At 48.4% G+C, this 71,122-nt stretch overlaps 3 protein-coding genes across 4 annotated transcripts; all 3 read left to right on the forward strand.

The window, feature by feature from the left end:
• Window positions 1–33,466: 33,466 nt before the first annotated feature.
• LOC101772874 (glucan endo-1,3-beta-glucosidase 5) lies at window positions 33,467–38,192 on the forward strand. Its single transcript, XM_004973156.3, has 2 exons — window positions 33,467–34,011; window positions 36,824–38,192. Exons 1-2 carry the CDS (start codon window positions 33,668–33,670, stop codon window positions 37,953–37,955), a joined length of 1,476 nt encoding a protein of 491 aa, XP_004973213.1. The 5' UTR covers window positions 33,467–33,667; the 3' UTR covers window positions 37,956–38,192.
• A 5,680-nt stretch (window positions 38,193–43,872) lies between these two features.
• Window positions 43,873–47,443, forward strand: LOC101773563 (GMP synthase [glutamine-hydrolyzing]). 2 transcript variants are annotated; one of them, XM_022827666.1, is made up of 7 exons: window positions 43,873–44,531; window positions 44,991–45,241; window positions 45,344–45,719; window positions 45,842–45,973; window positions 46,062–46,237; window positions 46,574–46,627; window positions 47,062–47,198. In XM_022827666.1, exons 1-6 carry the CDS (start codon window positions 43,953–43,955, stop codon window positions 46,581–46,583), a joined length of 1,524 nt encoding a protein of 507 aa, XP_022683401.1. In that variant the 5' UTR covers window positions 43,873–43,952; the 3' UTR covers window positions 46,584–46,627; window positions 47,062–47,198. The 2 variants fall into 2 exon arrangements, with proteins under 2 accessions (XP_022683401.1, XP_004973215.1); XM_004973158.4 differs by lacking the exon at window positions 46,574–46,627 and having other exon boundaries at window positions 47,062–47,443.
• A 2,530-nt stretch (window positions 47,444–49,973) lies between these two features.
• Window positions 49,974–52,911, forward strand: LOC101779402 (subtilisin-like protease SBT5.3). The gene is made up of 6 exons (XM_022827871.1): window positions 49,974–50,060; window positions 50,167–50,276; window positions 50,387–50,484; window positions 50,630–50,794; window positions 50,909–51,029; window positions 51,345–52,911. The coding sequence occupies exons 1-6, from the start codon at window positions 49,974–49,976 to the stop codon at window positions 52,768–52,770; spliced, it is 2,007 nt and encodes a 668-aa protein (XP_022683606.1). The 3' UTR covers window positions 52,771–52,911.
• The last annotated feature ends 18,211 nt before the right edge of the window (window positions 52,912–71,122 follow it).

The following is a 71,122-nucleotide window of genomic DNA, read 5'->3' on the forward strand; positions in this document are numbered from 1 at the left end:
CAACACTAGGAGAAGTGGTTCACAGGGTTATTCTATGGCGCAAACGCTACATGATCATCCCCGGCGTGGACGCACCTCCTCAGAGCTCAAGACCACTCTACGCAAATCCACAGCAGCGACCATCTCCTCAAACATCCAGACCATCATCTCCACCACAACCTGCTCCACGATTGGCATCACCACTGGGACCGTCGCTTCGATCAAGGTCTCCATCTCCACCACGTCCTGGTGGTTGGAGCGACGATGACGACAACAACACCCCTCCTCAATCACCTTCGTTGGGACTAAGAGCACCATTTAAGAAGTCACGACTACCGCCTCCCAAGCCAAGATAGCGTAAGAAGAAAACAAAGGAGCCTGAGGTGACTCCTGAGGAACGCTGGAAGGCAATGACTCATGAGGAACGTTAGATCGAAACCCAAGTGCAAGCTAGTGAGTGGTTGAGGAAACAGAGGGAATTAAGAAAAGCAAGGGAGATGGAGCCACCGCTAGTAGATCGAAGAGAATTACATAAATTCATCAAGGCGCAAGAACAAGCAAGAAGAGTCAACCACTACTATCAAACTATGAACAGGCGTTAGTCAAGGTTGATGAGACAAAAAAAAAGGAAAAAAGTCGAGCTGCCAGCTACACTGCTAAGTGAACCGAAATGGACCTTTGAGCTAGGCAAGCCTATGGTTAGCCCTGATTCGCTAAAGAAGCTATCAACAAAGATGTACGAATTCCATCAATGGTACATGAAGTTGTCTGCCAACGAGAGGGAGATGTTGGGCCTTAAGATAAAACCGATAGATTTTCACGGCGAAGACGAGGCAGTCCTGTGGCTACGATTCAAGGATATATATGAAGTTTACCATCATGGTGCTCTAGATATCTCTCTGATGAGCGCTTGGACTTTGTAAGTGTCCGTTTATATCTGTCATTGTCAAGATTGGCGGATCAAGACTTAGACTAGTAAATTTCTTTTATGCGCGTAAAGCCTCAGGTGGTGGCGTGGGAGACACGGGTTTAGACTGGTTCGGGCAAGGGAAGTCCTATGTCCAGTATCGAGGATATTCGTGTTGCCCACGCGGGGTTCTGTAGTAGGGGGTTACAGATCGACGAGAGAGGGACTGGTCCCAAGTCTCTTCCGTGCTTGTGCTCTTAGGGAGAGTAGTGGTGTGCTGTGGCTTGCGGGGGAGAAGAAGCCGATCCCTCCTCCGGCCCTGGGTTCCTCCTTTTATATTGCAAGGGGGTGGCCGGAGTTACAGCTGGGATCGGGTGAAGAGGACTGTAAAGTGTAAATCATAGAATGGTAAAGAATACGGCAGGAAGGAGGAGCAAGTTCCTAGACGCCCGACGCCTCCGCCGGCCCCTGGCGAACGCCGGCGTGCATGCCGGAGGGGGAGGCGGCCGTGTGCCAACTATCGTTGCTTCCTACAGATAGCTCTTTCGGTACTCGTAGGCATCGGGTCATAATGAAGGCGTTTCGTCGTTATCCTGGTGTCTGTTGGGGAGGACGGTGGCTGCTACCGTTCAGACGATGGCTCCTGGAGAGAGGGCGTCACATCCTTGCTGCTGGGCATGCGGGACCCGAGGGCGCGCGGGGCCCGAGGATAGGCCGGTCTCTCCTCCGCTCCGGCCGGCGCAGGCCATGAGTACCCTGCGGCGAATGGGAGCGAGCCGCCAGCACTGTAGCTTGTACAGTGCGGTCGTGCACGAGTACTTGCGACGGGTTGCGTGAGGGGCGCGGTCATTCCTTCCCTCTGCCAGGCCTGCGGCGCATTTATGGCGAAGCCGACGGGGGGACCCACAGGATTTTGTCTGTCTTGCCTACCTGGACCGCATCCGAGGGGGATGCCTGCCCCGGGGGCCCCAGCGCGCCCTGTTGGAGGTATGCCCTAGAGGCAATCATAGAGATGATGATATTCCATTTGTATCCATGATTTGTATGTTGTGTTCATTGAATATCCATTGAAGGCTACTTGAATTGATTTGCAATTATGTGAATTGTATGTGAAACTCTTTACTTGTATGGTTATTCTAAAGTTGTCCCTAGTCGGAGTTCATGTGAGGACACACATGAATATTAGACTAGCACATGTATTAGTTGATGACTATGTTTCACAAGTCATGGACATGGAGATGTTGAACTAATAATGTGGACACATGTGGAGACATGTGCTAGGACTGACCCAACACGAGAAGTAGTTCTCTCTTTAAACAACATGTATGCTTTGTCCTTAGACCTGAGATTGTCGCATGTATTCTAGATGTGGATCGACCTACTTAGGGGCTATCAAACGCTACGCCGTAACAGGGTAGTTATAAAGGTAGTTTTCGGGTTTGTCAAGAAGCATGCTATGAGACATGGTCAATCAAGATGGGATTTGCCCCTCTCTGATTGAGAGTGATATCTCTGGGCCCCTCGAGTGATCGGATCCGAAAATGCATGGCCATGCTACGTACGGTTAAGAGTTAACCTACAAAGGGATTCCGAATCACAGGATCGAGAAAGAGCGGTCGGCTTGAAGCTAGACCAAATATCGTGAGGCAAAGGGAATAGCATGTATATTATGTTGTGATGGTTTGTCTGATATGATCTTCGTGTGTGTATAGGAGTTGGCACGTCTTGCTAGAGGCCGCTACCTACTATTGGGCCGAGTAGGAGTACTCGGGCCATGTCTATACGTATCCGAACCCATAGGGTCACACACTTAACGGGCTGGAAGCCCAATTCGGATCTGATCCGAGTTGGATTAGGTTTAGAAGTACTAATGGGCCTCGGATCCAGAGGCTCGTCAGAAACCTCTATAAATAGAGGGGTGGGGGCACCCTAGGGTTTACACCTTTTGGCGAAACACACCTGTCGCGCCTCCCACGCCCTCGCCTGTTGCAACTCATGGATCTAGTAGTCCGGCTTGCGACGCTTCCTCCCTGCACGTGTGGATACCTTGGAGGTGTTGCGCATGCAGCACTTGGACGAGCCGCCGATGAGCCACCGAAGAGCCAACGACGAGCCACGGTACCGGAGGTGATCTTGCTGCACGTGGACGAGTTGCTAAGGAGCTGCTGGACGTGATCGACTACGTACGACTACGTTGATCGACTACGTACGACTACGTGATCGTCTTCACTGCATCGACGCATATCTACATCTTCCGCACCAGTAGTGCGTCGAGTGGTAATCCCGTGATCCTTATACGGCAGTTCTTCCTGGTTATACGCGGTAGAATTTTTGAATTGCGCTAGTGTAGCCTACCTCGTATCCCAACAGTGGTATCAAGAGCCGTAGCTGCTTAGTTTTGGATTTGGGATGTGTGCATATAGAGATATGCGAGTTTTCCGTTTGATCTATGTCCTGGTTTCGTGCCCTTGCTGCAATGGTAGTGTAACGACATACTCCTACCGGTCGGTTTCCGCCATCGGAGTTAAGTGATACACGTAAATCCAGTTGCAGTGAGCGAAGATCAATATGATTGGTCGAATCGAGATCCAGGGTCATACGCCAGGCGCATTAGATGTGCAACAGTAGATGAGATCTACTGCCGGGGTCGGGATTTTTGCCGTTTGCGTATGCTTCGGTAAATCAGCCGTAACTTTTCGGTACGATCTCGGATTGGGGCGAATTTTATATGAAAATTGATCTACAGAAAAAGTTACACATGAAATTCAACGGTTTTTCCGTTTTCGGCGAAATTATATTTCCCAAATTCGGCTTGGAAGATGGAGTTTCGGGCATCCAAAGTTTGGAACGTTAGGACGCCTAACTCTGTTTTGCAGGATGTATGTTTGTATCTTGTGATCAGTATGGCCCCCTTGTGTATGTGATGCATGTGTGTAACTCATTCGTGACCTGCGTGTCGCGCGTACAGCAACACGGCAGGAGCCATATGTGTTGTCACTTTATTGTATTTAATGGTCTGCGTACCAATCTGTGATGACCCAAGCAACTATGTAATCTTCACTACTAGATTCTTTACTAGCTATTAGGCGTAATAGCATGCTCTAGTTCTTGGAGGACTCATCACCAGGAGGATGGCGCACATGGAACATGGAGATCGAGATCACCATGGTGAACAGGTTCTATGGAGATGGAGATCACCATATGAAAACGGGCCATACTGTGTCACAACTGTGTGAATGCTATTCTGTTTATGTTTTACTTTCTGCATGCTGTGATGTTAGAAGTAGAACGATCCCTCACAAAGTTTAAGTTAGTATGCCCTCCCAACTAAAACTTGCACCGTCCCATGTCTTGTACAATTAGTGGTGGGTCTATGAAATTAGGGTGCCACTAGTTTTCCTTGACTAGACGGGTTTGTGTCGGACACTTACACGCATACGGGTTGGTTTGCTTAACGAGGTTATCTTAACGGTTAAGGACCTTGGGGCATAAAGGTTGAGCGTCGAGACATGGAGATGTCACCCAACAACAGGAGTCATATGTGATATGATTAGCAAAAGTTGCTTACCGATCTACCTCGTTTGCTAGCGGTGATGCTAAAGCTCACTAGTGGACTTGTTAGTTGTGGATCCTGAATCACTAAGTTTCAATAGAGGGATATTGATTTTAGTGGGAGTAGATTCTGTTAAAATAGTTTAACGTAATTTGCTCTATCATGGATACGTTTGTCTTAGTGTATTTTGCATTACTTTTGTTGTAGATTAAATAGCACCTAGCAACACCACCACATCGTTTGCTTTGCGTTCGGTCCTTGAGAAGGACAAGTTGAATGGAACAAACTACTCGGATTGGATCCGTAACCTGAGAATTGTTCTTAGGGCCGATAAAAAGGAAGATGTTCTAGACACCCCACTACCACCAGTACCTGCTGATGATGCATCTGCTGCCGTTAAGGCTGCTTACAAGAAGGCATTTCATGCTAATCTTGAGGTAAGCTGCCTTATGCTTGCTTGCATGGAACCCGAGCTACAGATGCAGTTCGAAACAAATCATGAGGCACACGATATGATCGTGGCGCTCAAGGACATGTTCCAGACACAGGCTAGGACCGAAAGGTTCAACGTGTCCAAAGCCTTTCTGGAGTGCAAGTTAGCAGAAGGCGCAGCAGTAGGACCACATGTAATCAAGATGGTTGGTTACACTCAGCGATTGGAGAAGCTGGGCTTCCCAATGGGCAAAGAGTTGGCCACTGACTTCATTCTTTCATCTCTTCCGCCTAGCTATGGGAACTTCATCTCGAACTACCATATGCATGGGACGGAGAAGGGTTTGAATGAACTGTGTGGTATGCTCAAGACAGCAGAGGTAGACATCAAGAAAAGCGCTAGTACCAGCCATGTGATGGCTATACAGAATAAGCCTAGCTTTAAGAAGAAGGGCAATTCTTGGAAGAAGAAGGGCAAGGCTGGAACGTCCAAGCCAAACCCAGCGCCCAAGGTTAAAGCTGGACCTGGACCTGCTCCAGACAAAGAGTGCTTTTACTGTCATGAACTTGGTCACTGGAAGAGAAACTGCAAGCAGTACCTAGCTTCGTTGAAGAATGGCGGAAGTAAGAGTACTTCTACCTCAGGTACGCTTGTTGTTAATGTTATAGACAACATATTTCTCGCTGATACAATTATTAATTCTTGGGTATTTGATACGGATCGGTTGCTCATATTTGCAATTCGATGCAGGGAATGATAAGAAGTAGAAGCGTGGAAAGAGGAGAAGTTGATTTCCGCGTGGGCAATAATGCAAGAGTTGCTGCCCATTGTGAATGGATTATTTGTTTTAAATCTTGATGGTTCACCTGTCTGTAATGTAAGTGCTAAAAGGCCTCGGCCTAATGATTTGAGTCCTACCTACTTGTGGCATTGTCGTTTGGGTCATATAAGTGAAAAGCGCATGAAGAAGCTCCATTCTGATGGACTTCTAACTTCGTTTGATTTTTTGAATCATACGAGACATGCGAGGCTTGCTTGCTAGGCAAGATGACCAAGACGCCTTTCACAGGATTTCCTGAGAGAGCAGTAGACTTGTTGAAACTCGTACATAGTGATGTATGCGGACCAATGAGCACGACGGCTAGAGGAGGATTCCAATACTTCATAACTTTCACTGATGATTTTAGTAGATATGGTTATGTCTACTTGATGAGGCACAAGTCTGAAACCTTTGAAAAGTTTAAGGAATTTCAGAATGAAGTTGAAAATCAGCGTGGCAAGAAAATTAAGGCCTTACGATCTGATCGTGGAGGCGAGTATTTGAGCCACGAGTTTAGCAATCATCTAAAGAGTTGCGGAATTGTTCCACAACTTACGCCGCCTGGAACACCTCAGAGAAACGGTGTGTCCGAGCGACGTAATCGAACTTTGTTAGACATGGTTCGATCAATGATGAGCCAGTCGGACCTACTGTTGTCATTTTGGGGATACGCTCTAGAAACAGCAGCTTTCACACTTAATAGGGTACCATCTAAATCCGTAGTTAAGACACCATATGAGATATGGACTGGAAAGGTTCCTAGTTTGTCTTTTCTAAAGATTTGGGGATGTGAAGTGTTTGTCAAGCGACTTCAGTCGGACAAGATCACACCCAAGTCGGATAAGTGCATTTTCGTGGGATATCCAAAGGAAACTTTGGGATATTATTTCTACAACCGATCAGAAGGCAAAGTGTTTGTCGCTCGGAACGGGGTTTTCCTAGAGAAAGAGTTTCTCAAAGGAGAAAAGAGTGGAAAGACAGTGCATCTTGAAGAAGTTCAAGATGAGCCGATCGGGCAAGAATCAATGAGTGATGCTAACGTAGCAGAACAAGTTGAGATACCCATGGCAAGAGAAGCACCGCCACAACCACGAAGGTCGGCAAGGCTCCGCGAAATGCGGGAAATATTATTGTTGGACAATGATGAGCCTGCGACATATGCAGAAGCAATGATGGACCCAGACTCCGAAAAATGGCAGAGTGCCATGCAACACGAAATAGAGTCCATGGGAGACAATCAAGTTTGGAACTTGGTTGACCCGCCTGATGGTGTTAAAGCCATAGAGTGCAAGTGGATCTATAAGAAGAAAAAGGACATGGATGGAAATGTTTACATCTATAAAGCACGACTTGTGTTCACGCTAAATGGTGGTGCTGTTAGTTGGAAGAGTTCCAAGCAGGAGACGGTGGCCGATTCTATGACAGAAGCCGAGTACATCGCGGCTTCGGAAGCCGCGAAGGAAGGTGTTTGGATAAGGAATTTCCTCATTGAGCTTGGTGTGTTCCCGAATGCGTCCAGCCCATTGAATCTCTACTGTGATAACAATGGGGCAATTGCGCAAGCAAAGGAGCCAAGCTAGAAGAACAAACACGTAATGCGGCGATTTCATCTCATTCGAGACTTCGTTAACCGGGGTGAGATCAAGATATGCAAAATACACACGGATCTGAACATTTCTGATCCGTTGACAAAACCACTCCCGCAGGCTAAGCATGATGCGCATGTAAGAGCTATGGGTATTAGGTACCTTCTAGATTGACTCTAGTGCAAGTGGGAGACTGTTGGAGGTATGCCCTAGAGGCAATCATAGAGATGATGATATTCCATTTGTATCCATGATTTGTATGTTGTGTTCATTGAATATCCATTGAAGGCTACTTGAATTGATTTGCAATTATGTGAATTGTATGTGAAACTCTTTACTTGTATGGTTATTCTAAAGTTGTCCCTAGTCGGAGTTCATGTGAGGACACACATGAATATTAGACTAGCACATGTATTAGTTGATGACTATGTTTCACAAGTCATGGACATGGAGATGTTGAACTAATAATGTGGACACATGTGGAGACATGTGCTAGGACTGACCCAACACGAGAAGTAGTTCTCTCTTTAAACAACATGTATGCTTTGTCCTTAGACCTGAGATTGTCGCATGTATTCTAGATGTGGATCAACCTACTTAGGGGCTATCAAACGCTACGCCGGAACAGGGTAGTTATAAAGGTAGTTTTCAGGTTTGTCAAGAAGCATGCTATGAGACATGGTCAATCAAGATGGGATTTGCCCCTCTCTGATTGAGAGTGATATCTCTGGGCCCCTCGAGTGATCGGATCCGAAAATGCATGGCCATGCTACGTACGGTTAAGAGTTAACCTACAAAGGGATTCCGAATCACAGGATCGAGAAAGAGCGGTCGGCTTGAAGCTAGACCAAATATCGTGAGGCAAAGGGAATAGCATGTATATTATGTTGTGATGGTTTGTCTGATATGATTTTCGTGTGCGTATAGGAGTTGGCACGTCTTGCTAGAGGCCGCTACCCACTATTGGGCCGAGTAGGAGTACTCGGGCCATGTCTATACGTATCCGAACCCATAGGGTCACACACTTAAGGGGTTGAAGCCCAATTCGGATCTGATCCAAGTTGGATTAGGTTTAGAAGTACTAATGGGCCTCGGATCCAGAGGCCCGTCAGGAACCTCTATAAATAGAGCGGTGGGGGCACCCTAGGGTTTACACCTTTTGGCGAAACACACCTGTCGCGCCTCCCACGCCCTCGCCTGTTGCAACTCACGGATCTAGCAGTCCGGCTTGCGACGCTTCCTCCCTGCACGTGTGGATACCTTGGAGGTGTTGCGCATGCAGCACTTGGACGAGCCGCCGACGAGCCAACGACGAGCCACGGTACCGGAGGCGATCTTGCTACACGTGGACGAGCTGCTGAGGAGCTGCTGGACGTGATCGACTACGTACGACTACGTGATCGTCTTCACTGCATCGACGCATATCTACATCTTCCGCACCAGTAGTGCGTCGAGTGGTAATCCCGTGATCCTTATACGGCAGTTCTTCCTGGTTATACGCGGTAGAATTTTTGAATTGCGCTAGTGTAGCCTACCTCGTATCCCAACACGCCCGACCCCTCCGCTTGGGGTCGAACGAGGCGGAACTTCGTGGCGAGGGGTCGGGCGCCTCCGACCCCGGGGCCGCAGTCGGACGAGACGGAAGCCTCGTGGAGGGAGGCCGGGCGTTCCCGACCCTAAGGCCGCGGTCGGGCGAGACGGAGTTTCGATTTTGCTTAGGTGGGCCCAGGCCTTCGCGTTTGCTCCTTTAAGCGGTATGTTAGGGGATCGTTAATATTTCCCCCCAACAGTAGCCCCCGAGCCTGTGGTGGAGCAGAAGTGCTCCTCCGGAGGCTTCTTTCGCTGTTTCGCCACGGGCTTTGTTTTATGGTGCACTTGTTTTATCCCAGCTTGGCCGGGGAACCTGCAAGTTGTGACTACACGCGTGGCCGTTGGTTGCGATGCTGGCCCCCGAGCCCCCGCGCGTTGCAGGAAACCGGTCAGGAGGCTAGGTCGACTTTTGATAGTTGTCCCTCAAGCGTCCGTTCGCTAGGACGGAGGGGTTGAGCCGAGCCACGTTATCCTCGTTGGACGAACCGTGGTGCTCGTTTGAGCTGCAAACGGGTAGGTTTGAGTGGAGTCCCGGTCCCCGTTCGGGGGGGTCCGGCTCGGGCCAAGCTGGTGGCGCACTCCAATTTCCCGCCGGCCAGTTCATATAGTTCCCGGATTCGTTCGATCGGATCTGGGGGCCCGTTGCCTTTCCCTGTGGAAAAACCATGAACTTTATACCGGACGGGACTCGAACGTGAGGTCGGGACGCCCTTGGCTTTCGCTTTGCCTGGGTGTTGGCCGCTAGCGGACCCGTCCCTTCTCACACCTTGCTCGGGGGATGTACTGAGGCAGCTGTCGAACCCGTGTTGGGCTAGCTTTCGAACCTCTGGACCGTAATGGGCCGTAGGGGCGTTTTCAGCCCCGTATCCCTTTCTTACCTCCCTGTGGGCCGTGGGCCGGAACGAAGCGGTCGTTGCGTCCGGGCCGAACGTGGGGGCGTTGTGGGCGCGTCATCCGGGAAGTGGAGTTATGGGGAGCGCCGTCCCGCGAATCGAGGAGGATAGGATGTTTTCGCGGCCGATCGTGCGCGCGGTTTTCGAAAAGGAAACGGGCGTGGCAGGGGCGTACCTGGCGCTGCATTTATGACGGCCGGGGCGTCGATTTGGCTTCTCCGATACCTTTCCTATAAAAACGGGAGCCCGCCGCGCCGGTTCTGCCTCCCTTCTGCATTCGAGCCTTCTCGCCTCCCAGCCTCACGCTCAGTTCATCTGCGCCTTGCTTCGTTTCCTTCGCTCCAAGCCGCGCCCTTTCTTCCCGTCTCCGTCGATCTCCTCCTTCCTCCGGCGATGGGTTTCTGGGGGGTCTCCCATTTCACCTCCTCGCGCGCCGAGGGCCTGCTGCGGAAGGGCCTCCTCTGCGAGAGGACGGCGGCGGGCAAGTGGGAACTGCCGGGGCTGGAGCAAGTTCCGATGCCTCCCTCCGGTTATGTCATCTCCTTCGCTCACTTCCATGAGCGGGGGTTTGCCTCTCCCCCGAGTCGCTTCTTCCGCGAGCTCCTCCACTACTATGGTCTCGAGCTCCAGCACCTCAACCCCAACGGGATCCAGCACATTGCGGCATTCGTTGCACTGTGCGAGGGATTCCCTGGCATCGAGCCCCACTTCTCACTGTGGAAATACTTTTTCACAGTGAGTTTGTACCAGAAGTCGGGGAAAGCTGGGAGTCAGCAGCGGTCGCCTCCGGTGCCCATCGGGTGCGCCGGGATCCACCTTCGTCATACTCGCTCCAAGGAGTATATGATGATGAAGACCTCGGCGTCCCACAAGGGGTGGCACAACCAGTGGTTCTACGTGAAGAACTACCCGGACTCCCCCCTGCCGGCTTTCACCGGCCGTACCATCAATGCAGCGCCGGATGTGTGGGCGTACGGGCGGTGGAGAAGAAGAAGAAGCGGTTCTCCGACCTGCTGCAGGCCATCGAGCGGCTGAAGAGGAGCGAGCTCAACGGCGCCGGGGTCATTGGAGCGTACCATGCCCGACGGGTGGCACCGCTGATGCTCCGGATCTGGCCGCTTGCCGCTATGACCCCCGACGCGCCGACCGAGGGCACCGCCTTGGCGACGGGCGCGCTTGCCGCCTCCGAGATTCGGCAACGGATTCGGGAGGCGCTGGAGGACAACGACGTCGAGTACCCGATTCCCGGGCACCCGCCGATGCGCCCGGAGGCGGGCTTCATAGACCTGGTAAGGAGTTGAGGCGTCGTCCTCCTTTCTTTGTATCCTGCGATTATCGCTCTAACGCGGAGCTGTTTTGCGTTTGCAGGGCCCACTAACCCGGGTCGCGGACTCGCTTCCGCCGGTGCCGGAAGATGCTGAACGGCGAACTCGCAATCGTCTCCTTGCCGAGGCGCAGAAGCGCCGAAAGGACAAGGAGACGGCGAAGAAGCGGAAGAAGGCTGCCAATGAGTTCCAGCGGCGGCGGAGGGGGTCGGTCGTGTCCGACGACGATGACGACGACGACGACGATGATGAAGAGGATGAAGATGAGGAAGATGATGAAGAGGAGGAGCTGATTTCCCCCTGATCGGGCGCCTTGTCATTCGGGAGGCACCCCTGCGGACGGCTGCGGGAGGTGAAGCGAGGGAGGCGTCCACCCAGGCTTCGGCTCCACCAGGCCCTGGGGCTGTGCCTCAGGGGCCAGCACAGCGCGTGCCCCAGGAGTTGGCGCGGGACGCCCCCCAGGGGTCGGCGCAGGGCGTCTCCCAGGAGCGGCCGCGGGACGCTCCCCAGGGGTCGGCAAGGGGTGCCCCCCTGGGGTCGACACGCAACGCCCCTCGGGGGTCTTCGGAGCTTGCCCCCACCGCAGCTTCGGATCTGGCGCGAGGCGCTCCCCAGGAGTCCGCTCAGGGCGCTCCTCGGAGGTCCGTGGAGCCTGCCTCCACCGCCGCGCCCGCTGCCGGAGAGCAGCGAAGCGGCGACAAGCGGCCGCTGCCGGATGCCCCGGGGTCGGCGTCGGGCTCCAAGTCGAAGCACGCGCGCCGCCCTTGTGCTTCGGGGACGTAAGTTGCCCTTCTTTGCGCCTTGTTCCTCTCCTCTTCTTTTGTTCGTTTCTGCTGACGTCTGTTTATTGGTGTGCAGCGCTGCTCCCCGTGGCCTTACCCTGCAGTTGGTGCCTAAGAAGGTGCTGTGGTTGTTGACCTCCTCTGGGGGCCGGACCGCGATCCCGCCCGCGGCGAGCGGCGGGGACCCTGGTGAGGCCGCGGACCCCTCCGCGGGGGTGGCCCCTGTGGTGGCGGCTGGCGGAGCAAAGGCGGCGTCAGCCGCGGGAGAGGGAGCGGACCCCACTCCGCCTTCGGTCCCCCCGGTCGCCCCTACAGTGCAAAGCACGATCCTCCCGGGTTCTCAGGCCGGGGAGGTGATCGACCTCGACGCCGACGAGGCAGAGGGACGGCGGCGACGGGAGGTAGGGCGGATGCCCCCGCAGCCGTGGCGGGACCAGAGGCGGAGGGAACGCCTGCTCTTGAAAGCACGGCGATGGCGGAGGCAGTGGTGACGGAGGCAGGGACCTTCGCCCCAATCACCCCCGTGGGAATGGCTCCGGCAGCGGAGGCAGAGGGGCCCACTGGGATACCGCTGGCGGCCTCGGCGGCGACGAGCGTGCAGGTGCCTGGGCCGTCGGTAGACCCGGCGGCTCTTAGTGCAATGGTGCCGACCTTGCTGGCAGCGTCTGGGTCGGCCCCTACCTCGAGGCTCCCTCCGTTCCCAGGGCGTGGAGGGGGTCCGTCCTTCGCTGGTCATCCCGCGATGACCCGTCGAGGCATCTTTTCGCGCTGGACGATGCCGCTGAGTGGCACATGTGGCAGGCGGTGCAGGGTGGCCTTGCCCACATCCAGTCGGCTCTGTCTTCGGCGTTAGGGGTTCTGGGTAACACCGTCCTCCCTGGCAGCCAGGTATGTTGCTCCTACTGTTGATGATCAGCACCTCCCTTTCGCTTTTTTCCTTAACGGCACGTTGCTTTGCAGGCTCTCCAAGAGGGCAGTCGGGGGAAATCTGATTTCCTCCGGCGACAGCAGGGTCTCTGGGAGTGCTTCAACGCCGAGAGGGAGCGTACCAGGGACCTGTCCCTGCAAATCAACGCCGCCCAGGGGGTCATTCGTGACCTGCAAAGGCGCGAGAGGGCGGCGTTGGAGGAGGCGCGGCGAGCGGAGGCCAAGCTCCAAGCCGTCACTCAGAAAGCCCGCCTCGACCTCGAGGAGTTCTAGGCTGTCGCTGAGAGGGCCCACCGTGACGCCGAGGAGCTTCAAGCTGCTGTTGAGAGGGCCCGCCGTGACGCCGGGGAGCTTGCGCAGCTGAGGGGGGAGCGTGAAGCCCTTAGCGCGGAGACTGGTCACCTTCGCTCACAGGTGCAGGGACTTCAGTCTGCCGTGTCCCGAGGGGCCGACCGGGAGCGCGAGTTGAAGGCCCGGGCCGACGGTGAGGTTTTTTCTGTTCCCGCGTTACCGTGTTGTTTGTGTTCTGCTCTTTGACTTGGTGGGCTTTTCTGGATGGTTTCTGTAGGCGAAATCGCCAAGCTGCAGGGTTTGCTCGACACGGAGCGCAGCGAGCATGGCGCCCTACGAGATGCGGTCCGCGTCGTCTGCGACGACTTTGGCGTAGTTCCGGAGGAGGGGTCGAGCTCTCTGCCAGCTCGTGTCCTCGGGGTACGTCATCGGCGCCGCGAGATCGCCGTGGACGCGCTTCACATCGGCGTGCGGCGAGCCTTCGGGGTCTTCGGCTCCCATTATTCTGGCATCAACTTTGCCGGGATGAGTGAAGGGTACGCCGCCGGCTACACCGAAGCTGAGCTGGACGGGATCGATGCAGCGGTGTCCGCGTCGGCGGAGGCCCTCGCGAAGCTCTTGGAGGATGAGGCCGCCCCTCCTGCCGACCCCTCGTCAAGTTAACTGTATCGGGCTGGTGCCCAAAAGGTGTAATTATGTCAGTTTTTGAACTTGTTTTGCTTTGGCCATATGGGCCTGTTCTATGACTTTGTTGTGCGAAATATCCCGATCCCCTTTGCTGTTTCCTTTGGGCTCGAAAGCTTAGAATGCGTTGTTGGGTGTGTCAGTAAACTTTGATGAGCGAAGGTGCCGTAGCCGCTAGGGCGTAGGTTTTCTCGCAGTCCGATCAAACTTGCCTGAGCACCGTTCACGCATACTTCTCTTTTTGGCGCCCAAAATTCTAGAAAGGGAGTGTTCGGCTTGAAAAAGAAAAAACGTTTCTTTTAGATGGTGCCAAGCGGCTGGGGTCGGAACCCCTGATAGCCCCCGAGGGGTATGCGATCCTGGAGCAAGGCCGGGGTCGGATACCCCTGAGCTTTAAAGGAAAAGGCCTGAACCGAGGCGGCTCGGGATTTCTTTTTTCGCAAAAGAACCAAACTGGTAGCCCCTGAGGGGTATGCAGCCCTGGAACGAGGCCAGGGTCGGATGCCCCTGAGCTTAAAGGAAAAAACGGAATTGAAGGCAAGCTTATGCAGAACTTGGAAATAAGAGCTATGGGTAAAAGCGCCTTAGCTGTTCTATGTTCCAGGCGTTGCTGAAGACCTGCCCGTCGGGAGTTGCCAGCTTGTAGGTGCCTGGTCATAGCACTTGCACGACGATGAACGGGCCTTCCCATGGGGGAGTCAACTTGTGCCGACCCCTGTTGTCCTGGACGAGGCGGAGTACTAAATCACCGACGTTGAAGGCTCGGCCTTGTACCTTGCGGCTGTGGTAACGCCGTAGGGCCTGCTGGTATTTAGCCGAGTGAAGTAGGGCTACGTCTCGCGCCTCATCGAGTTGATCTTGTGCGTCCTCGAGTAACGCCTGGTTCCCTTGTTCGTCGTATGCCTTGACCCTCGGCGACCCGTACTCCAGATCGGTGGGCAAGATGGCCTCTGACCCGTAGATCATGAAGAATGGGGTGAACCCCGTCACCCGGCTGGGGGTTGTCCTCAAGCTCCAAAGGACTGCGGGAAGCTCCGCAACCCATCGTCCGCCGAACCTTTTAAGGCGGTCGAAGATCCGTGGCTTGAGACCCTGGAGTATCATGCCATTGGCTCGCTAGACTTGCCCATTCGTGCGGGGGTGCGCCACGGCCGCCCAATCCACTCGGATGTGGTGGTCGTCGTAGAACTGGAGGAATCTCTTCCCGGTGAATTGCGTGTCATTGTCGGTGATGATGGAATTTGGGATCCCGAAGCGGTGGATGATGTCGGTGAAGAACTGCACCGCCTGCTCGGACCTGATTTGCGCTACTGGTCTTGCTTCGATCCATTTGGAGAACTTGTCGACAGCGACGAGCAAATGGGTGAAGCCCCCGGGTGCCTTTTTTAAGGGTCCGACGAGATCCAGCCCCCAGACCGCAAACGGCCACGTGATGGGGATGGTTTGCAACGCCTGCGCGGGCAGGTGAGTTTGGCGGGCAAAGAACTGGCATCCTTCACAGGTGCGGACTACCTGGGTAGCATCCGCGACCGCGGTTGGCCAGTAAAAACCTTGTCGGAAGGCGTTGCCAACGAGGGTCCTTGGCGCGGCGTGGTGACCACAAGCTCTGACGTGGATATCCTGGATCAGCGCCTTTCCCTGCTCGATCGGGATGCAGCGCTGGAGGATCCCAGTGTGACTTTTCTTATAGAGCTCCTGGTCGATGATGGTGAAGGATTTGGCACGGCGCGCGATCCTGCGGGCCTCTGTTCTGTCTGCCGGGAGCGTGTCGCGGACGAGGTAGTTGAGGTATGGGGCTCTCCAGTCGATCGGGGGGTCGGCCCCCGCCGCGGGGTCTGCCGTGATTTCCATGACCACGGGGTCGGACGGATCGGCTTCCAGGGCTGAGTCGGGCAAAGCAGCATTGATTCCCTTGGGACTGGTGCTCGGGTCCGGGACAGGTGGCGCGTTGCCAACCTCCCCTGGCTCGGGTCCCGATCCCAGGGCTGGGAGTGCTTCGCCGACCCCTGCTGGCTCTGGATAGCGGATTGAAGGCTTCAACTGGTCGCTAACGAAAACGCCGTCGGGGACAGGCATTCGGCCGGATGCCGCCTTCGCCAGCTCGTCGGCAGCTTCGTTGAAGCGCCTTGCGACGTGGTTGAGCTCTAACCCGTCGAACTTATCTTCGAGCTTACGGACTTCGTCGTAGTAGGCTGCCATTTTGGGGTCGTGGCAGCTCCACTCCTTCATGACTTGTTCGACGACCAACTGGGAATCGCCCCGGACGTCCAGCCGACGGATACCCAGCTCGATGGCGATGCGGAGTCCGTTGAGGAGGGCTTCGTACTCGGCGACATTATGGGATGCAGGAAAATGGAGGCAGATCATGTACCTGATGCGCACGCCCAATGGAGAGACGAAGACGAGACCCGCTCCGGCGCGGGCTCTCATCAGTGACCCGTCGAAGTACATTGTCCAATACTCCTGCTTCTCTAGCGCCGATGAGGTTTGAACCTCCGTCCACTCTGCCACGAAGTCGACAAGTGCCTGGGACTTGATGGCGGTGTGGGGGACGTAGGTGATACCTTGGTCCATGAGCTCGAGCGCCCACTTCGCGATTCTCCCCATAGCATTTGGGTTACGGATTACTTCACCTAACGGGAATGATGAAACGACCGTTACCGGGTGGGAGGTGAAGTAGTGACGCAGCTTCCTCTTCGTGATAAGGATGGCGTAGACGAGCTTCTGGATCTGTGGATAACGTGTCTTGGATTCGGACAAGACTTCGCTGATGAAGTACACCGGGCGTTGCACCTTGAGAGCGTGTCCCTCCTCTTCCCGTTCCACCACTAGGGCCGCGCTAACCACCTGGGTGGTCGCCGCGATGTAGAGCAGGAGGGACTCGCTGTCGGTGGGCGGGACTAGGATCGGGGCCTTCGTCAGGAGGTCCTTGAGTCGGTCAAGTGCCTCTTGGGCCTCGCTGGTCCATTCGAAGCGGTCAGACTTCTTCAGGAGCCGATAGAGAGGAAGACCTCGCTCGCCGAGGTGCGAGATGAAGCGGCTTAGAGCTGCTAGGCATCCCATGACGCGCTGCACCCCCTTCACGTTCCGGATTGGCCCTATGTCGCCGATGGCTGCTATCTTCTCCGGATTTGCTTCGATGCCGCGCACGGAGATGATGAAGCCTAATAGCATGCCCCTTGGGACCCCGAACACACATTTCTCGGGATTGAGCTTAATACGCTTATCCCTCAGCCTTTCGAAGGCTAGCTCTAGGTCGGGAACAAGCTGGTCACCCCTCTTGGATTTAACCATAATGTCATCAACGTAGGCCTCAACAGTCCGCCCAATGAGGTCTCCGAAGCACTTCAGCATGCATCGCTGGAAGGTAGCCCCCGCATTTTTGAGGCCGAACGGCATCTTAACGTAGCAGTAGGGACCAAAAGGGGTGATGAAGGAGGTAGCGAGTTGGTCGGCCTCTTTCATCGCGATCTGATGGTAACCGGAATATGCGTCGAGGAAGCTGAGGGTCTCGCACCCGGCGGTTGAGTCGACTATTTGATCTATGCGTGGCAAAGGAAACGGGTCCTTTGGACACGCTTTGTTGAGACCGGTATAATCGACACACATCCTCCATTTCCCGTTCTTTTTTGGTACAAGGACAGGATTAGCCAGCCACTCGGGGTGGCGCACTTCCTTGATGAACCCGGCCGTCAGAAGCTTCTGGAGCTCTTCGCCAATGGCCTTGCGCCTTTCCTCGTCGAAACGGCGCAAGCCTTGCTTCACTGGTTTGGAGCCGGCCTTGATGTTCAAGGAATGCTCGACGACTTCTCTCGGGATGCCAGGCATGTCCGAGGGCTTCCACGCGAAGACGTCGCTGTTCACGCGGAGGAAGTCGACGAGCGCGCTTTCCTATTTGGGGGATAGGGCCGCGCTGATCCGCACAACCCCTCCGTTGGAACAGCCGGGATCGAGAGGGACTTCCTTGATACCTTCAGTGGGCTCAAAGGAGATGTTCGGCTACTTGGAGTCGGGCTGATCCTCGATGACCTCCGCAAGCTGGACCGCCAAGCCGCTCGTGATGGTGATGGCCGCGGCGTACTCGCAGCACTCTACATCGCACTCGTATGCCTTCTGAAAGGTCGTGCCGACGGTGATGACCCCGTTGGGCCCCGGCATCTTGAGCTTGAGGTAGGTGTAGTTGGGGATTGCCATGAACTTTGCGTAGCACGGCCGTCCCAAGATGGCATTGTTGGAGGTATGCCCTAGAGGCAATCATAGAGATGATGATATTCCATTTGTATCCATGATTTGTATATTGTGTTCATTGAATATCCATTAAAGGCTACTTGAATCGATTTGCAATTATGTGAATTGTATGTGAAACTCTTTACTTGTATGGTTATTCTAAAGTTGTCCCTAGTCGGAGTTCATGTGAGGACACACATGAATATTAGACTAGCACATGTATTAGTTGATGACTATGTTCACAAGTCTAGACATGGAGATGTTGAACTAATAATGTGGACACATGTGGAGACATGTGTTAGGACTGACCCAACACGAGAAGTAGTTCTCTCTTTAAAACAACATATACGCTTTGTCCTTAGACCTGAGATTGTCGCATGTATTCTAGATGTGGATCGACCTACTTAGGGGCTATCAAACGCTACGCCGTAACAGGGTAGTTATAAAGGTAGTTTTCGGGTTTGTCAAGAAGCATGCTATGAGACATGGTCAATCAAGATGGGATTTGCCCCTCTCTGATTGAGAGTGATATCTCTGGGCCCCTCGAGTGATCGGATCCGAAAATGCATGGCCATGCTACGTACGGTTAAGAGTTAACCTACAAAGGGATTCCGAATCACAGGATCGAGAAAGAGCGGTCGGCTTGAAGCTAGACCAAATATCGTGAGGCAAAGGGAATAGCATGTATATTATGTTGTGATGGTTCGTCTGATATGATCTTCGTGTGCGTATAGGAGTTGGCACGTCTTGCTAGAGGCCGCTACCGACTATTGGGCCGAGCAGGAGTACTCGGGCCATGTCTATACGTATCCGAACCCATAGGGTCACACACTTAAGGGGCTGGAAGCCCAATTCGGATCTGATCCGAGTTGGATTAGGTTTAGAAGTACTAATGGGCCTCGGATCCAGAGGCCCATCAGGAACCTCTATAAATAGAGGGGTGGGGGCGCCCTAGGGTTTACACCTTTTGGCGAAACACACCTGCCGCGCCTCCCACGCCCTCGCCTGTTGCAACTCGTGGATCTAGCAGTCCGGCTTGCGACGCTTCCTTCCTGCACGTGTGGATACCTTGGAGGTGTTGCGCCTGCAGCACTTGGACGAGCCACCGACGAGCCGCCGACGAGCCACGACGAGCCGACGACGAGCCGCGGCACCGGAGGCGATCTTGCTGCACGTGGACGAGCTGCTGAGGAGCTGTTGGACGTGATCGACTACGTACGACTACGTGATCGTCTTCACTGCATCGACGCATATCTACATCTTCCGCAGCAGTAGTGCGTCGAGTGGTAATCCTGTGATCCTTATACGGCAGTCATTCCTGGTTTTACGCGGTAGAAATTTTGATTTGCGCTAGCGTAGCCTACCTCGGCGAAATTAGATTTCCCAAATTCGGCTTGGAAGATGGAGTTTCGGGCCTCCGAAGTTTGGAACGTTAGGACGCCTAACTCTATTTTGCAGGATGTATGTATGTATCTTGTGATCAGTATGGCCCCCTTGTGTATGTGATGCATGTGTGTAACTCATTCGTGACCTGCGTGTTGCGCGTACGACAACACGGTAGGAGCCATATGTGTTGTCACTTTACTGTATTTAATGGTTTGCGTACCAATCTGTGATGATCCAAGCAACTATGTAATCTTCACTACTAGATTCTTTACTAGCTATTAGGCGTAATAGCATGCTCTAGTTCTTGGAGGACTCATCACCAGGAGGATGGCGCACATGGAACATGGAGATGGAGATCACCATGGTGAACAGGTTCTATGGAGATGGAGATCACCATATGAAAATGGGTCATACTGTGTCACAACTGTGTGAATGCTATTCTGCTTATGTTTTACTTTCTGCATGCTGTGATGTTAGAAGTAGAACGATCCCTCACAAAGTTTAAGTTAGTATGCCCTCCCAACTAAAACTTGCACCATCCCATGTCTTGTACAATTAGTGGTGGGTCTATGATATTAGGGTGCCACTAGTTTTCCTTGACTAGACGGGTTTGTGTCGGACACTTACACGCATAAGGGTTGGTTTGCTTAACGAGGTTATCTTAACGGTTAAGGACCTTGGGGCATAAAGGTTGGGCACCGAGACATAGAGATGTCACCCAACAACAGGAGTCATATGTGATATGATTAGCAAAAGTTGCTTACCGATCTACCTTGTTTGCTAGCGGTGATGCTAAAGCTCACTAGTAGACTTGTTAGTTGTGGATCCTGAATCACTAAGTTTCAATAGAGGGATATTGTTTTTAGTGGGAGTAGATTCTGTTAAAATAGTTTAATGTAATTTGCTCTATCATGGATACGTTTGTCTTAGTGTATTTTGCATTACTTTTGTTGTAGATTAAATGGCACCTAGCAACACCACCGCATCGTTTGCTTTGCGTTCGGTCCTTGAGAAGGACAAGTTGAATGGAACAAACTACTCGGATTGGATCCGTAACCTGAAAATTGTTCTCAGGGCTAAGAAAAAGGAAGATGTTCTAGACACCCCACTACCACCAGTACCTGCTGATGATGCATCTGCTGCCGTTAAGGCTGCTTACAAGAAGGCATTTGATGCTAATCTTGAGGTAAGCTGCCTTATGCTTGCTTGCATGGAACCCGAGCTGCAGATGCAGTTCGAAACAAATCATGAGGCTCACGATATGATCGTGGCGCTCAAGGACATGTTCCAGACACAGGCTAGGACCGAAAGGTTCAATGTGTCCAAAGCCTTTCTGGAGTGCAAGTTAGCAGAAGGCGCAGCAGTAGGACCACATGTAATCAAGATGGTTGGTTACACTCAGCGATTGGAGAAGCTGGGCTTCCCAATGGGCAAAGAGTTGGCCACTGACTTCATTCTTTCATCTCTTCCGCCTAGCTATGGGAACTTCATCTCGAACTACCATATGCATGGGACGGAGAAGGGTTTGAATGAACTGTGTGGTATGCTCAAGACAGCAGAGGTAGACATGAAGAAAAGCGCTAGTACTAGCCATGTGATGGCTATACAGAACAAGCCCAGCTTTAAGAAGAAGGGCAATTCTCGGAAGAAGAAGGGCAAGGCTGGAACGTCCAAGCCAAACCCACCGCCCAAGGTTAAAGCTGGACCTGGACCTGCTCCAGACAAAGAGTGCTTTTACTGTCATGAACTTGGTCACTGGAAGAGAAACTGCAAGCAGTACCTAGCTTCGTTGAAGAATGGCGGAAGTAAGAGTACTTCTACCTCAGGTACGCTTGTTGTTAATGTTATAGACAACATATTTCTTGCTGATACAATTATTAATTCTTGGGTATTTGATACCGGATCGGTTGCTCATATTTACAATTCGATGCCGGGAATGATAAGAAGTAGAAGCGTGGAAAGAGGAGAAGTTGATTTCCGCGTGGGCAATAATGCAAGAGTTGCTGCGTTGACCGTCGGGACGATGCAACTCCACCTCCCGTCAGGATTTATTATGGAGTTGAATAATTGTTATTTTGTTCCTAGTTTAAGTCGAAACATTTTGTCTCCTTCATGTTTGATGAAGGATGGTTATTCATTTGCGAGTGAAAACAATGGTTGTGTGATCTGTAAGAATAATATGTTTATAGCTTTTGCACCCATTGTGAATGGATTATTTGTTTTAAATCTTGATGGTTCACTTGTCTGTAATGTAAGTGCTAAAAGGTCTCGGCCTAATGATTTGAGTCCTACCTACTTGTGGCATTGTCATTTGGGTCATATAAGTGAAAAGCGCATGAAGAAGCTCCATTCTGATGGACTTCTAACTTCATTTGATTTTGAATCATACGAGACATGCGAGGCTTGCTTGCTAGGCAAGATGACCAAGACGCCTTTCACAGGATTTCCTGAGAGAGCAGTAGACTTGTTGAAACTCGTACATAGTGATGTATGCGGACCAATGAGCACGACGGCTAGAGGAGGATTCCAATACTTCATAACTTTCACTGATGATTTTAGTAGATATGGTTATGTCTACTTGATGAGGCACAAGTCTGAAACCTTTGAAAAGTTTAAGGAATTTCAGAATGAAGTTGAAAATCAGCGTGGCAAGAAAATTAAGGCCTTACGATCTGATCGTGGAGGCGAGTATTTGAGCCACGAGTTTAGCAATCATCTAAAGAGTTGCGGAATTGTTCCACAACTTACGCCGCCTGGAACACCTCAGAGAAACGGTGTGTCCGAGCGACGTAATCGAACTTTGTTAGACATGGTTCGATCAATGATGAGCCAGTCGGACCTACTGTTGTCATTTTGGGGATACGCTCTAGAAACAGCAGCTTTCACACTTAATAGGGTACCATCTAAATCCGTAGTTAAGACACCATATGAGATATGGACTGGAAAGGTTCCTAGTTTGTCTTTTCTAAAGATTTGGGGATGTGAAGTGTTTGTCAAGCGACTTCAGTTGGACAAGATCACACCCAAGTTGGATAAGTGCATTTTCGTGGGATATCCAAAGGAAACTTTGGGATATTATTTCTACAACCGATCAGAAGGCAAAGTGTTTGTCGCTCGGAATGGGGTTTTCCTAGAGAAAGAGTTTCTCAAAGGAGAAAAGAGTGGAAAGACAGTGCATCTTGAAGAAGTTCAAGATGAGCCGATCGGGCAAGAATCAATGAGTGATGCTAACGTAGCAGAACAAGTTGAGATACCCATGGCAAGAGAAGCACCGCCACAACCACGAAGGTCGGCAAGGCTCCGCGAAATGCGGGAAATATTATTGTTGGACAATGATGAGCCTGCGACATATGCAGAAGCAATGATGGACCCAGACTCCGAAAAATGGCAGAGTGCCATGCAACACGAAATAGAGTCCATGGGAGACAATCAAGTTTGGAACTTGGTTGACCCGCCTGATGGTGTTAAAGCCATAGAGTGCAAGTGGATCTATAAGAAGAAAAAGGACATGGATGGAAATGTTTACATCTATAAAGCACGACTTGTCGCAAAAGGTTTTCGACAAGTTCAAGGAGTTGACTACGACGAGACCTTCTCGCCCGTAGCGATGCTTAAGTCCATTCGGATTATTCTAGCTATAGCTGCATATTTCGATTATGAGATATGGCAGATGGATGTCAAGACAGCTTTCCTGAATGGAAACCTAGCTGAGGACGTGTATATGATACAGCCCGAGGGTTTTGTCGATCCAAAAAATGCTGGAAAGGTATGCAAGCTTCAGAGATCCATTTATGGATTGAAGCAAGCATCTAGGAGTTGGAACATTCGTTTTGATGAAGTGGTCAAAGGGTTTGACTTCACCAAGAACGAAGAAGAGTCTTGTGTTTACAAGAAGGTTAGTGGGAGCTCTGTAGTATTTCTAATCTTATATGTGGATGACATATTACTGATTGGAAATAACATTCCTATGCTTGAGTCCGTAAAGACTTCACTGAAAAATAGTTTTTCGATGAAGAACTTAGGGGAAGCGGCATATATTCTGGGCATTAAGATCTATAGAGATAGATCGAGAAGGCTTATAGGTTTAAGCCAAGATACTTACATTGACAAAGTGTTGAAGCGGTTCAGCATGGAAGAGGCAAAGAAAGGGTTCTTGCCTATGTTACATGGCATACATCTCAGCAAGACTCAGTGTCCTTCGACTGCTGATGAGCGGGATCGCATGAGTAGAGTGTCATATGCCTCGGCTATTGGATCTATCATGTATGCAATGATAAGTACTCGCCCAGATGTTTCATATGCGCTAAGTATGACAAGCAGACACCAATCTGATCCAGGTGAGAGTCACTGGACAGCGGTGAAAAACTTTTTAAGTACTTGAGAAGGACTAAAGATATGTTCCTCGTCTATGGAGGTGAGGAGGAGCTCGTTGTAACAGGTTACACCGATGCTAGTTTCCAAACCGACAGAGATGATTCAAAGTCACAATCAGGATTTGTGTTCACGCTAAATGGTGGTGCTGTTAGTTGGAAGAGTTCCAAGCAGGAGACGGTGGCCGATTCTATGACAGAAGCCGAGTACATCGCGACTTCGGAAGCCGCGAAGGAAGGTGTTTGGATAAGGAATTTCCTCATTGAGCTTGGTGTGTTCCCGAATGCGTCCAGCCCATTGAATCTCTACTGTGATAACAATGGGGCAATTGCGCAAGCAAAGGAGCCAAGCTAGAAGAACAAACACGTAATGCGGCGATTTCATCTCATTCGAGACTTCGTTAACCGGGGTGAGATCAAGATATGCAAAATACACACGGATCCGAACATTTCTGATCCGTTGACAAAACCACTCCCGCAGGCTAAGCATGATGCGCATGTAAGAGCTATGGGTATTAGGTACCTTCTAGATTGACTCTAGTGCAAGTGGGAGACTGTTGGAGGTATGCCCTAGAGGCAATCATAAAGATGATGATATTCCATTTGTATCCATGATTTGTATGTTGTGTTCATTGAATATCCATTGAAGGCTACTTGAATTGATTTGCAATTATGTGAATTGTATGTGAAACTCTTTACTTGTATGGTTATTCTAAAGTTGTCCCTAGTCGGAGTTCATGTGAGGACACACATGAATATTAGACTAGCACATGTAGTAGTTGATGACTATGTTTCACAAGTCATGGACATGGAGATGTTGAACTAATAATGTGGACACATGTGGAGACATGTGTTAGGACTGACCCAACACGAGAAGTAGTTCTCTCTTTAAAACAACATATACGCTTTGTCCTTAGACCTGAGATTGTCGCATGTATTCTAGATGTGGATCGACCTACTTAGGGGCTATCAAACGCTACGCCGTAACAGGGTAGTTATAAAGGTAGTTTTCGGGTTTGTCAAGAAGCATGCTATGAGACATGGTCAATCAAGATGGGATTTGCCCTTCTCTGATTGAGAGTGATATCTCTGGGCCCCTCGAGTGATCGGATCCGAAAATGCATGGCCATGCTACGTACGGTTAAGAGTTAACCTACAAAGGGATTCCGAATCACAGGATCGAGAAAGAGCGGTCGACTTAAAGCTAGACCAAATATCGTGAGGCAAAGGGAATAGCATGTATATTATGTTGTGATGGTTCGTCTGATATGATCTTCGTGTGCGTATAGGAGTTGGCACGTCTTGCTAGAGGCCGCTACCGACTATTGGGCCGAGCAGGAGTACTCGGGCCATGTTTATACGTATCCGAACCCATAGGGTCACACACTTAAGGGGCTGGAAGCCCAATTCGGATCTGATCCGAGTTGGATTAGGTTTAGAAGTACTAATGGGCCTCGGATCCAGAGGCCCATCAGGAACCTCTATAAATAGAGGGGTGGGGGCGCCCTAGGGTTTACACCTTTTGGCGAAACACACCTGCCGCGCCTCCCACGCCCTCGCCTGTTGCAACTCGTGGATCTAGCAGTCCGGCTTGCGACGCTTCCTTCCTGCACGTGTGGATACCTTGGGAGGTGTTGCGCCTGCAGCACTTGGACGAGCCGCCGACGAGCCACGACGAGCCGACGACGAGCCACGGCACCGGAGGCGATCTTGCTGCACGTGGACGAGCTGCTGAGGAGCTGTTGGACGTGATCGACTACGTACGACTACGTGATCGTCTTCACTGCATCGACGCATATCTACATCTTCCGCACCAGTAGTGCGTCGAGTGGTAATCCCGTGATCCTTATACGGCAGTCATTCCTGGTTTTACGCAGTAGAAATTTTGATTTGCGCTAGCGTAGCCTACCTCGTATCCCATCAGGCATGGTAGGTTCTGCGGAATCCCACCACCTCGAAGGTAAGGACCTCCTTATGGTAGTTGGATGGGGTCCTGAACGTAACGGGCAAGTCGATTTGCCCGAGAGGCGTCGCCTGCTTCCCTGGCACGACGCCATGGAAAGGTGCCTTGCTGGGACGGAGGCGGGAAAGGTCGATCCCCATGGCGTCGAGAGTCTCGGCGTAGAGGAGGATGAGGCCGCTACCCCCATCCACGAGTACCTTGGTGAGGCGCGTCGTGCCGACGATGGGGTCGACGACGAGAGGGTAACGCCCCGGATGCCGGACGCGTCCAGGGTGGTCGGACCTATCGAAGGTGATGGCCAGCCCCGACGAGTCAAGGAAGGCCGAAGTCGCAGGCTCGGCCGCGTAGACCTCCCGGCGCTCCAGCTTTTGCTGGCGCTTGGTGTCGTACACCGCGGAGCCGCCGAAGATCATGAAGCAGCCGTCAACCTTGGGGAAGCCGTCTTCCTTCTCTTCGTCGCCCTTCTTTTCCTCATCGGGCTTCTGCTTCGGATCGCCTTTCACTGGATTGCCCACGAAGTATCTCTTCATGAGGTTGCAGTCTTTGTAGGCGTGCTTTACGGGGAACTCGTGGTTCGGGCACGGTCCCTCCAGCAACTTGTCGAAGAAGCTGGGAGTGCCCTCGGGGGGCGGCTGCCCCCGCTTGCGCTCGACCGCGGCCACGAGGGGGGCTTCGCGCCGTTGTTTGCCCTTCTTCTTCTGCTGGCGGTTGGAGGTACCTTCGTCGGCGTCCTCCTCCCGTTTCGCCTTGCCTTAGGAACGGTCGAAGATCGCTCCGACGGCCTCTTCGCCCGAGGCATAGCTAGTGGCGATATTGAGGAGCTCTTCAGTGGTTCACGGGCCTCGGCGCCCCAGCTCATGGACGAGGGGCCGGCAGGAGGTTCCTGCTAGGAAGGCTCCTATGACTTTGGCGTCCGCGACGTTGGAGAGCTCGGTGCGCTTTCTGGAGAAGCGCCGGATGTAATCCCGGAGGGATTCGTCCGCCCCCTGGCGACAGCTCCGGAGATCCCAGGAGTTGCCGGGGCGCGTGTACGTGCCCTGGAAGTTTCCTATGAAAACCTACTTCAGGTCGTTCCAGCTGCGAACGCGTCCCGAAGGGATATGTTCTAGCCAAGCTCGCATGGAGTCGGCCAGGAAAAGGGGTAGGTTACGGATGATAAACAGGTCATCATCCGCCCCGCCAGCTTGACATGCAAGCCAGTAATCGCTGAGCCACACTCCAGGATTCGTCTCCCCTGAGTATTTGGCTATACTCGTGGGTTGCCTGAAGCGCGGCGGAAAAGGCGCGTTCAGGATGCGCGTAGAGAAGGCCCGGGGCCCAGCCGGACCAGGGATCGGGCTGCGGTCTTCCCCGCTGTCGTAGCGCCCGCCACGGTGGACGTGGTTGTTGGGATACGAGGTAGGCTACACTAGCGCAAATCAAAATTTCTACCGCGTAAAACCAGGAAGAACTGCCGTATAAGGATCACGGGATTACCACTCGACGCACTACTGGTGCGGAAGATGTAGATATGCGTCGATGCAGTGAAGACAATCACGTAGTCGTACGTAGTCGATCAACGTAGTTGTACGTAGTCGATCAACGTAGTCGTACGTAGTCGATCACGTCAACGTCCAGCAGCTCGTTCACGTGCAGCAAGATCGCCTCCCGTGCCGCGGCTCGTCGTCGGCTCGTCGTGGCTCGTCGGCGGCTCGTCCAAGTGCTGCAGGCGCAACACCTCCAAGGTATCCACACGTGCAGGGAGGAAGCGTCGCAAGCCGGACTGCTAGATCCGCAAGTTGCAACAGGCGAGGGCATGGGAGGCGTGGCAAGTGTGTTTCGCCAAAAAGGTGTAAACCCTAAGGCGCCCCCACCCCTCTATCTATAGAGGTTCCTGACGGGCCTCTGGGTCTGAGGCCCATTAGTACTTCTAAACCTAATCCAACTCGGATCAGATCCGAATTGGGCTTTCAGCCCCTTAAGTGTGTGACCCTATGGGTTCGGATACGTATAGACATGGCCCGAGTACTCCTACTCAGCCCAATAGTCGGTAGCGGCCTCTAGCAAGACGTGCCAACTCCTATACGCACACGAAGATCATATCAGACGAACCATCACAACATAATATACATGCTATTCCCTTTGCCTCACGATATTTGGTCTAGCTTTAAGCCGACCGCTCTTTCTCGATCCTGTGATTCGGAATCCCTTTATAGGTTAACTCTTAACCGTACGTAGCATGGCCATGCATTTTCGGATCCGATCACTCGAGGGGCCCAGAGATATCACTCTCAATCAGAGAGGGGCAAATCCCATCTTGATTGACCATGTCTCATAGCATGCTTCTTGACAAACCCGAAAACTACCTTTATAACTACCCTGTTACGGCGTAGCGTTTGATAGCCCCTAAGTAGGTCGATCCACATCTAGAATACATGCGACAATCTCAGGTCTAAGGACAAAGCATACATGTTGTTTAAAGAGAGAACTACTTCTCGTGTTGGGTCAGTCCTAGCACATGTCTCCACATGTGTCCACATTATTAGTTCAACATCTCCATGTCCATGACTTGTGAAACATAGTCATCAACTAATACATGTGCTAGTCTAATATTCATGTGTGTCCTCACATGAACTCCGACTAGGGACAACTTTAGAATAACCATACAAGTAAAGAGTTTCACATACAATTCACATAATTGCAAATCAATTCAAGTAGCCTTCAATGGATATTCAATGAACACAACATACAAATCATGGATACAAATGGAATATCATCATCTCTATGATTGCCTCTAGGGCATACCTCCAACACGTGGTAGCCTCGATCTACCCCGTCCTCCCTGTCCGCGCGGGAGCGTCTCCGCGCGTTCAGGGTGTCGCGGGCATTGCGGACGAGGCCGACGCGCTGGTGGACGGATCGAGCCTCGCCTCCCGCGGGTGGCGGAGTCCGTCGGCCGGACGCGGCCTGATTCGCCCCCGGAGGGGGTTGATGGACAGATTCCCCCCGCCTTTCTGGGGGCGCGTCGGGCGTCGCCCGGCTGGCGTTCTGCCCGCGTCACCGGGACGCCGAACTTTCCGCCTGCTGGACGGCAGCGCATTCGAGCAGGTTGCGCATCTCTTGGCACGCCCGTCGCTCCTCGGGCGTCGCTGGTTCGGCGAGCTGTCGGAGCAACACCGTCGCGGCTGCGACGTTTTGGCTAGCGCGGGCGAAGAGCTGCGGACGCTCCTCGTCTGCGCAGATGTGTTGCTGGACGTCGCGCGCCCGTTGTCGCGCTCCCCCCTCGTGGTGGGGGTGCTCAACTTCTTGGCGGGCGCCCGCGCACGCCTCTGGTTGCCGAGAGCTCTCCGGGGCCCTTGGCGAGGCTCCGGTTGTAGCTGCGGCGCGCGAGGGGGGAGCCCTTTGTCTCCCCTCGGCATCGTTGCCGTTGGATCATTCGGAGTGCGCGTCGGCCATGAGGCACTCGCACGAGGGGTGTGGACTCCCGCTACTGGAGCCAGCGTTAGAGATCGCCCTCGTTGCGCCAACGAGCTCGTTGCTCGCGGGCGACGCGGTCATGGACCGCGCTAGGAGGAGTCTGTAAGCCCCCGTGGCGTTGCGTAGCCCGAAGGGCTGTCCCCCTCGTGAGGTCCTTCCAGTGGGCGAGCGGCCGTTCGCCGCCGTCCCGTCAGCGAGGCCGGGGGCAGCTGAGCGAGCGGGTAGGACGAGGATAGGGATCAGCTTGATCCCTTCCCCAGTGGCAAGGAAGTCCAGGCTCCCGAATCGGATCAGGGAGCCCGGAGCAAAGCTACCATCGCAATTGGCCATCTGAGGCTGGGAATGTACGCGCAAAGGTCCCCTACCTGGCGCGCCAACTGTCGTTGTCAAGATTGGCGGATCAAGACTTAGACTAGTAAATTTCTTTTATGCGCGTAAAGCCTCAGGTGGTGGCGTGGGAGACACGGGTTTAGACTGGTTCGGGCAAGGGAAGCCCTACGTCCAGTATCGAGGATATTCGTGTTGCCCACGCGGGGTTCTGTAGTAGGGGGTTACAGATCGACGAGAGAGGGACTGGTCCCAAGTCTCTTCCGTGCTTGTGCTCTTAGGGAGAGTAGTGGTGTGCTGTGGCTTGCGGGGGAGAAGAAGCCGATCCCTCCTCCGGCCCTGGGTTCCTCCTTTTATATCGCAAGGGGGGTGGCCGGAGTTACAGCTGGGATCGGGTGAAGAGGACCGTAAAGTGTAAAGCGTAGAATGGTAAAGAATACGGCAGGAAGGAGGAGCAAGTTCCTAGACGCCCGACGCCTCCGCCGGCCCCTGGCGAACGCCGGCGTGCATGCCAGAGGGGGAGGCGGTCGTGTGCCAACTGTCGTTGCTTCCTACAAATAGCTCTTTCGGTACTCGTAGGCGTCGGGTCATGATGAAGGCGTTTCGTTGTTATCCTGGTGTCTGTTGGGGAGGACGGTGGATGCTACCGTTCAGACGACGGCTCCTGGAGAGAGGGCGTCACATCCTTGCTGCTGGGCGCGCGGGACCCGAGGGCGCGCGGGGCCCGAGGACAGGCCGGTCTCTCCTCCGCTCCGGTCGGCGCAGGCCATGAGTACCCTGCGGCGAATGGGAGCGAGCCGCCAGCACTGTAGCTTGTACAGTGCGGTCGTGCACGGGTACTTGCGACGGGTTGCGTGAGGGGCGCGGTCATTCCTTCCCTCTGCCAGGCTTGCGGCGCATTTATGGCGAAGCCGACGGGGGGACCCACAGGATTTTGTCTGTCTTGCCCACCTGGACCGCATCCGAGGGGGATGCCTGCCCCGGGGGCCCCAGCGCGCCCGACCCCTCCGCTTGGGGTCGGACGAGGCGGAACTTCATGGCAAGGGGTCGGGCGCCTCCGACCCCGAGGCCGCAGTCGGACGAGGCGGAAGCCTCGTGGAGGGAGGCCGGGCGTTCCCGACCCTGAGGCCGCGGTCGGGCGAGGCGGAGTTTCGATTATGCTTAGGTGGGCCCGGGCCTTCGCGTTTGCTCCTTTAAGCGGTATGTTAGGGTATCGTTAATATTTCCCCCAACAATATCTACATGTAAATTTTGGCTCATATCATTTTTTTGTGTTTGCGTCGCCGTACTAATTAACTTTGTCTTCCATTTTATGTAGGATGCTAATTCGGACGTGCCGACATGAAGCGTACCTCCATGTTGGCTTCATGGATCCATCCGTAGTGAACCAAGCCCAGATACGAGATTTTCCAGACAAAACGTTGTTGGCAGTATACAATTCCCTAGACAGACAAAAATTAAAGGATCACATACTACTTCCATACAACTTCAAGTAAGTGTGTGTATACCGTCTATTTTCATTTTCTTTTTCCTTACCTGATTAATGTTAGTTACCTCTAATGTATATGAACCTCTAATATATATGAACATTTACGTACGCAGCTCCCACTGGATCCTCATTATTATTGACATTGATCGAAGTCACGTCACTGTCTTCGATTTGTAGGAGAGATCCGAAAGAGTACCAAGACGTGCAAGACATGCTAGACACGTAATAATTCTGGACCTCTATCTCTATACAAAATTTTGTTTCCTAAATTTTCATCTAACACTATATCATTCATTATTGTAATCCGCAGAGCATAGAGAGAATTCATCAGGGCAGACAGATCAGGTCAATTCAAAGAAAAACTTACATGGAGAATGGACTTCCCTGTACATATGAAGTCTGCACATTTTGTACATTCTATAGCGCGAATATTTAATAACTTAATTAGTTTTTCCCACTAAAGTGCTTAAGACAGGAACCTAGGAATGATAATCTATGTGGCTACTATGTCTGTAAGCACATGCACAATTTATTGGGACCCAAGATCATCAAGGCCACGGAGCACGAATTTAAAGTATGTAAAATAAAACTATTAATAGTTATTTATTTTCTACAATTGTTCGTGTAAAATTCATATATATGTATCCAAATTACAGATGTGGAATATTCAATGGGGACTCTTGAAGAAGGAAAGAGTCGCGGCAATATGTGTAGGTCTCATTGGATTTCTGGTGGATGAAGTGGTAAATCCATAAGGAGACTTTCATTACGATGGACGAAAATTAGACGCTCCCAGCACCTCGACGGGAAGATCATCGTAGATAAATATATAGTTTGAGTACACTAATTAGATTTGTATATATATAGTATGCTAAGAATTGTATAGTATTTGTATAAATACTTGATTTATTTAAATACTAGTTTAATTTGATTGATAATTTCATTATAAAAAAAATTCTCAACTACTAAAGGTTAACTAAAGAGTACGTGATGCATGAAATAATAAGTGCCATGCACCAGTTTGATTCGTTTAAATACTAGTTTGATTGATTTCATTATAAAAAAAACTTCTCAACTACTAAAAAGTTAACTAAAGGGGTACGTGATATGCACGAAATTATAGGTACCATGCAGGAGCCTGCATGGCGCTATATGCATGCACTTTAGTCCCGGTTTGTAAAACAAATCGTGACTAAAGAGGTAACCTTTAGTCCTGGTTTGTAACACCAACCGGGACTAAAGGAGTCTATGCAGCGCCTGACGTGGCAGCCCCGTTAGTTCTGGTTGGTTTTACAAATCGGGAATAAAAGGGGGTCTTATATCCCGGTTGAGGGACCCGTGATAAAAGACCCCCCTTTATCTCGACGGATTAATCCCGGATGCATTTTCGGGAGATATGCACCCTACGAACCGGTACTAATAATACCGAGTTCGACGGATTAATCTCGGATGCATTTTTTGGAGATATGCACCTTATGAACCGATACTAATAATACATGATGCCATTGTTTTTATATTGACACTAAAAAAGAGGGCATGTCTCTTGTGTCTCGCAAAATTGCACCTTTCTATCTCATTACTTCTAATATTTCTTTTATGGATAGTGATTTGCCTATAAAAACTTTATCAATCTTTATAACATCTGCAAAGTCGTAACGAGCATCTAATAATTACAATATATTTCGCGTTAGAAATTAACTTATCTTACTTTTCCCTCGCCATCCCGTCTCGGTCATGTGCGGAAAATACACCGTCCAATACCTCATCTATCTCTAGTAGTCTTTCAATAAATATTATCTCAAATTACTTTCAGCGTTATTGGGAGAGTTGATTTTCAGTCTTCCAATAGTCTCATTCTAATTCAGAAGAATCACAACTTCTCCATTATTTAAAAAGAGTTGGAGCGAATTATTAGGTTGTTCTAAGTTAAAGGGAAGACTGAACTCTGACGGGGAAAGGGAGTGGAGATGCTCTAAGGGGGTGTTTGGATCTCTAGGACCTCCTAAAATTTATATCACATCGAATATTCGAGGCTAATTAGAAGGACTAAATATTAGCTAATTATAAAACTAATTACACATATGGAGGTTAATTCATGAGACGAATCTATTAAGCCTAATTAATCCATCATTAGCACATGTTACTGTAGCATCACATTGTCAAATCATGAACTAGGCTTAATAGATTCGTCTCGCAAATTACTGCAATTGATTTTATAATTAATCTATATTTAATATTTCTAATTAGTATCTAAATTAACAGAAATTTTAGGAGGTAAACAAACACCCCGACCCGCGCAAATGTCGCGCCGAAACCGAGCCACCAACAGCATCGGTCAATCGCATCCCTGCTCTGCGCAAACTGCGAGCAGGGCTGAGCATAGCAGAGCCGGACGGGGAAACCCGGCTACCTTTTTGACTCCACAGTGGCGCCTCGGCATGTGTCCCACCAACCATCACGCCGCAACTCCATGCCGCTTTCCCTCCTCCACCTCCTTTACCCGGTTCACTCCCAGTCCAGCACCACCCGCAGCATCGCTAGTCGGCAGTCGGCTAGTGCTCCTCCCACCCGCTGCCTAAAGATCCCACGCCGGCCACCGCCTTTCTATCCCTTCCTCCATGGAGTCCCACAACGCCGCCGCCGCCGCCTAAAGCTCCCTCCTTTCTTCACCGTCAGCCAATGGCCGCCGCCGTCACGATGCTCGTCGCGGCGGCGCTCTTGCTGGCCCTGCTGCCGCGGGCGGCGGACGCGGCGGTGGGGGTGAACTGGGGCACCGTGTCGGCGCACCGCATGCCGCCGCCCGTCGTCGTGGACCTCCTGCGCGCCAACGGGATCGCCAAGGTCAAGCTCTTCGACGCCGACCCGGCCGTCCTGCGCGCGCTCGCCGGCAGCGGGGTGCAGGTCATGGTGGGCATCCGGAACGAGGCGCTCGCGGGGATCGCGGCCTCTCCCGCCGCCGCCGACGCCTGGGTCGCGCAGAACGTCTCTCGCTACGTCGCCGCCAGGGGCGGCGTCGACATACGGTGAGTACAGCGCTGCCTGCCGCTTTTCTTAGTACGCGTTCCTTGTCTTCCGCTCGGCTGCTGCAAAACAGCTGTGGGTGCTTGCTTAGTACTACCTGTTTCTTGCTTGGTCTTTTGATTTCTTGAATGGAATGAAAGCTGTTCATATGATCCTTTCCGCTTGGCATGTCGGCATGTTTGCACATTTTTTTTCTTTTGAAATAGCGCATGTTTGCACGTTAGCTGCTTGAGTTTATGTCTGTGCGACTGGCAAACGATCAGTCCCTGTTGGCTGTTGCCCTTTGACAAACGATCAGTCCCTGTTGAATGACAGCTGTTTATGTCATGATGGACTTGGACCACATAATCTGTGTTGTTCTTTTTTCAGTGCTGTTGATCGAGTGGTCCTTCTGATTGCGTTGTAGTATTGTACTTCTCTGCTGTGTCACTCTGTCAGTGTTTTTCAGTTCACTGATTGACCAGCGGTTGAGAATTCGAATTGTGTAATAGGTAAGGTAATCATATTTATCTCATTATTTGTAAATTCTGGAAATGACCATTTTTTTCGTCTATGAACTGTTGCTCAGCAATTCTTTCAGTCAAGCTTTTTAGCAACATAAAAGGACCAAATTAGAGCTGAAACGATACTTGACTCTACGCCACTAGACAGCTTGGGGTGTTTTTTCTTTCTTTTCTTTGTCTTTTACCACCAATGATGCTTTGCACCAAGTATGCACTGTTCATCTGTCTGAAACTTCTACCAGGGTATTTGTCCAGAATATGAGGAATGTAGGTATTTTTCTTTTTGAAGGGATTTTCAGGAATCGTTGTAATTGTATAGTGTATGTATCACACGATGGACCTGTTTTCTGACGGTTATTGTACATGCAAAGCTTGGTTCGAATGGCCTCTAGAGTTTGTGTACTTTTTTGTATAATCACCAGATGACCAGAATGCTTTTTTCCGAGGCACTAACGATACATCTTTTGTGAAACATATCATGATTCAAGATTCATCTAAACTGTAAACTATGATGGTTGTTCTTTGCAATTCATGGTGAACTGTTCTTCCAGAATGCATCAGCCTCTGTTCTTCTTCATCTTTTCCTTTACAGATGCAACATGTTAGATATCAGAATCTGTGAATTCCAAATTTATTTAGATTCATTAACTCTTTGAGATGTCCACTTTGACTCTGTTTATGTGCTTCAAATCTGCATATTATATTAGGCAAATTGGCCATTTTTATGTAGATGCATATTTCTAATCCTCTGCCTGGTACATTTCTGGTGCATAGCTCATTATGGTGCTTAGTGCTGACTTTTCCGTTTTAGTTCATCTCCTAGGATACAGCACTGGCACGTAACTGGATTTTGAGTCCAACAGTTGTGCATGAACCTGCTACCCACACAAAAAGGTATAGGCAGTCAAAAGGGAAAACGGATAAGCATATATTATGGACACAGTAGCAGACATTCTTTCCATGTCAAAAGAAGGAAAAGTGGGGCGAAAAAGGAGTAAGACATAACTTTCTGTGCGGACCATAGCTATGATAGCAATCTGGCATGAGCATACACCCGTACACACACTGAATTCGCTTCATATGCTGGGAAACTTTTGTAGGTGTAACTGTCAACTGTGTAAGTCGCGCTGCAAAGTAATGCACTGGGAGCGGACCATATATATGGCATATTGGCATGTTTATTCCACAACGTGTTCTGGTTGCTTCTGCCATGCTTGATCTTGGTAGCTTATAAGAGCATTCTGTCATTTGTCGTGGCTTTTCTGTCCCTATACCAGTTTATTTGATTGTAAGCTCATGCCTAACGAACCAATTTATTGTTCCAGCAGCACATCCTTCTGAATGGGGCTGTTGCTGATTCAAACTTAAATTGGACTCCTCTAATGCTGTATTGTTTGCCATTTTCTGTGTTTCCCCTGTATTCTCCATATTTTTGTTGTATTCTGATTATACTTGGAGCATGGGTCCTTTGGAAATATTGCAATGCCTCTGTCTTCAAAGGTAATGCTCCTTGCATTCAGGGTGCTACACAGGCCTTCAAGGGTTAAGTCCAATTGTGGAGCTAGCTGGGGCCAAGGGGCTAAATGCCCTGGACCTAGGGAGTCTGCTGGTCTAGAGTTTGGCTTAGTTAGCCCGGTCAGGCCCTTATTTTTGTTTAAGCTGTAAGTTCTTTGTAAGTTCAGACCTCACATCTCTCACTATGGTCCAAGGTGAGATGATGTTTCCTGTAATTGGACCTTTTATTCTCTCTAAATACAAAGATACGCAGCTCTCCGCATGTTCGAGAAAAAAATGTTTATCCCCCAAGTTTTGGGACACTTATGATTTTGTAGTTGATTACAGTTGGACACTGAATTATACTGGATAATGAGCTTTAAATAAATATTTGTGTCCATTCTTTGAAAGGTAGACACAGTGACCAGATTGTTTGTTTCCTGAAGCCAACAGCTTGTACTAATTTGGGAGTTAGTATTTTTTTGTTTCTCAGATTAATGAAAGTTCTTTATTTGGCTACTTCTATCACTAGTTGTTAAGTTCCATTTGTCAGGGACTAGTGCAGCATGAATAAAAATTCAGACACAATGTAGATTGACATGCTCTTTTTTTCTTCTCAAACAGGCTTGGGGTGTCTTGTTGAGTATGTATTAAAATAGTTGTAGGCAAGATAATTTATTATATCGGAATATTTGCAAAGAGACGAGCACACATATTTTGTTTTGTTGTTTTCAGTTAAGTTGCATGATTGTTTAATATGTTAGGTATTTATGAGCTTATTGTTTTTTCCCAGCAATAATTTCTCCTAATTTAACAGATACATTGCTGTCGGAAATGAGCCTTTCCTGACAAGTTATCAGGGACAATTCCAATCATATGTTCTTCCAGCAGTGACCAATATTCAGCAATCACTGGTGAAAGCTAATCTTGCAAGCTACATTAAGCTTGTTGTCCCATGCAATGCTGATGCTTATCAAAGTGCATCTGTTCCATCACAAGGTGTATTCAGGCCTGACCTGACTCAGATTATGACTCAGCTTGCTGCTTTCCTCAGTACAACTGGAGCCCCATTCATGGTCAATATCTACCCCTTCCTCAGTCTTTACCAGAACTCAGATTTCCCTCAAGATTATGCCTTCTTTGATGGATCTAGTCACCCGGTTGTGGATGGCCCCAACGTGTACTACAATGCTTTTGATGGCAATTTCGACACACTGATTTCTTCTTTGAGCAAGATTGGCTATGGGCAACTACCTATTGCAATTGGTGAGGTAGGTTGGCCAACTGAAGGAGCAACAACCGCAAACCTGGCTACAGCTAGGGCATTCAACCAAGGCCTGATCAGCCATGTTTTGAGCAACAAAGGAACTCCACTACGCCCAGGGGTGCCTCCAACTGATGTATATCTTTTCAGCCTACTTGATGAAGAGCAAAAGAGCATACTGCCTGGTAATTTTGAGCGACACTGGGGAATTTTCTCATTTGATGGGCAGGCCAAATACCCACTGAATCTTGGACTAGGCAGCCCGGTTCTGAAGAACGCTAGAGATGTACCATATCTTCCACCACAGTGGTGTGTTGCGAACCCTGGCCAAAATCTAAACAATGTAGGAAATCACTTGAAGCTGGCTTGCACTATGGCTGATTGCACCACTCTCTACTATGGAGGCTTGTGCAACGCAATTGGGGACAAGGGAAATATCTCTTATGCCTTCAACATCTACTACCAACTGCAGAAACAAGATGCTAAGAGCTGCGATTTTGATGGACTTGGAATGATAACTTACCTCGACCCTTCCATTGGTGAGTGTCGCTTTCTTGTCGGTATTGATGACCGCAGAGTGCTTGCAAGATCATCTTATTCAGACAGCTCCTCTCCAGTAAGCTGTGGGTTGTGGTTGATGACTATATGGGTATTTGTGTGGTTCACAATTGTGGGTTCTTTCTGATATCGAACAAGCTCTCTTGGGCACGATTTGCATGTCCTTGTGAAGTAGCTTCTATCCATGGATTCTAGATTTAGGAAAGGAGAGACATCCGTAGATGTACATGATCATTAGTTTGTTCTTCAGATTATGCTATCCAATCAATTATGCTCTCTGCGTATTCATCAGGATACAAAAAACTTCCCTCTAGATTGAAATGCAGATTGATAAGAGATCATTTTGTGACTCTATTTTGCCTTAGTCTTCTTGCCATTGCCTTTGTGAGAAATATGGAGTATTTCATATTCGTTTGCCAAATATCCAAGTAGCTTTCTAAAATCCTTTTCAGAAAAGTTTCTCAAAAATTATTGTTGTCACCACCATGTCAATAAGCATGGTGAAGATACTCACTCCGCGAATGACTAGTTTGAAATTTAGGACACTATTGTGGTAGGTAAGCCACAATTGGAGATTAATCAGGCTAATAGGCTACAATATTTCACCAAAAGCCACGTAACCTCACCAAATTTGGTTATTGTATCTTGCTCTCAAATAAGTGACTAAGTGAGCTTGTTGTATCGGGGGCTCCTATATGCCTTTATGCCTTTCGGAAGGTAGCTAAGCAAAGATAAAGCTCATATTAAACCCATATATAATATTTTTTTTAACATCTATCAATATTTGTTAACATTTATCAACATTGTTTTTGAATAAATACCTTGCTTAATTGTCACCAACATTTTTTATGTTGGTCAACATTTTTTTATATTTACCAACATTTTTCTTAAACTTTTTACACTCACCACATTATTGCTTAACAATTTTTTACATGCACCAACTTTTTTTTGCGTTCACCAATATTTTTTGGCTCAACATTTTTTTACATTCACCAACTTTTTTTACTAAAAAATATTGAGATAGTTCATTTAAAATATTGGTTTTAAAAATAAATGCAATGTGAACGGTCCATGTAGTGTTGCACGGATCTCAAAACACACTGGGAGGTGGGTAAGAAAAAACCTAAAACCTTGTGAAAGATAGATCCTGGTATCACAATTTTGATGTATGTGCAAATCAAACACCAACGCACAACATCTAGGCCAAATGGGCTTCTAAGCAACCAAACAAACCCACGTGAACGGCCCTATATTTGTCTTTTAATTATCTATCAAATCTATCAGAAAATTAACGAAACCAAAGAATATAAGTAAACAACATGCGCCACAAATTTATATGCATCTTCATGTATGTTTTATCATTTTATCTTAACTTTGTTTTTAGACGTATCGTTGTATCCTTAGGTTTGACATAGACATAGTTACTTCCTTCCTCCATCCTAGAATATTTAGTTGCTTCTAGATTTTGTTTTATGTCATATAGAAAAAGTCCAATTTACTTTGTCATATAGGACAAAGTAAATAGGTGAGGAGTAAAATAGACTTTTCCATATAAGGTAAGTAGGCAAGGGAGTAAAATGGACTTTTTCATATATTTACAGTTAAAGTTAGAAATAAAAAATATTGTAAAACTTGAAAAATTAAATCATTTCTTATGAAACTAGTTCTTAAAAAAAGAATTGAATAGATTTACACATAATTAAAAGGGCATCATAGTAATTTCTCACTATTTTTTTACTCCGTCCCTCTTTTGGTACTTCCACTGTTTCCACCGTTCAATTTCGTCGGATAGATTTGGAGCACTCTAAAATGTCTCTATGAGACCAATGTAATTTTATATTTAAAATAGAGATATTGTTGGTTAAAAATAATTTCATGTATATAAATGTAAAAACAGCTACATCCTCCATTCCAAATTATAAGTCGTTTTGACTTTTCTAGATGTATAGATATTATTGTGCACTAGACATGGTGTATATCTAAGTGCATAGCAAACTCTATGTATTAAAAAACCAAAACGGCCTATAATTTAATTTGGGACAGAGGGAATATGCTTTAGGAAGGACCGAAAGAGGGAGTATTTTTTTTCTTTAACCGTGTGGTTACTTTTTGCAAGTTAGAGCAACTCCAAGAGCTCCCTTAAATTACCCCTAAAACCTTAAATAGAGGAAAATTGGGGGAAAAAAAGATTGCTCCAACAGTTCTCCTAAACCTCCCGCAAATTTGTGTGTACCCGCATTCGCTGCTTTTTTCCCCGCAACGGCGCACTTCCTTCCCTAATCCGTTCCGCGCGCGTCCACAATAGACACTGGCGCCCTTTTTTTCTCCCCGCGCACCATTTTTTCCCGTGCGGCGGCGCTGGACTTCCCGAGCAGTGGCGGCGGCGGCGCTCCTCAAGCGACGGCAGGCCCTTCCCGAGCGGCGGCGGCAGCAGCGGCGCCCGGCCTTCCCCAAATTGTGGCGGCGGTAGGTCTTCCCCTGCTGCGGCGCCAGGTATTCTCCTACGGCGATGCCTGGTGTTCCCCTGCAACGGCGCGTGGTGTTCCCCTGCGACGGCGCCTGGTGTTCCTCCAGACCAAGGGATAGTGACAAGGAGCACTGCTCAGGTGGCTCGTCCTTTGCCGCAGTGCTGAAGCTGCCGAAGAGGGAGCATCCGTTTCCATTTTCAGCCTCGACGGAGCCCTGCTTCTGATTCGGCGCAAGAACAAGATGGTTTGCTTCAGGTCTGCTTATCTGCTAAAGCCCAACGATTATCCGGTGGTTAGGTGTTTTAGATGTTGGATTCAATACCATCTGGTGGTTGCTTATCCTGAATTGTGCTATGTTTCTTGGCCCTCTCTGGATTGTTTGCAAGGATGAAATTGAGCGGCCTCTGAAATTGTTTTCTTGCATCAGATCCATGCTTGGGGATGGTTACCCCTAGTACGTCATATCTTGTGCAGAAGTCTTGCTAGAGAAGAGAAGCATGAACTGCAAGGCACATCATAGACCTGGTAGTTGAAGCCATGTGCTGTGTATGCTCCATATCATGTCTTCTGGTAGCTGAAGTTAAATGTAAATATAACTGTGTTTTGAGAACCCATAAGTTCCTGCTAGATTTGGGAATGTACATTGCCTGGCGCAATCTCGTCCCAAATGAATGGCCTTTCTAGCGGCAAGACCTTAAGGTGTAGTGCAATGCTTTGAACCAATGGCTTCCAAGTTCAGCAGGTTCAGAACACAAAGATATCTGTTTATTACGCTGCCTTTTTGGGGTTAGATAGCAGAGACAAGTTCATCCTGTTCACTCAAGTTGCCTTCTCACCATTTTTTGGGGTTAAAACCGAGAGCAATACTTGCTCGAATTCTGAAATGGAATAACCCAACAGATATGCTGTTTGACTGATACAAAAGTACTGAGATAGTGAGAGTTCTTACAGTGCATACAAGAAATGGCCATGACACAGACGGGTACAGAAATTAGCATTAATTAAGATAAAGTGAACAGAACAATTACAGCATTTGTAATGTGCCGTCACCCTCTGTTATGGAAGCGCATCATTCGATTATTGAACCAAATCTCAAATTACAAACAAATTTATAACGTACCAAAAATTATGAACTATAGGCAATCATTTGTAGAAGTCTGGATGATGTTGCCACAGGTGCTCAATGAGGTCATCTTAAAGTTGATTATGAACATCTCTGTCCCTATAATTTTTAATAACTCATCAAATTCAGGTGTTTCATAGTAAGAAATCTTCACCTTTTCGCTCACCCCATCATAATTTAAATCATCTTCCTTATCACGCTCATCCTCAACTATCATGTTGTGCATAATGACACGAGCCCTCATGATTTGTCCGAGGGTGTCTTGATCCCAAAATCGAGCTGGCCCCTAATGATAGCGAAACGAGACTGTAGAATCCCAAACGCTTGTTCCACGTCCTTTCTACAAGCTTCTTGGGCGGTTGCAAAATATTTCTTCTTGTTACCTTATGGTTCAGGTATGCTCTTCATAATTGTGACCCACAAAGGATATTTGCCATCAGCAAGATAATAACCCATTGTATATTCGTCGTTATTAATGGTATAATTCACCTTTGGAGCTTGACCTTCAGCTAGCTGTGCGAATAAAGAAGACAGGTGCAAAACGTTGATGTCGTTGTGGGAACCAGGCATCCCAAAGAAAGCATGCCAAATCCAAAGATCTCCAGTTGCAACAGCTTCAAGTATAATTGTAGGCTTATGCACATGCTCGGTGTACATACCTTGCCATGCCGAAGGACAATTTTCCACCTCCAATGCATACAATCAATCGACCCAAGCATATCAGGAAAACTTCTACTCTCTCCAATGGCCAGTAATCTAGCAGTATCATCTTCATTAGGTGATCTCAAGTACTCATCTCCAAAAACCTCAACAACAACACTAACAAACCTTCTTAGACTCTCAATAACAGTAACTCTCACCAATACGGACATAATCATTTGTAGCATCAGCTGCTACTCCATAGGTTAACGTTCGAAATGCTGCAGGAATCTTTTGCAGACTAGAAAGGTCAAGTACACCGGCAGCGTTTCTTTTCTGCACGAAATATTCATCGTGTTTCTCTACAGCATTCCATATACATACAAACAGTGTACGCCTCATTCGAAACTTGCATGCCAAGAGTAATGAGACACATGTATAATATGAATTTTTTGAAAAAAAATGGTCCAAATAAATCTATTGTTTAATACCGTTGTCTGAAATAACTATATCCGTACGTAGGATCATCTGAAAAATAATCTTGATACAACCTTTGATGCCCTGCCTATCTGTCTCGCTAAAGTACTCGATGATCTATGATAGAACCACGATATTTTATTTTATCATCCGACTCATCCGCATTCAGGACCACATGCGTAACATAGATTAAGAAATCATCATCGTTGTCATCTGACGACAAATCCAGCACCAGATGCATCGAAAGGCTTTATTGACTCATAGCGATTCCTTTTTACCTATCTCCAAATAGAGTTGGTTATCGCAGGAACTGCTTTTCCTAAACATGGGCGGGCGACACTCATTATGGACAAAATTCTCATTATAGCACGTCAAAGCTGATCGAAAAAAACAAAAATGAAAACGACAGTAATCATTACTCTTATCCACGGTTCATTTCATTGCGGCACGCGCAGGAGCACGCGTCAGTCGGCCATCGTCCGTTCGAGGGGGGTGGCGGCCGACGTGAGGCGTCCGTTGTCAGTTCGCAGGGGGTGGCGGCGTGAGACCTCCGTGCGCACGGGCACCAGAGTGATAGGGTACCAGAGGAGTATTTTGACGGGGTGCTGGACACGGTACTGGAGGAAAAAAACAACTGATCTTAATGGATAAATTCGATGATGTGGCCTGTTTTAAATTATTGGAGAGTAGTTTTTAGCGATCGGCTGTGTGGGCTGATATATTTTTGGAGGAAAATTTTTTTAGCATAGCTCCCAATACCTCATTTTGGGAAAGAATTTTTTGAAAAACTCTTGAAGTTGCTCTTAGACCCTGTTTGGATACATAGTGTACTAAAATTTAGGATCCTCAAATTGCTAGTCCTAGTACATGGCTGTTTGGATGAACTACAAATTTTTAGGACCTTAGAGGGAAAATGTTATTTTTACCCCCCAATTACTCCTCTAAATTGAAAATATTATTTTTACCCCCCAATTACTCCTCTAAATTACCCTGCACTGTTCACGTCATTAATGCATGTGAGGGCAACAGGGGTAAAGGGGGACTTGGGGTCTAGTTTTAGGAGAAATAAGATCCATTAGTACCCCTTGGCCCTCCTAAAGTTTAGAAGTGCACTTTTAGGATCCATGTTTGGATGCACAAATCTTAAAAATATTCTAAAAGTGGACTTCTAATCTTTAGAAGGAAAGAGAACTCCTAATCTTTAGAAGGATGTATCAAACAGACTCTTGGACCCAAACGTCTAGATATCTCAAACTTCAAACAACCCAAATATCTCGATATCTGTATGGGTCCATTTGCGGTCCAACCTGTTATCGTACCCATCGTTGAATACCCGTGAAACCTCTGCCATCCTGGGTCACCCCCCGACTCCTAAACCCCAAACCACCAAAACCCTAATCCCCTCCTCCCCGCCGCCATGGGCTCCACCGCCGCCGCCTCCGCGCTCCCGGCGTCCGCCGGCTCCGGCGAGAACCTGGTCCTCATCCTTGACTACGGCTCGCAGTACACCCACCTCATCACCCGCCGCGTCCGCCAGCTGGGAGTCCTCTCCCTTTGCGTTTCCGGCACGGCGCCGCTCGCCGCCCTCGAGGGCCTCCGCCCGCGCGCCATCGTCCTCTCCGGAGGGCCCCACTCCGTCCACGCCAAGGGGGCGCCCACCTTCCCCGAGGGGTTCCTGGACTTCGCCGACGGCGCGGGCGCCCACGTGCTCGGCGTCTGCTACGGGATGCAGCTGCTCGTGCAGTTCCTCGGAGGCGCTGTCGAGCCCGGGGAGCGGCAGGAGTACGGGAAGATGGACGTCGAGGTGACGGCGCCGTCCTCCGCGCTGTACGGGGAGGCGGAAACCGGGAAGCGCCAGACGGTGTGGATGAGCCACGGCGACGAGGTGGTCAAACTGCCAGAGGGGTTTGAGGTGGTTGCGCGCAGCGTCCAGGGCGCCGTCGCAGCCATCGAGAACCGGGAGAAGCGCTTTTATGGGCTCCAGTATCACCCCGAGGTAGCAACCGTTATGATTACTCTGATGCTTTGAAAGTTAAGCTACAAATTTGTTTCCTCTGTTCTTGGCTCTTTGAAAGGGGACGAAAGTTTGGATATTTTGTGGGAAGCTGTACGGAAACTACTGTTTGATTGTTCGATTTAAATTTTGAATTGGTATGAGAGTTATCCGCATTCTTTTGCATTTACTTGATGAAAAAACAAATAAATACCATGCTTTCTAAATTGGGCTACCAATTGAGTTGGAAAGGGGTACTCAGGAACAAGCTACGTGATTATTGTTATTCAATTGAATTGTGCTGATATGGATGGACTGAGTTCTGCTTATATGGATAGAAAAACAAGTAGATGTCAAATTATTTGGTATTACTACTGTTAACTGTGTATCCACTGCATTGTGGTTACTCTTTGTATATCATCTGGTTGCTCTTTGCATGACTGTTGAACTTTTTATATAAAGGTTACACATTCACCCCAAGGAATGGAAACACTTCGTCGCTTTCTCTTTGATGTATGTGGGATCAAAGCTGATTGGAAGATGCAAGATGTACTGGATGAAGAAATCAAGACCATCCAAAGCATGGTTGGCCCTGATGAGCATGTTATCTGTGCTTTGTCAGGTGGAGTCGATTCAACTGTTGCTGCCACTCTTGTTCACAAGGCAATAGGAGATAGGCTTCATTGTGTTTTTGTTGACAATGGTCTATTAAGGTAACAATATGCTCCCTTATTGCTTTCAGTTTTTTTAAATAGAACTTATGCTTATTTTGGCTAAGTGTGCAATGAAACTAACATAGAACCTCGCGTTTGCAGGTACAAGGAGAGAGAACGAGTAATGTCAACCTTTGAAAGTGACTTGCACCTGCCAGTTACATGTGTTGATGCCTCAGAGCAATTTCTCAGCAAGTTAAAGGGTGTCGAAGACCCAGAGCAGAAAAGAAAGATTATTGGCAGGGAATTCATAGCTGTTTTTGATGATTTTGGTCACAAGCTGGAACAGAAGATAGGGAAAAGGCCCGGATTTTTAGTTCAAGGGACATTGTACCCTGATGTAATTGAATCATGCCCACCTCCTGGGAGTGGAAGGACACATTCCCACACCATCAAAAGCCATCACAATGTTGGTGGACTTCCAAAAGATATGAAGTTAAAACTCATTGAACCACTCAAGCTCCTATTCAAGGATGAGGTACCAATCTACATCAATTTTCTTAATAAACTTTGTAATGTTGTTAATTGAAACTTGATCAGGTGTTGTATGATGAAAGGAACATTTAATTATTTGTTCTTTACAATTTTTTATGTTTGTAGGTGCGGAAGTTGGGGAGTATTTTGAATGTCCCAGATTCATTTTTAAAGCGACACCCATTTCCTGGGCCTGGTCTTGCTGTACGTGTCCTAGGTGATGTTACACAAGGCAATGCTTTGGACACTCTTCGCCAGGTTTGAACTTTTAGAATAATTTGAAATTTTGCTAGAGCTCCATTGATAAGCCTATGTGAATCAGCAATTTTCAATTTATTTCTTTTAGGTGGATGAGATATTTGTTCAAGCTATTAAAGATGCTGGCCTCTATGATAAAATTTGGCAAGCTTTTGCTGTGTTCTTGCCAGTACAGACAGTTGGGGTTCAGGGTGACCAGCGAACCCACTCCAATGCTGTTGTCTTAAGAGCAATCACCAGTGAGGATGGCATGACTGCAGATTGGTATGTAGCACTGAAGTTCCAGCTCTGTTACACTTTTTTCTAGCAAACCTTAGATACAGTTGTACTTCAGTGAAATATTTTGATGCAGTCGTACAGATAAGTTTGCTTGTCTGCAGCAGTTAATCTTTTGTATTCTTATCACTCTTAGTTCAGGAACAAATAATTGGCACACATCATGATATAATTGGTTAGGTTTTTTGCCCTTTCTTTTCTTGCCCAACCCAAAACTCTTACGGTGCTCCTGATATTTAGTGTAGTTAGCCCAAAACTTTAGCCATCTTATTTTTGTGCCAACTGCAAAGTGCTATTGGTGTTCTTATAGTTCGTCTTGAACAGGCCCATGTGATGGCTAGCTTGTGTGTCTAGTCTTGGTAAACTTTTACTTTGCAGGTAAATTGTTTGAACCTACAGAACTGTCTTCTCTACCTCATAGTTTTGCTAGTAACAGTAAACTGCAGGCAGTGTTTTTACACAGTTCATCTTCACTGCCTAAAAAAAACTGAGTTGGTGGTGGATCTGGCAGTAGTGGTTGGTGGTACCTTGGAGGATCTCCTTAACTAATCTTTACATGCATGTGTAATACATAAATTTATTTGCTTTATGATATGGGTTTTGTGGCTTGATGAATTTAGTTCTGTGGCTAGATTATTGAGATTACTACTTTAGTAGATAGAGACATTTTCTGGTTCAAGGGGGTCTTGCCCTCAGTCATTTGGTCTAGAGATTAAGACTTGTCATTTATTTAAAAATTGTGGCAACTGGCAATGCATGAGCACCTCACTTGTCTCTTCTCATATCATGTCATCATCTCTTCAAATTTCCAGGTACTATTTTGGCCATGAATTCCTAGTAGATGTGGTCAACAAGATCTGCAACAATGTGCGTGGCATCAACCGTGTTTGCCAGGACATCACATCGAAGCCACCTGCGACGGTTGAGTGGGAATAGGAACTGGTACTCTGATGCTGTTGTGGTGGGATTGGGCTTGGAACTTGAGGAGGAGCAATTTACCTTTGGGTGCTGGGACCAAATGATATATGGCCCCAGTTGTTAGTGTATTGACTACGCTTTAGTCAAAATACCCTTTGTCGATGATAAACACAGCAAAGCTTGTGTACTGCATACTCTGCTAAATTCATGAATAGACTTTGCTTCTGGGTCACTGAGTATTTTCTTGGACAAATGGATCTGGAGTTTCATGCGTTCTATTCGTGGATTGAGCCTGTGCTGTTGGGGAAGAAGGCCCGGTGAAAGCGTACTTGGTTTCTTATGTTTCATCTCGCGAAATGCTACTAGCACTATTCTGAGCTATATGTTTTTTTTTTTTTTTTTTGCTCAGCATGTAGTTTGAACCTTAATGGCACAGTTTTGCCTGTCGCATATATGTAGGCGACCGGCCAAATCAAAAGGTTGAGACGGAATTCTATTTCTGCTCGTCAAATAGTTGTCTTTTTAGAGTGATTGCAGACACACTTCAAAATCTTTCTTCAGGAAGGATTGCCATGTCGAAACGACACTGGTAGGTTCAAATAATCTTTCAGGTAGTAATCTTAATTATATATTTTGAAAAATATTTGTCAGGCACTCAAAATGGGAACACGATTGGGGTGTATCGGGAAACTCGATAGAACAAGAAACATTAGCACTACAGTCTGCAGTCTGGAATACCGCGTTGCAAATGTACCGGCCAAATGCGCTAGTAGGCACCAGTATTTTATCCAGTGGAAACTGATAAAAAAGAGCTGTAAACTGAAAAGCGCGATGCACCGACCAGTTGATTCCACACCAAGTGCCCTATGTCAGTTGCGAAGTTTTTCAGAAATTTCAACGCTAATGCTACGTATCCGACGTCCGAAATCTTAAAAAAATCGGATGCCTCGACATATATTGCAAATCTTAAAAAAATCGGATGCCTCGACATATATTACAATAGTTAAATATTAATATTACAACTATTATTTCTGCATGTTTCATAGTGAATATTACATGAAACATAGTGTTCATGTTGCTGCGGGAATTTTCTATCCCAGAGTTGGACAATGTAGTCATTTTTTCACATATATTTCAATGTTGCAACTATAGATTTTTGATGTTGCAAATATTTTATTTTGATGTTGCAACGGAGCATCCGATGGGAAAATTCCCATCGAACATCCGGCCGCTAGCAGTGTCGAAATTTCAATTCCTAGTGAATTTTAACGTCATACCTTGTCCAGTTGTCCTACCTTACACTCTAGCTGATAAGTGAGTGAATCAGTGATCACTATGGCTACTAGCCATTAGGAGTTATCTGACTATTCAGCTCCTGTAACCGTCACATGTTGAACCATGCTTCATTGCTGAACATCAACATGAGGAATCTACTTCATGGATTTCAATTCCATTGCCTTCCTGCAAAAACAAAACTAATGAAACAAATGAATGGATGATATAGTAAGACATCACACAACAAACCACCATTCAGCCGACGAACTGCGTAAGAAATTAACTGCTCAATAAAGTGAAATTTATCAAGTTTACTGGCATCTGAGGCAGTATCTTAGTTCTCTGTCGAAGATCCAGTATTTGCGCATCCAATACGTAGACAAATGTCTATAAATAGAAAAAAATATTATGTCGTAGCAATAAAGAAAAATAGTTTGAAGTTGCATTATGACCGCATCAGAATTTAAAATCCCTAAGGCCCCGTTTGGGTCCAAGGAATTGGAATCTATTTATGGAGTAGGCTAATTTATGTTGGAATGTGGCATTCCACAACTTTCCAAAGTTTAGATATAAGCCTATCTTAAATTCATGGGGTGGGAGATGGAAATTGATTCTATAGATTATGGTTATTAGAATGGAATTCAATTCTTATAGCACGCTCTTAGACTCGCTTCTCTATAGTAGAAGTGCAGCATACAAGTATCTCTCCCATATCACCAACTATAATATACAACTATATTCCACATACAATTATATTTGCTTAATTAATTTGTGTCTAAATTATGATTATTAGGATGGAATTCAATTCCAATGATCCAAACGGGACCTAACTAATTCCAAAAATGCTACCGTAATGACTGCAGAAGACATGAAAATACATTAACAAATATTCACACTATTCATAAAAAATGTCATCGATACATTCTAAGTTGGATCTTGTTTTGAAGATTTCACCATGAGAAAAACAAAAAGGTGTAATTGAATTTTTAAGTTGGATTCTCAATTTCAAAACTACTCACTCTGTCCTAAATTATAGGTCGTTTTAGTTTTTTTTATTCATAGAGTTTGCTATGCACTTAGATATACCCTATATCTAGATGCATAATAATATCTATATATCTAGAAAAATCAAAATGACCTATATTTTGGAACGGAGGGACTGCGACTTAAAGCTTCAAAGTTCTTTGCATTTGCACTAATTGTCTTCGCCGTTATTTTTTTTTCTTTTGGAATGCATACATTTCGGGTTTGGCTCCCAACGCATGCGGGGAAGCCTAACGCATGTGCGGCTCCAAATCAAGTACTACCTCCAAAAGAAGCAGCCCTACTCCCTTGTTGGTAGCTCAGTCAGGTGTTGAAACTTTCTCTTGGTGATCCGCTTCATTGCTCGCAGTCAAAACTAGGCCAAATTTAGACACTGAAACACCGCATCAGAAAAAAAAAATCCTCCACGAAGCTTATTATGCCAACAGCGCAGCAGGTCTCAAACTCCCAACATCTGTGAGAGACAAGTGTGGGTGAGACAGCTGAGATGGCGAGGATGAGGCCGCTGCTCTTCGTCACCGCCGTCGTGCTCCTGTGCGCCGCCGAGTGGCATCTCGTGCAGGCATACAAGAAGGCAAGCAAGATGACCAGCCCCAACGCATTGCGGTTTCACATTCCGTGCCAATGTGCAGTCCTACATTATGGTCTTGATTTCTTGTTTACACCATGTCAATGTGCAGTCCTACATCGTGTATCTGGGAGCACATGCCTATGGCCGTGATGCGTCACCCAAGGAGCATGCCCGCGCAACCGAATCTCACCATGAGCTCCTGGGATCAGTTCTTGGCAGGTAGAAATTTTACCGTAAGGATCCGCAGTCGTTTCATCTTCTTTTCAACTAACGTTATAAGATAATGGAGTCCGATCTGATCACTGACAAACGAATGTTGAAATGAGCAGCAAGGAGATGGCGCAGAACTCGATCTTCTACTCCTACACGAAGAACATCAATGGCTTCGCGGCGCACGTCGAAGAGGAAGTTGCAAACCAAATTGCAAGTAAGAAGAGAAAAAAATTTCAGTCATCTTCCGTCCATACTTACAATCGTGATTGTGCATTTTGGTTTATTATCATTCAAAGATAAAAAGAGAAATTAAACCTTTAGAGAGAGAATTCACAATTGCTGCTCCGTTGATGGAGCAGAGCACCCTGACGTGGTGACGGTGCTGGAGAGCAAGATGCTGAAGCTGCACACGACGCGGTCGTGGGACTTCATGGACCTGGAGCGCGACGGCCAGATCCTCCCCGATTCCATCTGGAAGCACGCCAAGTTCGGCCAGGACGTGATCATCGCCAACCTCGACAGCGGTAAGCAGAGACAATCTGATGATGCATTTCGATTTCACCGTCACAATTCACAAAGCCGTTGATCTGCACCCGTTCGAGCTTTACTGACGGGCGTCACTATCGGATCCGGCAAAGGCGTGTGGCCGGAGTCCAACAGCTTCACCGACGACGGCATGGGCGAGGTGCCCCAGCGGTGGAAGGGCTCCTGCCAGGACACCGTCAAGTACGCCGTGCCCTGCAACAAGAAGCTGATCGGAGCCAGGTACTTCAACAGGGACATGCTGCTGAGCAACCCGGCGGTGGTGGATGCCAACTGGACGCGCGACACCGAGGGCCACGGCACGCACACGCTCTCCACCGCCGGAGGCAGCTTCGTGCCCCGCGCCAGCCTCTTCGGCTACGCCAACGGCACCGCCAAGGGAGGCGCGCCGCGCGCCCGCGTCGCGGCGTACAAGGTCTGCTGGTCGGGCGAGTGCGCCACCGCCGACGTCCTCGCGGGCTTCGAGGCCGCCATCCACGACGGCGCCGACGTCATCTCCGTCTCCTTCGGCCAGGACGCGCCCCTCGCCGACGCGCAGTCCCTCTTCCACGAGCCCGTCACGCTGGGCTCCCTCCACGCCGCCGCCCGCGGCATCTCCGTCGTCTGCTCCGCCGGCAACTCGGGGCCCTACGACGACACTGTCGTCAACGCCGCGCCGTGGGTCACCACCGTCGCCGCCAGCACCGTCGACAGGGACTTCCCCAACGTCCTCACCCTCGGCAACAGCGTGCACATGAAGGGGATGAGCCTGGAGTCCACCACGCTGCACTCCAGCCAGCTCTACCCGATGGTCGACGCCAGGCACGCCGGGACCGCCGGCACCAGCCCGTACGCCGCCGCCGACTGCGGGATGGGCACGCTGGACCCCGCCAAGGTGAAGGGCAAGATCGTCGTGTGCGTCCGCGGCGGCGACGTCCCGCGAGTCACCAAGGGGATGGCCGTGCTCGACGCCGGCGGGGTCGGGATGATCCTCGCCAACGACAGGATGGACGGCGACGACATCGTCGCCGACCCGCACGTGCTCCCGGCCACCATGATCACCTTCAGCGAGGCCGTCGCGCTGCACAACTACTTGACGTCGACGGACAACCCCGTGGCGAACATCTCGCCGTCCAAGACGGAGGTCGGCGTGAAGAACTCGCCGTCGATCGCCGGCTTCTCCTCCCGCGGGCCCAGCGGGACCTTGCCATCCGTCCTGAAGCCCGACATCGCCGCGCCGGGGGTAGACATCCTGGCCGCGTTCACCGAGTACGTCGGCCCAACGGAGCTCGCCTCCGACAAGCGCCGGTCGGAGTACGCGATCCTGTCCGGCACGTCCATGGCGTGCCCGCACGTCTCCGGCGTGATGGGGCTCCTCAAGGCGGCGCGCCCGGAGTGGAGCCCCGCCGCGATGCGGTCGGCGATCATGACCACCGCGCGCACCCAGGACAACACCGGCGCGCCGATGCGCGACCACGACGGCAAGGAGGCGAACGCCTTCGCCTACGGCGCCGGCAACGTGCACCCGAACCGCGCCGTCGATCCGGGCCTCGTGTACGACGCGGCGCCCGAGGACTACTACAGCTTCCTCTGCTCCATGGGGTTCGGCACGGCGGACATGGGGCGGCTCAGCGCCGGCAAGTTCGCGTGCCCGGCGAAGGCGCCGGCCATGGAGGACCTCAACTACCCGTCCATCGTGGTGCCGGCGCTGCGCGGCACGCAGACGGTGGCGCGGAGGCTCAGGAACGTCGGCCGGCCGGCAAAGTACCTCGCGTCCTGGCGCGCGCCGATCGGGATCACCATGGAGGTGAAGCCGGCGGTGCTGGAGTTCAGCAAGGTCGGCGAGGAGAAGGCGTTCAACGTGACGGTGACGTCGCAGAAGGACAAGATCGGGATGGGCTACGTGTTCGGGAGGCTCGTCTGGACGGATGGGACCCACTATGTCAGAAGTCCCGTCGTGGTCAATGCCTTGGCGTGAGGCGAGCTCCGGGTTTTCGTGCTATGAGCGGGAGCGGCGAAGGGTGTGTGCGTTTTTTTAATGAGTATGAAATTGTGCCTATTTCATCGATAGAGAAGAAGAGTTACAAATCGATAGCCGGCCACAAGTACAAGAATTTATTCTCGCACTAAAAGGGTCGCTAAATCGCAAACCTTGCCACGATCCATGAGGATGCCTCTTCCTTGATTTGCACATAGATGGAAGTGGTCGAAGTCTCCTGCCCATTGAAAACTTTGGAGTTTCTCTCCCGCCAGATTAGCCAGATGACTAGAAGGGTTAAGGTACGCAGTGCTTTACGGGGAATGTTAGGGGTTGTCATGATGTTCGACCACCAATCTAGCGTGGTCCTACTTTGGGGCCACTCGCTGGTAGTGGCTGGTTTGAGGCTAGGTTGACCTGTCCACGTGGCCACCTAACTCCAAACGTGCTTCATGTAGCGGCATTCCGCTAGTAGGTGATGCGCTGTCTTCGTGGTCCTTCTACATAGGGGGTAGGACGGGCTGTAATCCCACCCTCTTCATGCTAATCTATCTGAGGACCAAACGTGGTTTTGTACAATTAGCCAGGCGAAGAATTTGCACTTTGGAGGCACCCATGTTTTCTAGATAGATGCAATCTTGGGTGATGTTGTGCAACCAATGAATTGCGCTTTGTAAGCTGACGCTGTGGTATACTCTCCATTCGCCGTGAGTTTCCAGGTGATGCGGTCTACCTGATGTGGTTGTAGCTCAGTTGCGTGGATTAGGTTCCATAGAGTGATGAACTCCGCTAGGTGCGCCATCGTGTAGCCTATTCGGTGATTGAGGTCTCTAATCCAGTTATTGTTGTGCAGGGCATCCGCAACCTTTCTTTTCTTTTTGCTTGACTTTGTGAACAGCAGCGGTGCTATGTCTGCGTCTCCCCTGGATCCAGCCTGCCGACCAGAAAGTTTTTTTGCCATTTCCCAAGAGCATTTTCGTGCAGGCTGCGAAAAGAAGCCAATCAGATTCATCGCACGACGTTTCGGTTCCCACCCAAGCCTTTTCTAGTGACACCCATTCATGCCAGAGCCATCTTAGGCGTAGAGCTCTAGCAAATTTCTCCAAGTTTAGGATGCCCAGGCTGCCATGTTCTTTTGGTAGGGAAGTTCTGGTCCAGTTTATCTTGCATTTCCCTCCTGACAGCTCTTTGTCGCCCGCCCATAGGAAACGTTTGCGAACTCTGTCGATTTCCTCCAAGACCTCTTTTGTCAGTTTTAGCACGGTCAGCAGGTATATAGGTTGGGAGGAGAGCATTGATTTGGTGAGGCTGACATGACCCGCTTGCGTCAGGTTCCTGCCATTTCATGTGGATAGTTTACTAGCCGCTTTGTTGATCAAGGGTTGAAAGTCTAGCTTCCATAAGCGTCTGACCGTTAAAGGTAACCCCAGCTATTTTAGGGGGAAGGATGATCTCATCACAGGTAGGTCAGTGAGGACAGCGACAAGGGCGATGTTTGTGCAGCTAATTGACGTTACACTCGTTTTCTGAAGATTTGTGCCTAAACCAGTGACCTCCCTGAAGCGCAAAAGCAGGTCTTTCAAAATGGACATGTCCTGTGTAATCGGTTTGATGAATATAGCAGCATCATCAGCGTAAATGAAGGCTCTGAATCTTGCAGCTCGGCCCTTAAGTTTGCTTAGCAGCCCTCTTTCTGTTGCTACCGCAAGCAGGCGGTGGAGGGGGTCGATCGCTAGGATAAAGAGCAAGGGTGAGAGTGGGTCTCCTTGTCGTAGTCCTCTTCCATGTTGGATTTGGTCTAGAGGGATTCCGTTGAGCATTACACGTGAAGTTGATGATGTGAGGAGGGTTGCGATCCAGTTCGTCCACTTCGTGGGGAAGCCTCTCTGCTGCATGAGGGGCAATAGGTAGTCCCAGCGCATGGAATCAAACGCTTTTGAGATGTCGAGCTTCATTAGTAGGGTTGGGGTCCTATTTTTGTGGAACCTACGTGCGAGGTTGTGGACGTATAGGAAGTTGTCATGGATGCTTCGTTTTTTAATGAAGGCGCTCTAACAGGGGAGATCAGCTCATTTATGAACGGTGCCAATCGCAGCGCTAGGATTTTGGTTATAATCTTTGCAATCGCATGAATTAGGTTGATCGATCTATAATCCTGAATGTTTTCTGCTCAGTCCTTCTTCGGGATAAGGATGATGTTTGCTTTGTTCAGAAGATTTAGGTCCATGCAACGAGAGTTGTGGAGTGAGTTGGTGGCTGCAATTAGGTCACTTTTGATGATCGGCCAGCATTGCCTGAAGAATCTCCTAGTGAAGCCATTCGGGCTCGGGACTTTGTTTTGGGGCATTTGGCTTATTGCAGACCATATCTCGTCTTCGGTGAATGGCTTATCTAAAGATGATAGGTCCACCGTAGGAGTGTCCGGGGATGACTAGATGAAATGACGTTCTCAAAGTGTTCCTCGACGATCTGTTGTTTGTCATTGTGCGTGAGCACCCAATTTTCACCCTAGCGCAGTCGTTGAATGAAATTTTTCCTGCGTCGACCATTGGCCCTGAGATGGAAAAATCTTGTGTTTGCATTGCCCTCTCGTAGGTAATTGGTCATGGAGCATTGTTTTTTCCTAGGTTTTTCAATAACTAGCCAGCCCATAATTCTCTTTTTCAATTTTGCACGTAGCGCAGTCTTCGCATCAGAGAGGGTTCTGAAATCCTGCGCTTCATCTAGTTGGAGTATGACCGCCTGGGCCATGTGGAGTTTCTATCGGGCGTTCGAGAGGAGAGAGTTGCTCTAGGCTTTGAGGGCTGAGGACGTGGAATGAAGCTTGTGGCCCAGCCTGTGAAGGGCTCTGTGTGACTCATGGGAGGGTTCCATGCTTGTGTTACAATTTCCTGGAAGTGAGGGAGACGTGTCCAGAAGCTCTCAAATTTGAAAGGTGTCGGGAAACATGGTCCTGTCTGGTTTGTGAGAAGCAGAGGGCAGTGGTCTGAATACGAGGAGGTTAGCACGTGGAGGAAGCAATTGTCAAAGGCTAGATCCCAGCTTTAGTTGCAATAGAGTCTGTTAAGGCGAACAAGTGTTGGTCTGCGTCGCTCATTACTCGAAGTGAATTTTCTATGCAAGTTAATCTCTTTTAGTTCGCAAAAGTTGATCGCTCTCCTAAAGCTTCTCATGAGACGTAGATTCAAGTTTCTATTGTTCTTGTCTCTCGCCCTATAAATCAGGTTGAAATCCCCTAGGATCAGCAATTTCTCCTTGTCTGTTGGCTTTAAGCTATGCGTATGTGCTAGGAAAGCTTTTTTTCCCTCCCCTTCTGGAAGGGCCATATATGATTGTGAGGATGAATGGGGTCATGCAATGCTGTAGGGTTACGTCGGCAAAGACGGAGAATCGGCCAATGCTCATGTTTTGCAAGTCTACTGCGGAGTCATTCCATAGAACGATGATTCCACCTCGACTACCATTGGCGGGTTTGTATGCAAAGTGGTTTAGCTGATACACTCCCATGATGGATGCTAGGGCCGCATCTATTGTTTGCAGTTTCATTTCCTGGAGACAAGTGATCTAGCATGGTGTGAACGCTAATGTTTCATAGACCGTCAGGCACCGGGCCACAGCGTTTAATCCTCGAACATTCCAGGAGACCGTCTCTAAGAATTTGCTTGACACTGGGAGTTCGGCGTTGCTCGTGTTGAGGGAGTGGATCCTTGGGTGTTGATGTCGATGGAGGAGTATGAATTAACCATGGCACTGCCCGAAGGTTGATGCCAGTAGGGTAGGGAGCATGTACTAAGCGCATCTGAGGGTTCAAGTTACACGTAGATGATGCCCGAATGTTGAAGCCAGTAGGGCCGCAAGTAGAGTCTACCCGAAGGTCGCAGCCAGCAGGGCGATTTGAAGAAGGAAGGGAAAGATACATGTTCACCATTGGAACTTTGTTCATTGCTTGACGTCTCATGATGTTCAGGCCATCGTGGCATCCTCCTCCTGTGGCAGCTCCGTCACAGCAGTTCTGGCGTGCTGCAGCAAGGCGTCGTCGAGCATGTCCGCATCTTCATCATCCAGGTTGAAGATTGAGGTCATGGCAGCTACAATGTGCTCTGACAAAGGGCCGCGGAACATGCTGATGAAGTCACGGAGCACATCCTCGATGGGGGCCAGCTCGTCATCGGAGATATCGAGTTTGCGCCACAAGTTCCTCTGAGCGCGTTTTGCCGCCAGGATGGACGGCTTCTTGGCAAAGCATGCACTCCATCGCACTACTGTGATGTCAAAGGTGTGGCATTGTTTGGGCCAGCGCGCTGGCTGCTGCAGTAAAGGCGGCTCCGGAGTGTGGAACAGCTCATCAACCCCGGTGTTGGTGTTGAGGGCTTCTTCCTCCTGTGTTGCAGCCTCGCTGCCTTCCACCCCTTCCTCCGGCGTAGCGACAGGAGGAGGTGCCGGATACTGCCAGGGGGAGGAGGCCTAGTGTAGTTGGAGCTCCAGCGCGTCCAATGCCTTCTCAACATCAGTCACCCAGGGTGGTGGATGTAATGCCGCCTAGATGGTGGCTAAGATGTGTGGACCCATACCAGCCTAGTGGGTGACATCGGATCAGGCTAGGCTACATTCCCTGGTGCAGGCTCGCTGCCTAGCATGCTCCCGGTGTCGTCCAAGCCCAGCCGCTCAGCGACGCGGTAGGCCTTGGCAACGTACTCCTCTGCCCCCGTCAACCAGTAGCTCTTGTTGCTGCCATGAGCTGGGATGCTGCTCTTCAGGGCGTGCACTTGGGAGGTGAACAGGGCCTGCAGTTCAGACACCGCCATTGCCGGTACAGGGGTGCCATCATCATGATGGTGCTTGTGGCGAGGCTCGTAGTTGCGATGCAGTGGAGAATGGGTGCACTCTCGATGGAGAGGTTCAACGTGCGCTCTCGGTGTGTGCATTGTGGTTGATAAGAGGTTTTTCTTCTTCTTTTGGTGAGAAAATAAGATAGGCTATATAGATATCTTTGATTGCTAATAAAATTGGATGTTTTGGAACTTAATGTGATGAAAGTTATAGGAGAAGCATTTTTTCACAGAATTTTTCCCTACCTATAGGATATCCTAAATGTAGAAAACAGAACAACATTATTCTAATTTCAATGAAATAATATAAATAATTACACAAAAATGATCATTGATATCCTACATTCTCTTCAACCAAATACTATTATTACTTGACTTTCTAAACACAAGATCGTCTTCCTACTTAATTGTAGAAAGTGTTCACTGGTACAAAACTCGCCTTTAGTCCCGGTTGGTAGGGGCCAAATCTCTCTAAAAACCATCTGTGATATAGCTTTCGAGACGAAAGGGGGATCTTTAGTCCCGGGTCGTCCAACCAGGACTAAAGACCCCCTTCAGTCCCGCTTGATTAAAGAAAAAATAAAAACTTTACATGTTTCAAACATGCAAAAATATATTAAATTAGCAAGTATATTTAAAATAAGTTTGAATGAGTCATTAATTCTATACTAGTTCTATACTAGTTGTTTTAGTTTCTAAAATAATTATTTTAATGCATCACTATCATTAAGAAACTATTCAATTAAATAATTTCAACACGCAAAAAATTCAATTGATGTATGTTAACGTTGTTCATATTGATCGAATAAATTTTCACCTCAACTAATTTAAACACACATGAAATCATAGATACGTTAAATTAAAAATTGTATCAAGTAGTACATGAAATCATAGAACTTTCCAATATAACTTTACATAAAGGTGAAGCAGCATATTTAGTGCATTACAATGTAACATTAAAACACTTCTTCATGAAAGTTCCTTGGTCATGATCGCGGCGTAAGTATGGAGCCTCTTCTTTGGATAGCATGATGTTTGGGTCAAATTCAACAGCGAATGGAGGCATACCATCAAACTGATCATAATCATCTGATTGGTCTATTTTGTCCTCGACTCCCATGATTTTTCTTTTACCTGGAAGAACTATGTGGCGCTTTGGCTCCCATGGCTCTTCTGAATTTTTCTTTGGTTTGCTAGACATGCCCTTCACATAGAAAACCTGATGCACATCATTGGCAAGTATTTCAAAAAAAGGATTTCTGCTTTTTTGGATTTGGTTCATCATTGTATCCAGTCTTGGTCAGGTCCACTATTGTCATTCCATACTGATCTTTGGTTACGCCAGTTAGCTTCACCCATTGGCAACGAAATAAAGGGATGTTCAGCAGTCCGTATTCGAGTTCTCATATCTCCTCTATGAAACCATAATATGAGTCCTTGCTCATGTTGCTGTCTATAGCATCTATGCGGACACCACTATTCTAGTTCGTGCTTTTCTGGTCTTGGGCTCTCATGTAAAATGTATAACCATTTATCTCGTAGCTTTAGAATTTCATGATTATGCTAGAAGGTCCTCTGGCTAACCAAGCGAGCTGTGGGTGAATGTCAGAGTTACCCAGGTGTTGACGCAACTTGTGGCGGATCCACCTCAGATTAGCCTAATTAAGGCACGGTTAAGTCGCCTGACGTGCGACAATCGGCCTTAATCATGCTAACTCAAGATGCTGTCGGATTTCATCCGATTTAACCACTTGAACAGGACCGAGTTTAGCAAAGTCCACTCGAAGGTGAATGGTTCCAGAGAATACAACAAGCCGACTGAGTTAAACAAATTGACCATTTAGTTAAATAACAAAACCACATCAGAGTTTTACAAGGTTAAAAAGAAAGCGACAGAAGGTAAACAGCGGAAGCTAAACGCAGGGGGTCGGATGTCCTTGGTGAGGCCAGCCAAGAAGTCAGTGATCCCTCTCCTCACCGTCTGAGGAGGGATCCCACTCGACTGTCCAACCCGGAGGGAGCTGGGGCGGCCAAGTGCCAACAGAAGAAGGCTCGGGAGCAGCAACTTCACTTGAAAAAGAAAGCCACAACAAGGCTGAGCTACTAAGCTCAACAAGACTTAACCGACAGGAGTAAAGCTACTCCACCTTTTCTAGACATGCAAGGCTCTTTGGCTGAGGGGTTTGTTTGCCAAGAAGCACTAAGTAGATCCTTATTTTCAAGTTTTAGCTCAGATTCTAGGTTCATTAACCAGTCTAAGTAGGCACTTACTCTAAGCAAACATAGAACCAACCAAGGGTGTATATATCATCATCAAGACCATGTCATCATCAGATTCCTTTATTACTCAGGGTAGCATAGCGATCAAGCAGTCTCAAACTGTGAGAGGCAGACGAATTGATTCGAGTTCTTTAACCATGCATGGTGAACCTAACCTCACGACATCCGCGCACCACCGAGGGTCGCTTCCTGTGTTGGCCTTCCCCATCAATCCCCTAACCCGTGTCGGGCCCATTTCCTTTGGTGCAATGTTCCACAGACCCAACCTCTGCCGTTCTGTGACCACACTTGCCACCACGTGCGGCCGCAGGGGAACTCCGTTCCAAGGACAATGGGGCGACCGCTCACGTCTAGGTTCGATCCGGTACTCGGCTTCCTTATCCCATAATAAGTATGAGGTTAGTACTTTCAAACACTTGATCACAAACACCACCACTGTCGGGCCTTAACAAGTTTCATAGACAAACGGGGTGATCAGCCGACTACCAAAGAGTTAACCAAAACCATGCCCCGTCCATCATCCTTATAGTTGTAACAGAAAGGAAACAACCAACTCCTTACAACTCGTGAGTGACAGGAAATCACTCGACTTTTACCGCTTCCTATTTAAGCGTGGCAACTACTCGGTCCAACAGCTAGTGTTCAGATCAGGGAACTAAGTCATGCATCTACGATTTCAAGCAACTCCTATACGTAAATGCACAAACATGGAACAGAAGGCATGTGCAAGTTTGGGAAACTGGGGTTCATGCTCCGGGGCTTGCCTTCAAACAAGGAGGAAGGAAGCTGCTCTTCTGCGGGGGCGGCCTCGGCTTCTGGAAGTGGGAGCTCTGCTACAGTTTCGTCCTCTGGCGCCGGGTGCAGCTCGTAGAAGCCGTCGCCGAGACGCAGCTCTACACGAATGCAATGCAAGAGTTAGCATTTAGATGGTTATTTCAACAGCAACACTTGCAAGTTTTTAGCCTAGAAAGTTATAGCAAAGCTACGGATAAAGTGAGGAAGTTCACTTGAGTTGGAGAAGAACAAGGTAAAAGGGTAGGATGGGAAGAAGCTTATGATCTGACCCTTAGACTAGAGGAATAGATGTGCTGGGGGTCCTCAGACTTAACGCCGAGAAGTCCCCATTTTTACACATATACCCTCGGGTTAAGGAAAAAGATACAGCCGAGCCCTCGGGCGAGGCGGAGAAAGGGTCGGCGAACAGGCAGGGTCGGGCGAGACGGAACAGGGGTTGGGCGGATAGAAGGGGTCGGACGAGGCGGAAAAAGGGTCGGCAGCTTACCTTCGTCTTACAGGTGAAGTTTGGGGTCGGGAAGAAGCAGACTTGGGTGAAAGGACTAAGGCTTTGGACAGCGGCGAGGTCCGGCGGGGTTCCGGCGGCGGCGGTGCTTCTTCTGGACCACAAGCAAGCTCTTGCGTAGCACGGAGGAGTAGGCAGCTGGGTGGATTGGGAAGGGCGGATGTGGAGCGGAGAGGAGAGTTCCTCAGGGACTTAGGTTGTAGCGCTTGAGCACGAAACAGAGAGCAAGGAGGAAGGGCAGCGATGGCAAAGGGGACTCCGGCGGAGCTCTGGCATTCCCTTTTTATAGCTGCGCGGAGGAGAGAGAAGGTTGGGGTGGCGCGAAGACCGGGAAGAAGCGATCGAGTGCTCTGCCGGGGCGGAGATTGAGCCGCGGTGCGGCGGAGCAGGACTTCGGGGATGGCACCGGCGGTCATTGGGCACCAGCGACAGGGTGGCGCAGGCGCGGTTTTGCCGGTGGTTGAGATTTGGCGGAGGCAGGCGTCGTTGTGCGGTGGATCTGATGGAAGTGACCGGCGGAACGGCGCTAGAAGCGACGGCGCCCAGGTGAGAAGACAGGCGGGCCGCGGTCGCGTGGGCGAGCGCGGAGCAACAGATTGTCGGGGGCGTAGCTCTGACAGGGCGGAAAAGGAGCTGTCGCGGCCGTGGTCTGGGTTGGCGGAGGAGGAATCGTCGCGTAGAGTATCTGGGGTGGCGCGACGGTGGAGATGCGGCGGAAAAGACGGGAGGCGTCGGGCTCTGCAGCCGGGGGTCCGACGGGGTGATGATGGGCGCGAGCCGTGAGGTACTGCAGAAAGGGTAGCAGAGGAGCTTCCGCTGCGATTGGGGAAAAGGGGCGCGAGAATCCATCCGGTCGTGGCCGGCGATGAGGCGGAGCGGCGGGTGTCGGAGAAGTTGAGCCACGCGGTGGAGAAATTCTGAGGCGGGCATGCTACTCGAGTGCGTCTGTCACGGAAGATCTGGGAGAAAGATTTTGTGGGTCCACCGGTCAGTCTTGGTTGGTCCACTACTCAGATTGAGAGAGATACTGTGGGAAGACTTAAAAGGATCCGGCGGTATGGGTTTGGGGTCGGCAGGGTCGGAACCGAGGGAGCGGTGGAGAGGGGTCGGATCTCAGGGGTCGGGACCGGACTGGGGGTTGAGCACTTCAACTCGGGAAGCTGAGGTAGGGGGATGGGGTCCCGGATTAAGATTAACTCATGAGATTTGGGGTCAGTCGTCACACAACTAAGAGGGAAAAGTACATGTGATGACGTATAATCCAGGCATCAGATTTTGTTGGGTGTTCGGAAACTAGCTGGTTGTGTTGCTCGATATACAAAGCCACAAAGGATGATTGTTGCAGAACAGTGAAGTGTGCCTTGTCGAACATATTAGTATCATTGCTCAAACTTGATTTTCTTCCAAGGGTGCCCATTCCCTGTGTGCAACTTTTCTAATTCCTTCACAGTTTCGCAATCTCTATGTGCATCCTGTAGCACCTGACCAAGATCATTAGTAGGGCCGTCTTCTGCACACTCATCTTCATCAGCCTCGCCCATTGTAGTATCTGCAAAAGTTTGACCTGTGGTTCAGTCCGGAATATTGTTATCATCCTCCTCTTCTTCGCCGTCTTCCACTACAACCCCTCTTTCACCATGCTTGGTCCAAACCAAATAGTTAGGCATGAAACTGTATCTAGTCCTTCTTGTTACTGCATTGGAAGCATGGACAACATATGAACCTATTCTCTAGCTTGTTCGTTTTGGTCACTTCGAGAAAATAATGCAAGCCATCAACAAATTCCTTGGTCCGTCTGCTGCGTTATACATCCATTGCCAGTCCATCTGCATCGTATTACGTGTAGAGAATAGCGTAAGCATGTTCTGTTAACTGGGACTGGAGGAACGGAGGTGGTACATCCATTGCTGGTTCATTTGCATCGTATTACGTGAAAAATAAACATAGGGTTTCGTATAGGATTATTATTTATAATTTAGTTCTTGCATTAAACAGAGATAGATAAATTGTTGGTCAAAGAAATACAATTATTAATTGTTAAATTATAGTGACATGAAAAAATGTAGCAAATGATCAAATTCTATTTTCTCACACCTACAATTTATTTACCTTAATTTTATTGCAATGACTAACTATTAAAAACACATTTGCTCTAATTTTTTTCTCATACGTAATATTGAAATCCTCTCCATTTTCTCCTTCACATTCTCCCACACATCAAGTTGTTTTAACTAATATGAATCGTATATAACAAGCAAACTATCCATCATATTCTAGCTCAAAAATATGTATAAATAAAATCCTCTTCATTCTCCCTCATTCTAAAAAACTAATGTTTCTCCCTCTCTAAAGCATAAAACAAAGCATAATAAAAATAAATGAAAGGATGATAAAGTAGCTAACATTCACAACACTTTGGATGAGTGAAATCCCCACGGAAATGAGGAAAAAAATTCAGGCAGCACCTCCCTAGAGTTGCTTCGTTGCCATGGAGAAAGGAGGATGAAGCTCTCTTGTGGAGTGGAGTGGCTCGGGTTGGAGGAAGAAGAGGTGATAGGAACCCACTAGGGTTGAATCCCGATCTTTCGATGAGACAAAGTGGATAACTCGATTTGGGGATGGAGATGATGTTCACGGCCCGAAAACAACCATTCAAGGATGCTGCACCTTAGCAACCGATACACCACCTCCAATGGCGCCGTGATCTTGTGGAGCACGATCAACCAAACCACTAGGGTAATTCCTGCAAGCAATCGAGGAACAAGTAAGAACAAGTAGAACAAGCAACTCAATTGTAAGTATGGAGATAAAAACCAATCTGAACTCATAAAGTTGAGGTTCTGAATCGTGTAAAATGGATGGTCTAGTCGACACACACGTCTACAAGGAAGTAGCAATGGCTAAACTTTCAACAAAATAAAACCCAATCTGTTTGTGGTGGCTCTAATCCTTATTAATACCTATGAGGATGACCAGGGGGGTCCTGGTGTCGTGCTCCAACCCTAGGACACGTTCTTATTAGACCCGCTTGATACAAGACCCATCGTGCCTAAATAGGGTGACGCAGCACCGTAGGCAGAAAACATCTCTGGATCAATTCAATGATTGCGGTCGCCTCAGGAAAGATATGACCATGAGTCTGGATCCATATGAAAATAGACTTCATAAGAATTTCAAAAAGTAATTGAACGTCCAAAACGGAGTCCGGATAAGGTTGTGGCGACCGTCGCAAGTTGTTGCGGTGCTGCAGTCCGAATCCAGCCCCAAAACGTACTGGATTTGATCTCTTTCTTTCCTTGGGCCAAAAGTGACGTGTTGGCCTTGTGGAGGATATTGGGAATACTTGGAATTGGCCCCCAATCAGCTTCTTTGATGTTCCATACCTCCATGTATGTTTAACACTCCTTTTGAGCGATGTATATATATCTTTGAATCAAAAGTTGCTAATGTTGTATCCGAGCAGATGATGTCCTCATCAAGAGATCTCTGTCTTGCGATTGTATAGGGGAGGAGATTTTGTCCCGGTTGGAGTTTCCAACCGGGACAAAAAAGGAGCGTCGTTGGTTGGTGGGAAAAATCTGACCGATACAACTGGGACTAAAGGGTGGCTTTAGTCCTGGTTGGTATTTACAACCGGGACTAAAGCTCCCCAATCTTGCCTACCATGGCGCCCCACCTTTAGTCACGGGCCAAATTTAAACCGGGACAAAAGAGGTGGATGGAAGTTGAATTCTCTACCAGTGGTCGCTCTTTCTCTCGAAAGACAAAGGGTAAACAACATCATCTTTAATTCTTTATAAAAAGAGAAAAGAATTGTGATAAATTGGTACCTGAAGAACCACCACCTCGTTGGATGTTTGCTGGGTCGGGTCAATGGACTATTTGGTGAAGTGATGAGTGTGTGACTTACCTATACCACTGCATGCGTCACTGTAGTAAAACGCGTGTGCTAGTCGGCAAGGTAAAAGAAAGGTTGCAATTTATCTTATGGACGGTGGACGGGTGGAGGAACAATTCGAGACGTGGAACGGCTCCAAGATGATGGGTTCCATTCCTTTAACCTCAAGCAAGTAATACTGCTGTGATTAGTCGATTGTTATTTGTCAACCCACATAGCCTGCTTTAATTTCTGCGGCGATGTACTATCAAACATCAAGGAAAGGAATAATGTATGAAAAGCAAGGGGGAAGGAAGAATGTACTAGAATGGCATTTATCCAAAAAGAAATATTCACCTGTCAGGCTAGCTGCAAATCTGAATATGCACATTGCTTCGGTAATTTCCTTTTCTTAAAAAAAAGTCATATGTCAGTCAAGTTCAATATCAGAGAAAGGGGGCCACATAGCTTACTCTAATTTACTTGCCATACAAATTTTGCAAGAACCATGCATGCAGACATTTGTAGAGGCAGTGATGAGTCACTACTTACTCTAATGCCCATATTTCTAATACTAGGCCATATCACTAATTGTCATTTTTAATCGTGCAACCTCAGCAGTTTGGACTTGCAGAACAACCTAATCCATGCGCACCCACGAAGCCTGGCCACCAGATTCCGTATCTCACGAGAACAGAATGTTGGTTGGTGCACCTGCAGGCGAGGCGTAGAGGCGACCCTTATCCGATATCCACAGCTGCGACACAGGCAGAGGCAGGCTCCGTCGTCACGCCAGCCTCACATGCAGATCGCAGCTCACGCAGAGCTGGCCGACACTTTCTTCTCCGTAGCGAGGAAAAGAAAAGAAAATCCAACGGATTGGGAGAACATGCCGACATGCCGTTACTACTACCATCCCAATCTTGACGCAGATCTGGTGCGCGTGCGCCATGTTTTTCTTATTAGAAAAAAAATTGTATTTCTCGTTCACACAGTCTTGGGGTGCGTGACATGAGCTTAAAGAACCCGGGCCCACCCACTGCCACTCCCTACGAGACTGCAAGTGATTTCTGGTTGTTCCCTCGGGGAAAAAAAAGAAAATGATTTTTGGTGTTAAACGATGAATACAGTAGTATACTGAAGTTACCTCTGCCGCTGATGCCAGAAACGACCTTGGATGCAACGGAAATTGCAAGCAAAGTCCTTTGGTTCATGTTCTACGGAGAGCAGAGAGCGAGGAAGATGGGTTAGGTCGTGACTGGTTTACCAAGGGACTGTTGGGCTCAGGTGTTAAAGTTTAACACCGTTACATTGGATGTTTGATGTTAATTAGAAATATTAAATATAGATTAATTATAAAATTAATTGCACAGATGATGGAGTCTAATTCGTGAGACGAATCTATCAAGTCTAATTAGCCCATGATTTGTAGATTTTTGTCTCTCAAATTAGCACAGAGTTCTACAATTAGTTTTATAATTAGCTCATATTTAGTTCTCCTAATTAGTATCCGAATATTCGATAGGTACTATTAAAGTTTAGCGTTCCATATCCAAACAACCCGGCTGCAATCGGTGGGTGTCACTTTTCGGTAATTCTTTTCGTATTTTATTGCGACGTTCCAGCATGACCACGTTCTTGCAGTGCAGTTTGCCTTGTGTAATGTACTGCGGCGAGCTCAAATCGAACTCGAGTGCACTGTGGAAAGCGCCTTTTCCGCGCGCTGGCTGCCTGCAGTTCAGCACTTGGGCACCGCACCACGCGTGGTTTTGGCCACCGCACACATGGTGGCTGCTGTCGTTATGGCCCGCAACTCAACTCGGTACACTGTCGGCAGCAAAGTTGCAAGCTCGTGTGACACAAAAATGTTGGTGAAAACAGAATGCAGTACCTTTTTTTTCAATAGCAAACTTGCTGAGACAGAAAGTTTGCAAAACTATATGCATTTTCTGATATTTTAATGGCATAAACTAATGTATATGTTAGAGATTTAGAGTGGCCATACGTCTCCAGAGGATCGAGTATTCGGGTGGTAGGGGTAGCAAATTCACCAAAGCTGATCCATCAACACAAGATAGGCCCCAATTAAAGGTTGTCGTTGAGGAGTAAACTCAGGCATCGATTTTCCATCTCTTGCCTTACATTCAAATCTAGCACCAAAAACAATAGCATTTTCCTTTACGAAATTTAATTTTGGGTTGCAAAATGAACAAAAAAGGGCATTGCTTTTGAGTGATTTGAATCTATGATAGTAACTCTAGTTTTCATTTTTTTTAAAATGATTATTTTTCAATCACCGAAGCACCCAAACAAAATTAATAAACTCTTATAAGCGGAAAGGTATTTTGCTAAAATCATTTGAAGCTGTCATCTTTATAATACACTATGCCACAAAAGATCTGTGTTGGCAGAAAGCACCCGCCAGCAACCTTGAACCAGCACAAATAGCGTCTGTGCTGGCGGGTGCTCGCCCGCCAGCACAGACCACTCTGTGCTAGCGGGCGACGTTAGACACCCGCCAGCATAGATGCTTTCTGTGCTGATAGGTGGTTACATCACCCGCCAGCACATATGGTTTCTGTGCTAGCGGGTGGTGGAATATGTATTTTCCCATCCTATATATTATTCCCCGTGATTTATTTATAATTTCTATTTCCCACCAGTTATTAGCCGTCAAATTGAAATAGGTATCTCCAACCACGTAACAACAAACTTGAATAATAAATAATTCACATTATTCAAAACCGCATCGTACATAATATATAATTCACATTATTCAACAAACTTGAATAATAAATAATTCGCATAATTCAACATTTGAAATAGAGCTATTCTTTGCCATGCTAATATTAAAACTACTACGCCCATCGACGAAGACCTTTACATTCGTCCGCTATCAACACGCCATCTTGATCAAAGAATGTTCTATCCTCGTGACAAATCTCGCGTTGGATGAACCTCGCCATGTCCCTACAAATGTTGTCGATGTGACCGTCTTCGAGCACCGCTTGGTGAGTCTCGATTCTAGGCATCTACAGGTATACAGTAAATGAAGATTATGATGTATTACCATTAGGAAGTTAGCGCATGGCAGTGTACAAGAGACTTACATCTTCGGGGTTCATTCGATACCTCCCATTGTTTCTGAGGAACTCGCACACGTAATATCCGCATAGCGCAGTACTGGGAGGTTGCTTGTGGCACTGCAATCAAATAGAAAAATAATGAGTTCTTATTAATGACAAGTCTACATTATATGAAAAAAATCAAGTTTTTATGTTCTTACGAATCTATAATATATTATTTTCATAGTTTTCTTCCTTTTTCATCATGTTCCCCGCATTTTAGTATGTAAAGCTTGTACGTACTTTGAGGGTATGAAGACAAGAGTTAGTAATACAACTTAGGTGCATAGAATGTCAACATTCATTTAAGTACTGCCAAGGAATATCTTAATTTTGTATAATGCCTATGAATTCTTTGTAACTATCTCTGCTAAATTTGGTTGAGTCGAGGACCACTGCTTCTCCTAGCTTGGGTAAAATAGTGATGCAAATCCAATGATCTCTGCATTATATTAAAATAATTTATATTATAGATGGCATTAAATAGCACCAAGTATATATATAGTAATTAAAACTAGCTAGCTTACTGAAAATTATAAGGAGCAATGATACAATCCTTGTCAGCCTTTTTTCTCGTTACACTTGTAATGTATACGGACACTTTGTGCATTTCATCTCTGTGGGCTTTTGCTTTTATAGCATTTTTCTCCGCTTTGTGTCTGTGCTGCTTCCATTTGTGCTTTGATCATTTCCGTCATTTTGAACTTGTGCTCTGGATCGCTAATTCATGTTGGGTCAAGGTACGCTACCTTGAACCTGTCGTTCATCAATTGTTCCTCCCTCCATTGCATCCTGCAGAATAGGTCGTTCAGGTACTTGACATATAAAATATATACGTATGTATTTAAAACTTGTATATGCGGTACATGTGGACTTACAAGCACCATACGGTAATGAGATTCACATCAAGGTGTTGTCGACGGTAAAGTCTGTGCAAATCTTCAAAATTGATCACAATCTGGTAATCGAGAACGCCAAGGAAAACCTTAGTTGGGACACGCGTGGTGATTGCTCGAATGCCTTGCTTCATTGCATTCATGATCCATCCATGCAACTTATTCAGTTCCTATGGGCTCTCCACCAGATCCCACCGATACAAAATGGTTTGCCATGCTCATAATTCTCTGGGACTTCATCTGATGCAAAGAAATTGAGGTTTTCATCATTTTCCTTTTGCTGAGAGGCACCGCAAGCTACAGATTTCTCACCAGAAGATGAAGCCTTCTTCTTCAATACGTTTAAAAACTTGTCGACTTCTGTTGATGGAGCTTTTTGATCATATGCGCTGACCATACGAGGTACTGTTGGCCTCAGGGGAGGTGGAGATGCCGGCGAAGGCGATGTTGGATCAATAACTTGTAAATCATCTACCTGTTCATCGCCTTGGAGTTGTGATGTCCAATCGTCCTCAGTGAGACCTTCTAGAATAGGTGATAGCATTGGCTGCTCGCCCTCATTAGTAGCTCCCTGCACATGTCTCGAGATGCCACTATATCTCAGCGATACCACTATATGTACTGGTGTGGCGGAACCGCCCAAATTAACCTGACTAAAATGCATTGAAGTCGCCTGACACGCGATTATGCACTTTAAGCAAGTCAACTTGGTCGACCGTCGGATTTCATCCGATTAACCACATAAACAGGATCGAGAAGCATCGCTCACGCGAAGGTGAGTAGCACAGAGGTTACAACATTCCATCACGACAACAAGTTTCACATTTTATTACATCAGAGTTTTCGAAATTCAAACCGAAATTTGCAAGGTTCGAAGTCAAATAAAACTAGCGGAAGCTAAATGTCGATACATGACATCACGACGGAGCCGATCATGACATCAAAAATTTCTTCCTTCGCCGTCTAAGGAAGGATCCCACTCGACGGTCCAGCCCAGGGGAAGCTGGGTCGGCCAAGTGGTACCAGCAACCAAACTATTACCTGAAAAAGATTAGCCACAACAAGGCTGAGCAACTAGTACTCAGCAAGACTGACCCGTCGGAAAGACACGATCGAGACCTAGACATGCAAGGCTTTCTGGCTCTGGGGTTTTCTTGCCAAAAGCGTCTTAAAGTCAGTCCTTACTTTCAACATTTTAGCTCAGGTTCTATGTTCTTTATCCAGTCTAGATTAGCAACTTATACTAAAAAAACATGATTTCCAAGCAATTACTTAACAAGCATCAAGATTAAAATCATCATCATGTTCCATCTTTACTCAGTGCAGAATAGCGATCAAGTAGTCCCAAACTGTGAGAGGCAGACGAATCGATTCAAATTTATTAACCATACATGGCAAACCTAATCTCACGACATCCGCGCACCACAAAGGGTCGCTTCATTTGTCAGCCGTCCCCATCGATCCCTTAGGCACGTGTCAGGGCCAACTTCCTTTAGCATGCAATGCTCCACAGTCCCGGCCTATTGCTGCACTGTGACCGCACTTGCACCCACATGATGCACCATGGGAACGACGTTCCAAGGACAGACGGAGGGTATGCCACGCCCCAGTTCAATCAGGTACTAGGCTTCCCCATCCCATACTAGGTATGAGATTAGTACTTTCAAACACTTGATCACGAACGCCGACACGTTTCGACCTTAGTCCATTTTCATTTAGACAGACGGGGCAAACCACCAAGTATCGAACATAAGCCTGACCCCGTCCGTCGTCCTTATAGTTGCGACATAACTGAAACATTCAACTCCTATAACTCGCGAGTGATAGGAAATCACTCGACTTTTACCGAAACCTATTAAGCATTGCACTACTCGACCTTAGCAACTAGTATTCAGACAAGGTACTAAGTTTATGCATCTAAGGTTTCATTACAACTCCTGGAAACGTAAATGCGCAATCAAGTAATCAGTAAGTGGCATGAAAGTAAAACAGGGAGTTCATGCACCGGGGCTTGCCTTCAGGAAAAGCTTGGGGGTCCTCGGGGT

Source organism: Setaria italica, chromosome VI, assembly GCF_000263155.2.
Source record: "Setaria italica strain Yugu1 chromosome VI, Setaria_italica_v2.0, whole genome shotgun sequence".
NCBI lineage: Eukaryota > Viridiplantae > Streptophyta > Magnoliopsida > Poales > Poaceae > Setaria > Setaria italica.

Bases quoted from the DNA above. Each gene is read 5' to 3' on its own strand.
- LOC101773563 (XM_004973158.4), top strand. From the start codon at position 43,953: ATGGGCTCCACCGCCGCCGCCTCCGCGCTCCCGGCGTCCGCCGGCTCC. The intron at 44,532-44,990 runs GTAGCAACCGTT...TTTTATATAAAG, and splicing joins GGCTCCAGTATCACCCCGAG to GTTACACATTCACCCCAAGG. The intron at 45,974-46,061 runs GTTTGAACTTTT...TATTTCTTTTAG, and splicing joins CTTTGGACACTCTTCGCCAG to GTGGATGAGATATTTGTTCA.
- LOC101772874 (XM_004973156.3), top strand. From the start codon at position 33,668: ATGGCCGCCGCCGTCACGATGCTCGTCGCGGCGGCGCTCTTGCTGGCC. The intron at 34,012-36,823 runs GTGAGTACAGCG...CTAATTTAACAG, and splicing joins AGGGGCGGCGTCGACATACG to ATACATTGCTGTCGGAAATG.
- LOC101779402 (XM_022827871.1), top strand. From the start codon at position 49,974: ATGGCGAGGATGAGGCCGCTGCTCTTCGTCACCGCCGTCGTGCTCCTG. The intron at 50,061-50,166 runs GCAAGCAAGATG...GTCAATGTGCAG, and splicing joins TCGTGCAGGCATACAAGAAG to TCCTACATCGTGTATCTGGG. The intron at 50,795-50,908 runs GTAAGCAGAGAC...GATCCGGCAAAG, and splicing joins CATCGCCAACCTCGACAGCG to GCGTGTGGCCGGAGTCCAAC.